This window comes from Hibiscus syriacus, unplaced genomic scaffold (genome assembly GCF_006381635.1).
Source record: "Hibiscus syriacus cultivar Baekdansim isolate YM2019G1 unplaced genomic scaffold, ASM638163v2 tig00111244_pilon, whole genome shotgun sequence".
Taxonomy (NCBI): domain Eukaryota; kingdom Viridiplantae; phylum Streptophyta; class Magnoliopsida; order Malvales; family Malvaceae; genus Hibiscus; species Hibiscus syriacus.
The window spans coordinates 103,799-175,887 of NW_024063033.1; the positions used below are offsets into that span (position 1 = coordinate 103,799).

At 34.3% G+C, this 72,089-nt stretch overlaps 2 protein-coding genes and 4 pseudogenes across 2 annotated transcripts; 3 read left to right on the top strand and 3 right to left on the bottom strand.

The window, feature by feature from the left end:
• Positions 1–6,240: 6,240 nt before the first annotated feature.
• LOC120157333 lies at positions 6,241–6,777 on the bottom strand. Its single transcript, XM_039168496.1, has one exon. It carries the CDS (start codon positions 6,754–6,756, stop codon positions 6,241–6,243), a length of 516 nt encoding a protein of 171 aa, XP_039024427.1. The 5' UTR covers positions 6,757–6,777.
• A 3,116-nt stretch (positions 6,778–9,893) lies between these two features.
• Positions 9,894–14,671, top strand: LOC120157335 (annotated as a pseudogene).
• Positions 14,672–24,079: 9,408 nt separating this feature from the next.
• On the bottom strand, positions 24,080–25,170 carry LOC120157336 (annotated as a pseudogene).
• A 980-nt stretch (positions 25,171–26,150) lies between these two features.
• LOC120157337 (galactose mutarotase-like) lies at positions 26,151–28,343 on the bottom strand. Its single transcript, XM_039168497.1, has 2 exons — positions 28,274–28,343; positions 26,151–26,467 (listed from the first exon to the last, which is right to left on the bottom strand). The coding sequence occupies exons 1-2, from the start codon at positions 28,341–28,343 to the stop codon at positions 26,151–26,153; spliced, it is 387 nt and encodes a 128-aa protein (XP_039024428.1).
• A 29-nt stretch (positions 28,344–28,372) lies between these two features.
• Positions 28,373–29,557, top strand: LOC120157338 (annotated as a pseudogene).
• Positions 29,558–51,926: 22,369 nt separating this feature from the next.
• Positions 51,927–54,209, top strand: LOC120157339 (annotated as a pseudogene).
• The last annotated feature ends 17,880 nt before the right edge of the window (positions 54,210–72,089 follow it).

Here is a 72,089-nt window from a genome sequence, read left to right on the forward strand (position 1 = left end):
TTTGAGAGAATACCTAGGTAACATATCCTTAGTGTTCGAGAGAAACTAGGGATGAACTACATAAATAAGGGGTTCTAGGTATTAACTAGGCCTAATCCACCTTAGAGATAAGGCTAGGATTTCATTCGACTAAAAGGAGTTGTGCATGAATGATAGGTTAGATATTAATGATGCCGCAAAAAGGTATTACCGAGACATATCCTGTTATCTGGACCAATAGGATCACTGCAGGGGTTTACGCCAATCGGTTTTGCCAGGGTATCTTTAATCTGTCTAGTCCCTTACTAGAGATAGCATAGGGCACCTTAGTAGACTCTGTCGGGCAGACTAGGTATAGAAGAAAGACCATTTAGAGAAGTAGACTTAGATTTTCCTTAGTGACTCCTATTACTCACTTCCATAGTTGCTTGTCGTATGAGAAAGCCAAAGTCCTATCAATTAAATCTTATATTTACATTTTTTTGCCTTGATATTTTCATTTGTTTGCATTCAACACTATCCAATTTGCCATGACATATCCATTTGCTACCACATTACCATCATTCCATTTCCACACCAGTCATTTCATTTTGCCATAGCATTATCATTTGTACATACCATCACTAACTTTACTTAGGTGACAGAGTAAAGTGCCTTGTCAAACTTATTTGATTTCCTCCAATCCCTGTGGAGACGATACTCAAATTATCACTGTATTATTTGTTTAATTGTGTATACTTGCACACATATCCGCACCCATATTTAGTACTCACAAAGAGCGGACATGGCCTGTGATATATCTCCTATTATGTAGGAAGGACAAATCCTATCTTAATCATACACACCCCACTACATATATCGAGATATATTCAATAACAGTCTTTCTAGTGAAATCAGTTACGGAGCATGTTTAACTGTATTAAAACATACAACAATATATGTTGGGATAACATTGATCTCAAGTCTAAGGATCATACATATAGTCATTACCATGAGCAATGTTATGACCGTTACATAATAATCCAAGACATATGCTCATGGTGGGTCAATCCAATACATTGTTCTCTAACAATATAATCATTTATCAATTCTGACATCTTTATGTCAATGACAACTCGTTTTCATCAATCAATAACATGTTAGTCTTTATTATTTTGTCCATGCCCATACTAATACTTGACTATGGATATTTTTCATAATAATAATGTTATTATATGGACTTTATTATCTTTCAGTTTATGTTAAACACATACATATAACTGGAAATAATAGTGGCAATGCCTTTATTCAATAAAATTGGTAAATAAATGTATTATTACAATCATCATATGATTGGTCTTTATGCATACTCTAACAATGGCAAGAGGAGGTGAATCCCTAGGGTTTCTAATCATCTCTTAATGTTGGATATGCTAGGCTTCCAATTTGATCTTAGCAGACTTGGGTCTGTTATAAACTGGGTTGGTTGGATTGTTTTCGGAATGATCTTAAGCTTTTTGGGGCTATGGCAGGGAGCGATTCAACTGAAATTTGGAAAACATTGGTTTTTTTAAATAAATACATAAATAAACAAATTTTGAGTTCCCATCGACCTTTGGGTTAAGTAGGTCGAATACCTAAAAATATCCTTTAAAATAATTTTTAGAAAAATAATTTTAAAAGATAAAAATGATATGCGTTTAACCAGAAATTCGTTTTGAAAAAGGGTCAGGAGTCAATTACGCGTGGGGAAGGATTAGCACCCCCACAACTCCCGAAATTGGTACCTAAGCGATTATACGTCATCTAAATACATAAATTAGCAAATTTAAACATATATTTAAATTGTGATCTATTTTTAGAAAAATAAAAAGGTGTATTATCTTGTACAAACAATTCTAAAAAAAATACCTTTATTGTTAGTTAAGGGGGTATTTCCATAGATTCTCCATACAAAATAATATTGCCCTAATTTTTAATAAACCATATATATAATAATTGTTTTAAGAGAACTCAAATATAAAAAAGGTGTTACATTGTGTGAACAATCATTGGAAACATATTGCTCATCAGTTAAGGCATGTTTTCATGGTTTCCTTATACAAAATAATATTTCCATACATCTAATACTTATTCAAATAGGATCATACCATTTTGTACAAATAATTTGACTGAGACACACTCTTTGCTAGTTAAGGCGCATCTTCATAAATTATTCGCACAAAATAATATTTATTAATATTTTATTTTAATTTATTTTTAAAAAAATACTAATATACATATATTGATCGAACCCAATCAAAAACTAGGGTAAAAACACAACACAACACAAGTCGAATAGACCGCACAAAAGTATATAAAAAATAGAAACTTTAAAGACCAAACTGCAAACCAGCAAAGACTAGGGTAACCATTGCAAATATCGTACAAATTAGGCACTATAATAGTAAATAAACCAACATCACAATTCAGAACTAGAACAAAAAAGTTGTTAAAATTTGAGGATTAAATTGTAAAACAAACAAAAATCATGGCCATAAACAAAAACATTATGCAAGCTAGGTATTAGAATCTTAATTTAACCACCATCAAAGTTCATGATTAAAATGAAAATCATTAAAATCTAAGGATTGAATCAAACATTTACCCAAAACAAGTGTAAATAAGGGCAATGACTAAAATAGAAACAAAGTGAAACTTGAAATACAAATTAAAATAAGGGGAAATTCATTGCAGTGACCAAAATGTAAAGTTACAATACATAAGAGCTGCAGGAATGATTTTCTCATATGACCAAAACACACAAGGCCCTCCCCCTAAATGATATCGTATGGGGTAGGGAATATATACCTAATAACCAACCTAAAATGGCCTTAACTCCTTTATTTTTCTCATTTCATTCTCTCTCTCTAAAAGGAGAGAAATAAACTTTTATCTACCTTCTCGCTTCTTCTCATCGCCGAGGGAAGGCTGGTGGCCTTCGGTCACTACTCGTCAGAGTTTAGAAACTAACTCTAAAACGTTCCCCTTTCTCTTATAAAGCCAAAACCAAGCACCCCTAAACCTAAAGACACCCCCACCATCCTAGATCTACAAGAAACTTAAGGGGTTACCTTAAAAAAAGGCCAGGTGACGTTTGGCTTCCCATGTGCAATGGAGTGTGGTAATCTTCTCTGATCTCCTCTCATTTTATTTTTGTTTGATTTTTCTCTTAAAAAATCCTCTTTCTGATTCTTTTTTTTCTTTCGAAAACTCTCTCGTATTTTTTTTCTTTATTTTGTTATCCCTATTTTTTTGGTTATATTGCTATAAATCTCTGTAGATATCTTGTTGATGATTTGTTGGTTGTACATGTATATAGAGGGCCTTCCAGCTGCCATTTTATTCACACAATGGGTGTGAAATTTAAGGGTATTTAGGGAAATTCTAAGGGCACTAAACCCTAGAAATTTCCACTATAAATATCACATTATACCATCCAAAAGAAAGAGAGACAAATACCCTACCACAAAGGCTTGGAGAAAGGTGGCTACAGTTTTTTCCACCATTTCACTCTCCCCCGTCCTAGGTGTACTCCATAGCCATGCTTCACCGGAGCAGCGGCCAGGCCTTCTAGAAACGCTGGTGTGCTAGAACGGTCATGGTGGTGGTCTGATGTCACGACATAGCTCTGTTCTGGGAGTTTTTCTTCCTCTTGTTCTTTATTTATTCTCTTTTAAGGGCTTGTATTTGTTGAATATTTTTGGGATTATATTAACCACACCATGAACTATTTTATTTGGTGTTAGAAATGCTTGGATGATACTTTATTTTACTATTAATGAATGATTAAGTATGCTTTTGTTGAATGTTGGCTTGTTCATTATTTTAATCTTTTGCCTTGACATTGTAAGAGCTTTTGAAAGATTGTCTGGTGCCTTGGCAAAACATTCCTAGTCTTTGTAAGAGCTTTTGAAATATTGTCATTTTTCTAGAAGTTGATACATAATATTCAAAAGAGTTAGGTTAGATCTACATGAACAAGGAAACTGATATGCGGTGGTGAGGTTCTAATATGTGTGAGAGATAATAAGAGGGTTTTATTCACCTAAGAGGGATAAATGCTAAAGTAGATAGGCTAGCGCTACTGTTTACGATGAGGAGTATTGTCGTAGCAACAGTTTGATAAACCAGCTGCAGTTAACGTTGAGTAGTATTTTAGTAGCTATAGTTTATCAGGTTTCGTGGTAAAGATACTCTTGGAACACTGTAGTAAATCTTGTAGGGCAACATAGGCGTAGCATACTAGATCAACCTAGACATAGAATAATTCTTCACCATAGTAAATTCAACGCAAGTTCTCCGTAAGAAGTTTGATTGTGTGAGGTTTTCAATATATATTCGAAACTCAAACATTTTTAGCCTTAGCAACTTTTATATGTTTACTCTTGCATATTTTTTCTTGCCATGACAAAACTTCACTGCTCACTTCACTTCACACTTTTCTTGCCTCGGCATACATTTTCCATATGTTCAAACCATTTGCCACTGCTTATTTTTTCTTTGTGAATACCATGAGACAAGAAGCGTAGGACTAGTTAGTAACACCTAGTTCTAGCTATAGCGATCTTTACAATTTCCCCTCAATCCTGTGGAGACGATAACTCACTTACTACTATATTACTTGCATCGATTGTGTATACTTGCATAGATTTGTGTGCCATAACACACACATTTACATGCGACCATGTTTCTAGGCACCTTTTCTCATTTAAGTCTATCACAGACTAGGTCCCTCCATTACAGGTAATCCTTAACTCTTACGGCTATTAATGAAGTCGAATTTAACCATCCAAAATAGGTAGTATTGATAATCCCTTAAGTATTAGTACCAAAAATAGCTTCTATGTTATCAAAAATTATTCTAGTATCAATACTGTTATTTCTAATACCAATATTACTCTTACCAGTATCGGTACTACTATTATCAGTACCAGTATTACTATATAGTATCAATAATTGTATTGTTCATATAGTATCAGTACTCAAATTTAGAAAAATCAGAAATGGGCTCGGGAATCATTCATAAATCATCCCAAATACTCTAGTTTGATCTCAAGTCGTGTCATAAAGCTTAGGGGGGTTATTTAGGGTCATTTAGCACCATAAAAAACACAATCTTTACATCAAAAACACCATCTAAGCATGGTTCAAGAAAAAACCCCAATATGCTCAAATAGCCAAATCCCCAACAAAGCATCACATTTAGGAAAGCCATAATACAACAGAGGATTATAAATACACTACATTGATTCTAGAATTCCAAATTGAAGCTCATTTCTTATCACACTCACTCCCTTTAGGGTTTTGTTGTTCAACCCCCACTTCCTCTAGTAAAAAGGAAACCCAAGGCTTGAATCTTCAAAACAAGGTTGCTGGAAGGATTATGGACAAATTCGAAGTGTAAAATAAGCATGAAAGGACTCAAAGAACTTACTCTTAGCTATGGCACTTGGAGAGAAAAATTGGAGAGAATAAAATATAGAGAAGATGAAAGTTTTTCATCTTTTGTGGAGTCACCCAACGTCCAAGATCCCCAACAAGATCCTAACTTTAAGCCTCTTTATTAACAATGATATAATTACACTTTTGGTCCCTCATCTTTCTACTATGCAAAAAATCTCCTTTTTATGGTTAATCGGGTCCAATTTACATCCAATTAAGTTCTCACTCGACCCAAAGACGTTAATTACAAACTCCACGTGGCCCGCATACCTTTCGAGTAAACCTAAAAGTACTAATCCAAAATTTTAGATGTTACAGTTAGCTGAGGTTATGGTGCATGGGATGATTAAATTACAAGGTGTGCCTCGATCTATGGTGAGTGATTGATACAGTGTATTCTTGGGTGATCTTTGGAAGGAATTAGCGAGGTTACAAGGTACATGATGAATTCAACCTATCACCCCCAAACCGATTGATAAACTGAAGCGTTGAATAGATGTTTGGAAATGTCTCACAGGAGATGAACCAGCTACATATAGGATCGAAATTGCAATTGATAAGCTGATAGCCATAGGTGGTCTAAATTATTGCAATTGGAATGCAGTTGTATTTTAATAATAAAAGTAATCGTGTCATGAAAGTGGATAGGTGAAGTTCTTTTAATTGTTTAATAGTTGAACGTATATTCAATCTCTCATCTATTTATCATAGTATTCTCATGTACTTGGTTTAATTTTATTTATAAATAGAGTTGTCAATGATCAAATTGAAATAATGAAAAGAAGAAAAAGAAAAATATCATAGAAACCTTGCCTCTCTTCCAAATGCACGCTTGGAATTACGAGTTACATGAGATGAAGAATCGAGTTCCAATATCTCAACCACATCCACACCCCAGAGAACCCAATCTTGTGTAGCAGTTCTATGTGGAATACCATGCGTTACCGAGTTCCTCCACAGTGGTGGTCCGCCGTTGGCTCGCAGCAACTTCCCATTCTTTGCCCTGAACTTCACTTGCATCCGATCATTAATCGGCTCCCATTCGGCAAAACCATCGTTTCCGGATGTTTGCAACACTCTGTTGCCTGCCGTGCCTAGTAGATATGGTTCACCACTTGCGGTTAAGTACTTGTTGTAGATGCTCTTGAGACGGATGAGGCGGCTATTGCCTTCGACGAACTCGACCATCCAACGTGCGTGTTGGGAGGCGCCTTTCCGGCTTTGACGGACTGTTTCCTCGTCTTCGTTGGCGACTAGGTACTTGCCATGATGACTGCGGAGTCTTACAGCTTTAGCTTTGTCAAAGAACTCCATTCTATGTTCTTTAAGGTTTGATTTTGGTATTAATTAAGGAGAGATTGAGAATGGAAAGATGTGTATTGTTATTTATAATTCTTTTTTTTTAATAATTATTTTGCAAGTTGTTAGTTTTAAATTTGTTACTTCCTTTGTTTGAATGCTGTGAAATAAATTCATTTATAAAATCAATTGACTTATAAAAACAAATACAATTGGGAAAGTGGAATTATAATTTCTTTTAATATGAGTAGATTAAGGGTTTTTATTCTTACTTTTAAAAAAGGGCAAAGTACACAAATAGTTATCCGACTATAGGGCGTTGTTTTGTTGAGTCCTCCGACTATTAAAAGTTATAAAATAGTCATTCGATTATAGGGCGCTGCTTTGTTGAGTCCTTGGACTATTAAAAGTTACAAAATTGTCACCCGGCTATTTATATGTTCAAACTCGTCTTTTTCGTTAAAAAAACTGACGACAGTCTAAGTTGAATGTTAATCTGTTGGTCGTGATATGCTAAAATATGATCTCAAAATCTCAAACGACTATCATATTTTAGTCAATAGATTAACATTTAGCTTAGATAACCGTCAATTTTTTTATTGAAAAAGGAAGAGTTTGAAACATATAAATAGTCGGGTGACTATTTTGTAACCTTTATTAGTCGAGGGACTCAACAAAGCAACATCATATAGTCAAAGGATCATTTTGTAACTTCTAATAGTCGGGAGACTCAAAAAAGTAGCGTCCTATAGTTTGGGGATCATTTTTGTACTTTACCCTTAAAATAAATCTTCAAGTTGTTTGTTCAACTCCAGTGATCTCCAAAGTAGAGAAAATCTTCACTTTGGAATGAATTTAAACTTCAGCTCATCTCTAGAGTAGAGTCTGGAATGTGGAGATGTTACAGTGATACTTTACATCTGGCGTAGCACTGTAGCTGCGCTACATAATATATATTTTTTTATTTTCTGATTTTTTATTTTTGTTATTTTTTTTTACTTTCTTTTGTTATTTTCTTTTTCTTTTCCTTTTCTTTGTTACATTATTTTCTTTTATTCTATCTTTTATGTTTTTTATTGTAATTTCTACACAATAAAATAAAAATTATACATAATATAATAAATTCAAATAGATTAAATTGCAAGATAGAAAAAATACATTGAAATTAGATAAATAAATATACTAATAGTTAAATTTTGTGAATAAAGTAGAGTTGGTGGTAATGTAGAGATAGTGTTGAAGATGAATTACTGTTTCATCTTTAGAGTAGAGATAGAGATGCTGTAGAGTAGAGATGAGGGCTGGAGATGGCCTAAACATGTTTTTATTTTTTTATAGGAGGAACAATAGTATATTTCATACATAAAATGAGGGCTAAATGCTTTCATTGGTCTCTGTACTGTATATAAGTTATAGATTTAGTTCACGAAATATAATTTGATCATTTTTAGTTTTTATATCATGTAAAAATTATGAATTTAATCCATATATTCTAATTTGTTTACTTTTAGTACTTGTTCTTTTCAAAATTTGAAATTTGGACCTAACTCAAATAATAATGGTTAAAATAATTCAAATTTTGGTTTTAGTTCCTATAATATGTGCATGTTGTAGATTTAATTCATGTTGTCAATTTAATCATTTTAAGCTCTTATAATTCAATATTTTTCTCATGTATTATTTGGGACATAACTAAAATTTTAAATGTATAAGGATTAAAATTAATTAAATTAGAGTTTATGGACTAAATTAAAATATATGGACTAAATTCACATGAACTAATAGCAGAATTTTACGTCTCTTTTTCACGGGATTGTGGCATCACTTTAAAACGGGGAAAGGACTCGGTACAGTTTGACTTTTGAGAATGAATTTTATTGACTTCGGGAAATTATTAGTTTTCAACTAAATATAATAATATATAAAAAAATTAATCATCTATAATATTATTTTTACATTTATGAATGAATTATTATTTGATAGATTGATGGTCGATTTTTTTAATTTTACAAATAGACCAAGAGAATACCAAATATCTTTATATACTATTTTAAAAAATAAAAAGACTTCAATGTTAAGAGAATGTTATTTTTCTCTTTAACTTTTAAAAAAGAAGAGCTAATTTTATTTAAAATTAGAAAATATTTAAAATTATAATAAATATTTACAATAAAACTCATAAACTAAACACTTAATTGGGATATTCTCCTAAAATCATTAAGAAACTAGCTATACAAAGAAAATGTGAAAACTCATATAGAATAACTCGAACAAAAAATAGATACAAACAAATCTGAATGCTACGGAAAACGAGTCACAATAACAGATTAAACTACTGAAAGACTACCGATAAAATGTAAATCAGAGCCAAACATCATGAGATAACTATCTACGATTACAAGTTGCATATCCAAATCCAATTAGACGGCCCAAAGCTGGAAAGATCAAAGAGATAACAAATAGACTCATCTTGATCAGTTGTGGCATCGTCAAATCCAATCATGAGAAAAATAAATGAAAAACGATCAAAAAAATAAATAAAAAACATGCCACAAGGCAGAAAAAAGCATATTATAAAAGAAGATAAAATCGTGTCATAAAATCATAGTTATTAAAATAGAAGAAATAAAGGTATGAGATAAAAGGAAATATCGTGACGACAATCAGTACTAAGATTGGTGTCGCTGCCTGTTAATATTTTCTTTAACTTTGATTTCTCTTGTTTTAGTTTAGTTCCTCAATTTATCGAATTAGATTAAAATTAATATTTTATTGATAGAATGTATAAATAAAGGGAATTAAATTCATAATTCGGTCTAACAGGTCTTGAACAAAACACGACAACAAACAAGATAACTGATGATGATGATCAGTACAGTAAGCTAAGCTCCATTTTGTGTTCCCATTGCCTTCTTTTCATTCCACTGTTTTAACATTTAAGATTCAAGCAAACAAAGAAAGTTAAACATGGCAGACAGAAAATCAGAAGCAGAATTTCGACAACATAGTAAAAGAAAAGTTAAATTCAAGTGCTAAAAGAGAAATAATAATACCATTTAGTTGGTAGGACTGAAAAAAACAAAAGAAAATTGTAACATTTAATATCATTTCCTTCTTGCTTGTTTAATTGGTTCATAGTTTGTTTCCAATACATGGCTGGTGTTCTAACTATAATCTTCAGCTTTCATTGCCTGCTTCTTCATATCGATCTCTGTTCTTTGCATCCGTTGTGCGCAAACTTCAGTAGGTTTCTTATCTTCTATTTTTCCATTGAAAGAGCTGTTATACTATATTTCCTTGTGACAATCGAATCGAATTCCAATGATCTTTCTTTGTCGAAACAGGAGCACCGTTTACGTCTAAGACCCTTCTTTCCTTTTGTTAGTACAATGGAAGTGTTTGTTGTAATTCTACTGAGGATCTGCAAATTAGGAATCAATTCAAGTCAATGAATGTATCTGCTGCCGGTTGTGCTTCAGTACTTAAATCTATACTCTGCTCGGTAAGGCTTCCATTCAAGTCTTTGTAGTCGATGATAACATGAAATAGCCTAAACGTTCATAGATGTTTGCAGAGATGTGACCAATATTCATCGGAGATCTACCTAATCGAATATGAGCCAAGAGCAGTTCCTTTTCTTTGCAACTCTTCTATTTCAGCAGGTTCAAGCCAATCCCAACATGCCAAGATTGATTACTGTTCGGAAGTTTGGGATAAATGCCACAATGTATCAGTCACAAGTTCTCCTTTTGCACAGATTAGTTCGACTTCTATGTTAACTGAAAATCTTAGTCCTCCAATGATCTATGGTGGTCTAAGGGTTCTTTTTTTGATGAATTTGGTGGTGCTTCTGATGATGGGGCAACATGTTTTAATGGAGGTCTGGTATTGCTAAACAGTTCTGAAAATCTTAGTCCTCCAAGTGGTATTTGTCTTGAGAAAATAGGGAATGGAACCTACCTTAACATGGTGGCTCATCCCGACGGCTCGAACGGTGTCTTTTTGTCTAACCAAGACGGAAAACTTTGGTTGGCAACTGTTCCTGAGCAAGGATCAGGGAAACATTAGGCATTGATGAATCAAATCTTTTTTCTAGATTTAACTGATGAAGTACATTCTAATGGTGCACTTGGATTGATGGGAATGATATTTCATCCCAACTTTCGACAGAACGGACGATTCTTTGCTTCGTTTAACTGCGACAAGGTTCAATGGCAGACTGTCCAGGGAGATGCTCATGCAACACTGATATAGGATGTGATCCTTCAAAATTAAGCTCCGATAATGGTGCTCAACCATGACAATATCATAGTGTTATACCTGACTTCACAACCAATGGTACCACTTCGAATCTTTCCTCGGTAAGTAATCGAACCAGACCGGTAGAAGTCAGAAGAATACTTACAATGGGACTGCCATTCACCACCCACCACGGTGGTCAGATTCTATTCGTACCGAAAGACGGATATTTGTATTTATCATGGGAGATGAGGGAGGCAGTTCCCTTACAACTTCTCACAAAACAAGAGATCTTTGCTTGGAAAGATTACGAGGCTTTCACATAGGGTAGAAACTCATTTCGTCCGGGGCTTATTTATTATATATATTAATATAGTATAGTTTTTGAAAATATTTTTTAAAAAATATAATATATAGATTTTAGAAAACGGTTTTTGAAAATATATAATATATACTTTTAAGAAAATCGGTATAGTTTTGAAAACAATTTTTGAAAAATATATTATATAGTTTTGAAAACGGTTTTTGAAAATATATATATTATATAGTTTTAAAAACAATTTTTGAAAATATATATATTATATAGTTTTGAAAATGATTTTTGAATATATATATATTATATAGTTTTGAAAACAATTTTTGAAAATATATATTATATAGTTTTGAAAACGATTTTTAAAAAATATATTATATAGTTTTGAAAATCAGCTTTTGGAAACAATATATTATATAGTTTGAAAAATAATTTTTGAAAAAATATATATTATATAGTTTTAATTTTTTTTGAAAACATATTATTTTTTAGTTTTTATTATATATCATATTAACATTATTTATTTTTATTATTATTAATATTTTTCCCGATTTTTGTTTTCAGGTCCAGCATCGGTCCAAAAAGGAAGCCCAACCGTGCCTGCAAGCCTGACCCAGCAATCAACCCGGTGGGAGGCCCAAGCGTGCAAGCCCATCAGAAGGGTTTGATTGTTCCAAGCCCTAAGAAGACCAACGGGCGGCGGCGTGCGCGTGTAAATCATGCTCCAGTTAAGTTTCGAAAATCGACCGAGAATTTCGACCGAACAGCCAGGTACTGCACCATCTTGGGATTTTCGGCCACATGAACTACATACAGCCTAGAAAATCGCATAACCGTGGCAACAACCCACGTGAATTCCAGAAATAGCCTCCGACGGTGGGGTATAAATACCCCCATCGAAGCTGTTGATAACATGAAACATACCAGCAAAAAACCCAACAAACAACAATCGATTACCAAACAACAACGATCTGAAAAGCAAAAACAACAAGAACCCAAGCAACAAAATACCAAAGTGCAAGCTACCAGAAAATACCAACACAAAAACAGAGCCAAAGCAAAAGCGAAAATAAAGGAAAACAACCGAAGACAAGAGCCAAAAAAACAAATCTCGAAGCTTTGTTGCATCACGAGCATTCAGAGGTACATAGGAGCATCGTCGGAGAGACAAGGGCACCGGAAAACGAAATGTTTTCCCCCAAAAAGGTAAAAATCAGAGCGTTTCTTTGTAGATCTACGCCAGTGTGGTACCTTTTTGGCCAATCGGGTTTCGAATTGGTGTTAAGAGAGTCGAAAGGAACGTTTTGGTGAATTTTAGTTTTTTTCGGCCGCCGCTCGGATCGGACGACGGGTGGTCGTCGGAAGTTGGTTGACCATGGACCAGTTGGGATTTTGGGGGAGAGAGGTTTAGAGCCTTTTTTTAGAGGAAAGAATTTTTTTTTGTGAATGAATGAAATGTTTTCTTTTGTGATTTGAGGTATTTATAGGGAGGATCTTTGTGTAAATATGAAATTCTTAAATTATTTTCGCAATCCCTATAGTTTTGATTCGGAATTCATTTTGGTCACCTATTGTGAATTTACCTTTGAATTTTGAATTATTTCGATTTAATCCCTGTTCATATTTTTATATTTATGCAATTAAGCTCTCTAACTTTTTTTTCTTACAACCGGTAATTAATGTCAATTTAGTCTTTGATGTTTAGTTCCTTTCAATTTAATCCTTTAATTCTAATTTTCTTTTAAATTTTTTATTCTCTTTTTTATTTTATTTTATTTCATTTTCATTATTATTTCACATTAATTCAATTTATTTTTTTATTTCATCGTATCTTAACTCTAGTATTAATTCCTTTCAATTTCATTTTATTTTATTTTCTCTTTTAAAAAAACTTTTATTTAAATTTTTTATTATTATCTTTAACATCCTCTTTGTTTGTTTTATTTTATTTTATTTTATTTTATCATTTAACATTAATTTAGTTTTTAGGGATAATTTCAATCGGTCAAAGGTAAGCAATTCGAGTTGAATCTTTTAAATTTAAACTTAAATTTTAATTTTTGCAATTAAGACAACCGACAAATGAAAATGGTACCGAAAGGGCAGTTCAAGGTGCTAATCCTTCCTTAACTATAACCGACTCTCGAATCCGACATATTTTTGGTAAAACGCATATCAAGTAAGAAGGTGTCCGATCAACCTAAATATTTTTTTAAAAATGATCAGTGACGGCTCTAACGTGTTTTATTTAAGTTGAAGTCCAATTTTGAGCCCACTCGAAAGACGGTTACGACACAGAGATACCAGACCAAGTTAAGTTTTGCCATCAAATTTCCCTTACAAGACCAGAATTTCAGACAAAGTGTGATCTGATGTTCCAAGTTTATCAACCCTGCAGGTGCAGAAGATATCAGTGAACTTCATCTATGGGGAAATTATTTAATTCCTAAAGATAATCCATTTCATGAAGATAACGAAAAGCTACCAGAAATTTGGGCCATGGGATTTCGAAATCCTTGGCGGTGCAGTTTCGATTCCGAGAGGCCTTTTTACTTCCTATGTGCAGACGTTGGTCAGGTTTAGTTTCCCTCCGGAGCTTAATTACCTATGTTATTCGAATTGTGGATGTCGAATACGAGTATGTATCTGATACGAATATGTTTATATCTTCGATCGTATAAAAGGATCGATACGAAGAGGTGGATATAGTGACAAATGGAGGAAACTATGGCTGGCGAGTTTACGAGGGACCAATTTTATACAACTCATTTGTTGCTAATAAATCTTCAAACCTCATAAATGCAAACTTCCCAGCTATTGTATATAACCATTCTTCTGTTAACATAGTTGAAGGATCTGCAGCAATCACTGGTGGCTATTTCTATAGATCCATGACTGATTCATGCTTGTATGGACGGTGAGTTAACTCAAATCTTCCCTATCCTCTTGACAATATCTTATACATACATATATATATATATATATATGCAGATATGTATGGTGATGAAGTTTGGGCTGGTTTTGAAAACCCAAAGGGTAGCGGAAACTTCACAACAACTCAGCTTCCCCGTTGAATGTGCTAATGACTCACCTATGCAATCCAATGCTGCTCAGCCTGAGTCAACATCTTCAGCATTAGGGTTCATACTCTTTTGGCCAGGATAATAACAAAGACATCTTCTTGTTGACCAGCAATGGCGTTTATAGAATTGTTCGTCCGAGTCGGTGTAACTACACTTGTTCTAGGGAAAATGGTGCTGGCCTGGATCTGGTGTTGATCCTCCTTCATTAGGAAGCAAGTTTAGCAATCCTCTAACATTGCAACTCTTGCTTTTTCATTGTGTTTCGATCTTTGAATTGTTGAGGTTTCTCTTCTAAGTTCAGCAAAATATGGTGTTGATTTCCTCAGTTTCGCATATCAAGGTCTTTGAAGTTACTAATCCTCCATACAGTCCTTTGATTTAATCATTATCGATTCCATCACCGACAAACTTTGTTACATAATAGTCAAGTCAATTTATTTTATCGACTTACAAACATATATCATAATTCTAAACCCGACACTCATATTCATTAAGGATAAACGAGCATAAGGATTTGATTTCTCTCTAATCCTCTCTCACATACTATTTTTCGTATTTAACTCGTTATTTTTTATAAAAACCCTCGATTACATTTTTTTTGGTCTAAATTAGAAAAATAAACTATTTACGATCGTTACATTCTAAATCTTACAGCAATAAATTTTTTTTTGGATAAGTTAAATTTTTATTATCCAAATAAGAGAAAGTACAATACAACTCAATCAAAGAAACCTAATTACAACAAAAGAATGGTTAACCAATTACCCAATTGGTACAAAGTTGCATATTAACAAAATCATGTCTGTTAAGTTCTCTATTCCTAAGTAGAGAACCAAAAATCTCCTTAATAGCAATGAGCAAATCATCCATAGTTCTAGCTCTACCTTGAAATAGGCGTCTATTTCTTTCTTCCCAAACAAAGTAGATGAAAGAGCTCCAAGCAATCTTCAAAATAGAGGAAAGAAGAGATTTACCTTTCCAACAAGAAATAGCCCAAGCAAGCTTTATATCCCAAGACATATGAGGCTTGGTTAAGAGTGAAAGATGCAGAATTCTATTCCAAAGAGAATAAACCATAGCACAATCAACAAATAAGTGATTTCTTGTTTCAATGCCCTCATTGCATAAAACACAAGAACCTTCAGTAGTTATCCCCATTCGAATAAGTCTTTCCCGAGTGGGGAGTCGATCAAGAATAGTTATCCAAGTGATGATACTGAATTTTGGGACATGGAGGGAAAACCAGATTAGTTTGTGCCAAGGAACTTTTTCCTTTTTGATACGAATCTCATTCCAAATATCATTGCTTTTAATAATTCTTGCATTGAGAATAGGGATAGCCTCAGCTTTCATGTTGAGCAAACTGTTAAAACAGTAGCTATAAGTAGCATTGGTAGGCATCTGAAGAAAATCCTTAGATTTAATAACATAGGTGTAAATCCATACAATCCATAAGGATCCTGCACCAGCAAGAAGGTTACGGATAAGTTGAAACATGCAGACTTTATTCCAGGTTTTTAAGTCTTTAAGACCCAACCCGCCTTCAGATTTAGGGCAGAAAATGTTGCCCCAGCGTACTCTTGCACCATTGGCAGCAGAGTCAGTGCCTTTCCATTGGAATCTAGAACAAAACTGGTTAATCTTATTGATAACACCTTGAGGAAGCAGAAATTGTCTGCACCAGAAGTTTGCTATACTTTGGAGGACAGTTTTGACAAGTTCAAGTCTTCTTGCATAACTAAGATGTTTCCCATACCATTGATGAATCCGTAATCTGATTTTGTCAATAAGAGGAGTACAATCTTTAGCAGTTAGTTTTCTGGTGACAAGTGGGACCCCAAGATATCTCACTGGGAGAAGTCCATTTTTGAATCCAGTAGAATTAAAGATATTGTGAAGGTTCCTTGGAGAAATTCCAGAAGCAAAGAAATCAGATTTGGCTGCATTAAGATGAAGTCCTGACATTTCATAGAATTTGTTAAGGACAGTCATAACTCCTATGACTGATTCTAAGTTTCCTTTACAGAAAATGAGGAGGTCATCCACAAATGTTAAATGAGTGAGTCCAAGTTTTTTGCATTTTGGATGATATCCAAATAAGCCTCTGGTAGCCGCAGTATTTAGCAGATTAGAAAGGATGTTCATGGCAAGAAAAAAGAGGATAGGTGATAGGGGATCACCTTGTCTAAGGCCACTTTCACCTTTGAAATAACCTATTAAAGAACCATTAAGAGAGATAGAGTATCTAGCTTGAGTGAAGAAAACTTTGATCCAAGAAGAGAATTTAGAAGGTAGATTTATGGCTTCAAGAATTGAAGAGATGAACCCCCAATGAATAGAATCAAATGCTTTTTGGAGATTAATTTTAATGGCACATCTTAGATAACTATTTTTTCATTCCATAGCCTTTGACAAGTTCTTGGGCAAGAAGAGTGTTGTCAATGATATTTCTTCCTTTGACAAAGGCTGTTTGGTTAAGGGTGATGATTCCAGGCAGAATAGAGGTCAATCTTTTAACCAAAATCTTGGTGATGGATTTATAAATGGTTGTGCAGCAAGATATTGGTCTATAGTCTTTAACCTTGCTAGGATTGGAACTTTGTGGGACCAAGGCAATAATGGTTGAGTTAAAGGCTGGAAGAAGAGAGGAAATGCTAAAGAAATATTTGACTGCTTTGATGACATCCTCACCAACCACTGACTAGCAGAATTTAAAGAAGAAATGAGTGAAACCATATGGACCAGGTGCCTTGTCATTACCTTGACTAAAAATAGCATCTTTAATTTCCTCAGAAGTGATATATTTGTCCAGTTCTGCAGAATTTTTAGGAGACAGATTATATTGAAGAAGGTTTTTAAAAAATTGATGGTCACTGTCTCTGACTAGTGGGTCAGCCTTTCCCAAATGGTTTTTGAAGTATAGAATGATTTCAGAGGAAATATCATCAAAAGTCTCAAGTCTACAACCTTGTTCATTCTCTAAAATTCTTATTGTATCTCTTTTGTTCTTGGAAGCAATGACAGAATGATAGAATTTTATGCATTTATCACCTTTCTTAAGCCATTGAACTTTGGCTTTCTGCTTTAAAATTGATTTTCTGCTGCTTCAAGGGCTGACAATTCAGTCTGTAGTCTTAGTTCAGAGTCAATGGAACCAGTTTTGTGCAGAGTAGAGAGTTGAAATTGTTCAAGTTCAACTTTCTTTTGCTTGACCCTTATGGAAATATTACTAAAACATTCTTTTTTTAAAGTCTTTAGACTGATTTTCAATCTTTTAAGCTTGAGAAACAGAGACATCATAGGGTTACTATGAACAGGTTGCTGCCAAGAATTATGGACTTCATGAAGAAAGTTTGGATGTTTGGTCTAGAAATTAAAAAATTTGAAGGGTTTAGGGTGATTAGCAGGAGAATCCTTGTTAATCCAAACAATGGCCATGCAGTGGTCAGATGGTCCAGGGGATACAAATTCCACAAAAGAGTTTTTAAAAGTTGTGATCCAATTGGAATTAACAAGCACTCTGTCAAGTTTCCTAGCAAGGAATGAGTCTTTGTTTATTGCTCCAGGTGAATGTAGGAACAAAGAAAGAGCGATCTTGAAGGAGAAGGTCAATGATAGTATCTTGGAAATCTTTCATATCAATGGAGACAAAAGGACCTATAATGTCATGATCAGAGCTTTCTGAAAGGTGAAGAATGATGTTAAAATCACCTCCAAGGATCCATGGAAAAGAACCAATTCTAGAATCAAGGTCTATTAAGTGTTTCCATAGAAGCCTTCTTTGAGAACCATCATTATAGCCATAGATTGCAGTAATATAAAAAGGTTGACCTTGAGAAAGACCTTTGACAGTGATACTTTGGGCAGTAGAATGGCATAAAGAGAGATTAAGGCCTTTAGTCCAAAGAAACCAAATTCTTCCATTAGAAGCAGAATCATAGTTAGTGAAGCAGTTCCAGTTGCTAAACTTAGACATGAATAACTCATCAAACTTATCAGATTTAACCCTAGTCTCAAGCAGGCAGAGAATATCAATTTTGTAAAGAATAGTTCTTTGTAAAACTTTATTTTATTTTTGAGGATTGTTAAATCCTCTGGCATTCCAGAAGCTGATGATCATTGAGAAGAGGAGCCCAGATATTTCCCAATTACACTTTCTGAAAGACTTTTAGCTTTAATTAGATGTTATTTCTTTTTGTTTTTGAGGTCTTTGATCAATAAAGCTACACCCAAAGAAGCAGACCTTGGTTTTCTATTAAGATCCTCCAAGGAGGAAGAAGTTTCATCAATTGTGCTAAAAACCTCAAATCTGTTAGAGGATCCTTTGAGAGTATTCTTTGGTTTAGTCTTGACAAGTCTTCCTCTGCCTCTTTTTGGAAGAGAAGCAGATTTCTTTCCTATTCCAGAAGGTGAAGGAGAAAGAGGACCTACTGCAGGGGGGTCATTATCAATGATTGGTAAAGATTCCTCTGATGTTGTAAGTAAGGATGAAGATTGATCATTCGCAACAACAGTGTCTGAAAGGCACAAAGAAGGATTTGGTGGTTCTTTACAAGAATCAGAATTAATTTTGTTTGGATTTTCGGAAGCTCGAATCGACAACCGGAATGGTTTGCAAAGATGGGTCAGAACGGTTTTGTGTTTAGGGAGTAAGGAGATTGAAAGATAGAGAATTGCCATGTGATTTATAGTGGTTCGACTTTCTCAATCAAAGTCTAAGTCCACTACCTTAGCTCCTCACCAAGGATTTTCCAATAAATTCACTAATTTGTTCTTTCTTTTGAGGATAAAGAGTAACCTTACAAACTCCCTAGTTTTTCCGGGCTAACCTAGAACCTTTCCCTAGCTTTTACACGGGCTAAGCTAGAACCTTTCCCCTTTACAAAAGGATAAAAGATGTAAACAAGAAAACCTCTCTAAGGTAGGTGTTAACAAGATTTAGCTCACAAGAACAAATTATTTACAAGAGAAAGATGAAATAAGAATGAAAAACTCTTCTCTTGTATTTGATTGCTTGGATAGTTGTTCTCTTACTTCTTCAAGTGTCCTTAGCTTGTATTTATAGCTTGGAATGTGTTTGAAGTCGTATATAGCCGTTGGGGATGTTTTGGAGCCGTTTGGAGATGAGAATCCATTAATAAAATAGCTTGGAGCGTGGGGGAATCGATACCCCCTCATAGGGAATCGGTTCCCTAAGTGTAAAATTCAAATATTTGACCGTTAAACAGGGGGAATCGATTCCCTCCGAGCATTCTGTTTTTCTTGGAGCCAAACCATTCAGGGGGAATCGGTTCCCTATGAGCAATCTGGAATTTTTGGCTTTGAAATGGTTCGAAATACTTTTTAAAATTGTTTTGAAATTATTTTAAGATTAAAACTTAATTTTACACTTGCGTAAGGATTAAAAATGACATTTGAAAAATTTGGAGTAATATTTTGATATTCGAATAATTACATCGATTATACTTAGAAAATCTTTTGTAAAATATTAAAATTAATTAAACTTAATTTGTTATATCGAAAAATAAAAATGTTTTCAACAGATTTGGGTTGAGAGAATCCCTTCAGGAACCAGGGAGGATGAAGAGGGGTCCTCAATGGCTGAAGAGGAATTAACAGGTTCCTTTGAAGAATCACAATCTTTTGTAAGATCAGATTGAGAATTGTCATGAGTAGAACCAATATGAACATGAATGTTGTTAGGAGCTAAAGGAAGAGAATCTTCTTTCTTTCTCCAGACTTGAGAAGGATTAGAAACAACAAAAGTTTTAGCCAAACATCCTTTATCATTATGACCAAAAGTATTGTATCGTTTGCAGCTTGAAGGGAACCAAGGTACTTCTATGTAGACAGAAGTAGATTGGCCATTAGCAAGGATCACATCAATGGTTTTAGGAATTTTATCCTTTACTCCTACCTCCACACAGATTTTAGCAAATTCTAATCGTGGCTTTGAAGCTGTGATAGAATCCATCGAAAGAGGGATTCCTATTGCACTAGCAATATAACTTAGACCCTCTTTTAAAAAAATTCAAGCGAGACATTATACAAATGAACCCATAAGGGAATGCGAGAAAGATCAAAGTGCAGTCTAGTTGAGTTAGGTTCCCATTTCCTTAATATTAAAGGATTGTTTAATATGTGCCAAAGACCATTTTCCATAACCCAATTTCTTGCAGAATCAGAATTGAAAGAGAATAGATACAAGTTCCTGCCTGCGAAACTCACCTGGACGTGAATCCCCATAGATGGGTTATTCCATAGATTATCAATCATCCTCTGCATAGTAGTGAAATTAAGAGCAGCCCCAAGGAATTGACCCACGAGAGATGTCCTCTATTCGGCAATCCCAGTTTCATAGACTTCTGGAGAAGGCTGAACGATGGGGTTGGAATCGCGAGATTTTGGTGGGAAGAATTGAAGCTCGTACCCCTGTTGACAGCCGAAAAGCTTTCTCCAATCCATGAATCTGAGAAGAAAACAACACCCAGATAGAGAAAAAGGAGTGATAATAGTGGGTGAGGGAAAGAGGACGCCTGAGAAGCACCGACGACCTAGTATCTATTAGTCATGCTAACGTACGCCCAGAGAAAACAAGCTATCGTATGCCCAACTTTATTTTTTTTCATATTTGCTTTTCAATAAAATTTTAGTTTTGACAAGGTTTGATAAAACTATACATGATGTTCAAATTAACTATGAGTGCATGAACCTAAATTTTTTATATCATGTAAATTATCTTTTAAATTTTTTTAAAATTAATAATAATATATAAATATTAAATATATTATTTATTAATTAAAATTTACCTTATTCAAAAAATCTATTAATTAATCTATGATCAATATGATAAATACTTTACATACAACTAAAATAAAACTACTCGAATAATTAGATAACTAATAAAATAATCTACATATAATAAACCCATCTTTTACCATTACACCACACCTTCAACCAAATATGTTAAACTTTTACTTAATGGGGTAAAATACATAAATGGTATCCCACTGTAAGGTGCTATTTTTTGTTGAGTCATTCGATTATAAAAAGTTACAAATTGATCTCTCAACTATAGTGTTGAGCTGGACGATAACATGCTGATTGAAATATAACAAAATCATATTTTAATGATGTCTAGTGCCACCGCTGTTGCTTTCAAGCACTGACTCTATGGCATAATGTTTCAAGCACTTGCTCAATGACATAATGTAAATGGAAAGTCGATTAAAAAAATAACTTATGGGCTCATATTTTATCATATATCAGTAACAAATTAACGTCCAGCTCAATCGACTGTCAATTTTTTAGCAGAAAAGAACGATTTAGAACATATGAATAGTCAAGTGGTCATTTTATAATCTTTAATAGTTGAAAGACTAAACAAAACAATGTCCTATAATTAGAGGACCATTTTATAACATTTAATAGTCGAGACTCAATAAAACAACACCCTATAATTGATATTCTATTTATGTACCTTACCTACTTCATATCATAAACAAAATTTAATCATAAAAATAAGGGTAAATTACACATTTAGTACCTAAAATATCAATTTTGATCCATTTTAGTACCTAAAATATCAATTCTGGTCCATTTTAGTACCTAAACTTTTACTTTTTTTAAAATCATACCAGCATTTAGTTTTGGTTTCATTTTAGTGCCTACTCGTTGAAAACTTAACGGGTGATTTGCACGTGGCACCTTTTTTATAGGTAAATTGCATCATTCATCACTCAACTATCTTCTCACTCCTACTTTGGTCAATAAAGTTTAATTTTTTTTAATTTAATTACTTAACTTTCAAATTACTCCTAATTTAATCACTCTAATTTCCAATTTATTTTTCATTTTTAATTATATATTAATAAATGTCATGTCACAAAAAATATTAATAAAATAAAATAGAGTGATTAAAATATGAGCAATTTGAAAGTTATAGTTAAATTAAAAAAATTAAACTTTAGTACCAAAATAAGAGTAAGAAGGTAGTTGAGATATGAATGATGCAATTTACCTATAAAAAATAGGCCATTAAGTTATTAAGTTTTCAACGGTAAGGTACTAAAATAAAACAAAAACTAAACATTTTGTATGCTTTTGAAAACGAAACAAAACTGCTAGTTTAAAAACTATACACGAATTTTTTTCCTAAAAATAAGGGTAAAGTATATAAATGGTCACTGAACTTTTTAGATGCTTGCATTTAGGTCCCTCAACTTTTAAAGCTTGTAATACAGTCACCAAACATTTAGTTCGTTTGCAATATGGTCCTCGATGTAACGGCTGTTTCACTGCCATTAGGGTAAATTATATAAATGGACACTAAACTTTTTAGGTGCTTGCTTTTAGGTCCCCCCAATTTTTAAAACTTGCAACACAGTCATCAATTATATTCTAAAACCCAAATTCCAAAATGTTTTAATTACATTCTAAACCTCAAATTCCAAAAATAATTCAATTACATGCCCAACCCCAAATTCATAAACCATTCTCAAAATCTTCCATAACAAATTAAACTTGAAGCAATAACCTTAAACCCTCAAAACATAACCCTAAATGCTAAATTTCCCCACAACATAATCAACAACATTTAGTTCATTTTGGGTCCATAACAATAAGTGATTATGTTGGGTTTAGGATTTAAAAGTTAGATTTAACCAACTATAAGTGAACAATACTCAATTCGATTCGAAAAAAAAAATTATTTTTCGACTTGAATTGATTCAAAAAAATTTGATACAAATTGACTTTGAGTTGTAATTTCATAAACTCAACTTAAAAAAAATTCAAGTTAAAATCGAGTTGTATTGAATATCTCAAAATGTTTAGTAATTAGTGGATTAATTTTTACGTTTGAGTCAAGTCCCTTGACTCTGTATGATATATGTATATCATATATGGGAAAAATACGAAGAAATATATGTATTGTATATGGTTAAAAAAACTATTTAAATTATAATCAAATAATATTATAGTATTATAAATATTTATAATTAAATTTAAACAAAAACTCGAAGATTCAATTCTACTTGATTTAAATTTTATAAACTCAAATAGAAAAAATTTCTAGTCAACTATTTTATAAACTGAACTAGAATCAAATAATATTAAAATATGATAAATATTTATAATTAAATTTAAACAAAAACTCAAATTGAAAAAATTTCGAGTTAACTATTTTATAAACTAAATTGAGTATTTAGGTTCAACATAACCCTAAAACCTAAACCCAACATAATAACTTATTGTTCACTTATAATTGGTTAATTTTTTTTGAAATAATTATGTTTTGAGGGTTTAGGATTGTTGCTTTAAGTTTAGTTTGTTATGGCAAATTTTGAGAATGAATTATGAATTTGGGGTTGAGCATGTAATTAAAGTATTTTGGAATTTGAGGTATTTTGGAATTTGAGGTTTAGAATGTAATTGATGAATGTATTGCAAGTTTTAAAAGTTGGAGGACCTAAATGCAAGTGTTTGAAAAGTTTAGTGACTATTTATATAATTTACCCTAACGGCTGTTACGTCGGGAATCATATTACAAACGAACTAAATGTTTGGTGATTGTATTGCAAGTTTTAAAAGCTAAGAGACTTAAATGTAGGTATCTGAAAAGTTCAGTGACGATTTAATACTTTACCCTACAAATAATATATAAAAATGAAATAAAATCATCAAGCTTACACGGAAAAAAAATCTAAAAGTCCAAAAGCAATAGACGAGAAATCAGGGGGGAAAGGCGTTCAGTTTCAGGGACACCAGTCTCGTTTTCGCCATTAAAATTGCTTGTAGCTAACCACAAAAGTGACTGAAACTTAGAATTTGCTTCCAAATCATAATCTTCACCATAGATCTTAGCCAAAGTATCAGCAATTACACCTTCTCTCAATCCATACCCTAAAACCAACATCTCTTTAATCCCAACCAAATCAAATACTTCTTCCAACAATATCCCACCTGCAACAATGGACTCTTCTCTTTGAAATTCCATCTCTCTCCTTTCTGCAACAACACACTCTCAACAACACTCTTTACTTTCTCTTTACTAAGCCTCCAATCCATCAGTTTACAGTCCTTGAAAAAGGGTTCCTTCTTTAAAAGATCCATTCCATGTCCTTAGGAACCTGCTCTTTCAATGGCTCTTACTGTCCCTGATGAACCCACTGCTATTTCGAACCCCAAAGTTTTAACTTTCTCGATTAACCCATATTTCTTCACTACTTTTCGAGCGTATTCTCTCATTTTCTGAACCTTTTCACCTTGTTTATCTTTATCCCCGAATTTCTGTTGTGTCAAAGTTATATGACCGAGTTTTAAAGACATGGAAAAGTCGACCTTTCCGCGGCGAACTCGGTTGATCCACCTCCGATGTCAATGCTCAAGACGGAATGGTCGAAAACAGGAAGGAACTGAAGGGAACCAAGGTAAGAAAACGTGGCTTCTTGTTCACCTTACAAGACTTCGACGTTGAAACCGGTTGTTTCAGCGACTGCGTTAATGAACTCGGCCTTGTTTCGGGCTTCCCGGACGGCCGATGTGGCGACACAACGATTGTGGAGAGATGGGACCTTATGGGATTTAAGGAGTTTTTTTAATTTTTTCGAGGGATTTGAGAGAGAGGCGTTGGGAATACGGGGAGATGGTGGAAGAAGGCGAGTCACGGCATAAAACGACAGGTTCTTTGAGTTTTAATATAGGAAGGAATTTGCCCGGTGGTTGAACTTCGACTATGAGAAGCTTGAAGGCATTGGTGCCCATATCAATGGCGGCAAATAGATTGTCAGCCATGGCGGAAAAGGGTTTTCTTTTCTTTGTTTTCTTCTCCTCTTATAGTCGATTGAGATCTCTTCGTTTCAGGATTCTATGTCTTGACGGAGACTCGAGTACGTAACTAGTGGTTCGTGTTAGTTTAGTTTCTTTGTTTAATTTAATTTGAATTTGATTAAATTATTAGTTAGGGTAGTATACGAATGATCCCGAGTATAGAGTTTAGTTAGGGTAGTATTTTGTTAACTATTTCGATCATTAAAAGTTATAAAATGATCATTTGATTATTCATATATTATAATAATCATTTTTCATTAAAAAATTAACGGTTGTCTGATATGAACGTTAACATGTTGGTTGAAAAACGATAAGATCATATTCTAATAATATCTACTGATACCGTTATTGCTTTCAAGTACTGTTTCGATGTCATAATGTGTGTGTTTTTTCAAACTTAAGACCTCAAAGGAAAACCTATAAATATAGCCACTCGAACTTAGTTAACAATATTCTCTCTAACGAGTGAAGCTACTATTACTTTAGTCCAAAAATCTTAACCGTTACAATAGCAACATTTTAAATATATATTCGGTCTCTGATTTTATACTCATTGTTACAACATCTAATCTTACCTCTATAACAATTCATATCATTAACACTGTTATTTTCAATCTCAAGAGAATTAATCTTCTTAACTATTTATGAGATATTTTCTCCTTTGCAATTAAGAACTTGAAAAGCATTTTATGCTTCCAAGGCTTTCCTGGAGAAATAATTTGTGAAGGAAAATTTTGGTGATTCAGTGCATCAGGAAAGCCTTGAGTTTTCAAGCATAGCCGCGCATGAGTTTTATAAACAAACCCTCTTTTCCCCTTCTCCTGTTTCAGCATGTTTCCTGTATAGAATTGCACACCAATCTGATTCGTATACAGTTTCATAATTCTCCCAGACTTCTTTTCCTTCACTATTGCTGTTTTCTTCAGCTTTAGGGGATCGTTCGGTCAGTCGATGATGTAGTTTGTCGTAACCTTTCCCCCGATCGTCTGCGGTTTGAGGAAATCGTATGGAGTTCCTCGTACGGTCAAAATTACGCCTGTCGGGATAAGGTTTTTGTCGACAGGCGTGACATGGGAGGCGAAAATCTGGACTTGTTCGGACAAGATGTCACCACTGTCATGGTTACCAAGGTTCCAATATGTATGTTGTGCTAGATTCACAGGGGTAGCCTGTTTTAATTCCCTGGCCTTCATCATCTCTCTGAACCGGTTATCCGATCGGAGGAGGTACTCGACGGTGACTCTAATTTCACCCGGAAATCCTGTAGAAAAGAAAATATTTGAATACTTAAGTTTAAGTAACTGCGTCTGCAAAAAATATGTGTATGTTTATGACAGAAAATAATCATGTTTGTCAATCATTTTCACCATCTTTGCTATCATAACCGAAGAGAAGGGAGGGTTCATCAGAATCATTCTTAATCTTCCTCACTTTTCAGATAACATCAGAGAATCCTTTAGGACCACCTAAAATTTTCCATCAAATTACAACACAAAGTATCATAGCAGCAAGCAAAGAATTTCGGATAATATGTTTTATCAGTAAATATTTAAGAGATTAAGTTTACCGTGAAGTGTGTTATTCCCATAATTTTTCGGCAGTTTATATTGAGCTCCATTCAAAGAACTTGCACCTCCGATTCGATTCGCGACCCGTCCGACGATGGATCCGAAGTCCGACTATGGATCCAAAGTATATCGTATCGTTCTTTCGATGTTTATGTCAAGTCATGAGTAAATAGAAAAAAAGTGTCTAACTATCAAATGAAGCGTTTGAAAAGGTGAAAGAACTGCAAATTGTTTCATTTAGGGATTTAAATAGTAGTTTGCTAGCAGTATAGTAATAGTGACGGCATTCGAAATCGCTATTGCTGGAAATAACAGTGTGAAATGAATTCACAACTGTTACAATCATATTGTATTTATCGCAGTTGCGGATATAATAAATGTTAATTGCAACCACGGCGAGTATTAAGTCATGATTTTCTTTAAATTCGCACAAATTATAAAAAGGTAAAGTACACAAATGGTCCCTCAACTTTAGAATATTATATTGAGTCATCAACTATTAAAAGTTACAAAATAATCACCTGACTATTCATTATATTCTAAACTAGTCATTTTTCGTTAAAAATTTGACGACCGTCTGAGATGGGTGTTAACCTGGTAGTTGAGATATAATAGTTGTTTAAGATTAGGAGACCACATTTTATCATATCTCAGTCAGCAGGTTAACATTCAGTTAGATTGTCGTTGATTTTTAACCAAAAAGGATGAGTTTGAAACATATTGAATAGTTGAGTGATCATTTGTAACTTTTAATAGTCGAGAGCCTTAAAAAGTAATTCCCTATAGTCGAGGGATTATTTTGTAATTTTTAATAATCAAGAGACTTACTAAATTAACATCTTATACTCAAGGGACTATTTATGTATTTTACTCTATATAATATAATAATTTTAATTGTTGCAACAAACTTTTTGTAACGAAATAATAACAAAAATAACGATTTGTTATTGTCGCAGGTCAATTACCGGTTAAATTAATATCTATCCATTATTATTGGTATGAATATGCTTCACACTATTTTCGGAAGTTGCCAAAACTGTTATATAACGGCCGTGATACCATTGTCGGTTCATTATTTAAAGGGTAAAGTATAGTAATGTTAACTGAATTTTTCTAAAGCTTTCATTTAGGTCCCCCAACTTTTAAAATTTGCAATACAATCCCCTAACATTTAGTCCATTTGCAATATGGTCCCTCAACATTTAGTCCATTTGTCAATATGGTCCCTGATGTAACTGTTGGGGACCATATTGCAAACAGACTAAATGTTGGGGACTGTATTGCAAGTTTTAAAAGTTAAAGAACCTAAATGAAAGCTTTAGAAAAGTTCAGTGACCATTACTATACTTTACCCTAATAGTTAATATAATGATATAAGAGAAGCCAACGAACCTCCTCTTCCCTCTCTTGGATCTGAATATAACGATGTATTCTAAGCAAAAATATCTCAAACCTCAAACCCTCGCACTACCACAGAACCCCTACAGTGTGACCAAAACTTTTAGGATCTTCCACTTGATCATCAATGGAGTCCTTCACTGCCACGAACAACGACGGAGAAGAAAACATTAATTCCTCGTCTCGCTCTTTCGACGACGATGTCTCAAACAAGGGAGCCCACAGTTCTTCCTCTTTCCCTCCTCCACAAGCTTTCCCTTACGATGATCTCACCGCCGATACTACTACTTACATCGCTCACAACCACATGCAGTAGGAGTCACAGTCAAAACCTTGGGTATATTGTCAATAACAATAACAACACTGATAATAATATCGACAATTTTAACGAGCAACCTTCGCCGGACGTTTATGGGTTCTGGTTTTCGGCGCCCAACGCTGAGTTCATGACCTCTTTTGGAGGGTTTGCGATGGATGGTAGTGGTAGTGGTCGTGGTCATGATGTTGATGGTTTTTTCGGCTTTGAAGGACCAATGTTGCCTCCGCCTGATCAGATGCAAAAGGAAAACTTCACGCGACGCGAATGGCGCCGGTTTGTTTCGTTTTCCCTTCTTTTCGTAATATCTCATTTCATTAATTGTTTTTAAATTCCTTCCGGTGCAGCTTAAACGCCATTCATCTGGAGGAGAAGGGGAAAAGAGAGGAAGATGCGAGATCAGATAATCACCGAAGTAGATGAGTACAAGCGATTGTTTTACGAGAAAAGGAATCAGAACTACGAAACTGATAAGGCTAACAATAGAGAAAGAGAGAAGGTAGAAGAAACAAGCATTTGTGGTTATCCAAATTCTCTTCACTTGTTTACGAGGCTGAAGATCTGAACTGATCTTTCGTGTTGTTGATATGCAGCTATACTTAGCTAATCAAGGCAAGTTCCACAAAGAAGCTCACTTGCATTACTGGAAAGCAATAGCTGAGATCATTCCTCGAGAGCTGGCGAATATCGAGAATAAGAGAGGAAGGAAAGACTCCGATAAAACTCATTCGGCGTCGGTAATTCATGGTCCAAAACCGGGGAAACCAACTAATCTTTCGAGAATGAGGCAGATTTTCGTTAAGCTTAAACAGAATCCTCCACCTCATATGATCCCTCCACCCAAACATGGCAAAAACGGAAAGGAAAATAAAGATGAAAAGGAAAGAAATGACGCCAAGAATGGGAAAGGTTCAAAAGCAGCAGATTCTGCTGGAGAAAATAAACCCGCTTCACTAGGGAAGGATACTGCTGCTACTGCTAATGTGGCATTGGACAACCAAAACCGGAGACTTCATCTTCGGCTGAGGCTGATAACAAAGTGAAACCCAATCCTGATGCTTCCAAGTGATGCCAAACCTTGATTTCCCCATTTTTTTTGGTTTTATTTTTGAGTTTCGGTTAGCTATTCCCAGTGGATAATAAGAGCTAACAGAGAGACCTTGGATGGGATTTTGAGTCTGCTACATCATCTGTACAAATTCTTTCTTGCCTTCTGATTTGATTTTGAAATTGGAGGGAAGCTTGTTGCTAGTGCATGCTTCACCTGTTATGACATTATTAACAAGCGCTTTTTCTTTGTTCAGTATTACATTCATTGAGGTCATTTTTTTTGGATAATTAATTTTTGGGTAAAGTATAGTAATGGTCACTGAACTTTTCTAAAGCTTTCATTTAGGTCCCCCAACTTTTAAAACTTGCAATACAGTCCCCTAACATTTAATTCATTTGCAATATGGTCCCCCAACAGTTACATCGGGGACCATATTGCAAATGAACTAAATGTTGAGGGACCATATTGTAAATGAACTAAATGTTGAGGGATTGTATTACAAGTTTTAAAAGTTTGGGACCTAAATGAAAGTTTTAGAAAAGTTCAGTGACCATTACTATACTTTACCCTTATTTAAATCCCTACCCCAACCGCAAAATAAATCTAAACCTATATGTGAATTGTATCAGTGATTCTCCGAATCTCCATTGACAAAAGATCAAAGCAAAATCATGATGAAATTGAAAACTGCAAATGCAATCACAAAACAAAAGGAGAGAAGAACTCACCTTATACACTTTGACAATATCATATCCAAGAACAATATCACCCCGTTTTCCTGAAAATTTGCAGGAAAAGGAAAATGAAAGAAAAATGAAACCCAGACAAGAAAACCGAAAACCAAACCAGACAAAAGGAACCAACCATGTTTATCTGGGATAGCAAGTGACATAATGGTCGCACCCCAGTTGGTGAAGTTAACAGACATGTTCTCATTCTTCAGCTCGTATATTCTGATTTTCTATTTTGATTTCTCTATGCGTATTCTAGTTTTTCACCATTGGCGAAACAAAAAGCAACCACAAGCAGCAAAGTGAAGAAGAAACAAAGCTTATGCATTTTCTCGGGAAAAACGACGATTGAGATTCACAGGGTATTTGGTGAGGAATTTATAGGAATAATTATTGAAGAGAAAACAAAAACAGATGATGACCGTGAAACCTAACAATAGAAAGCTAAAGAAAGGATGAAGTATATTTAGATGTCATAGCCAAAATATTCCAGCATCTTTAGATTTCCTATTTTTGAAGATAGGTTTTTATTTTCTTATAATAATATTTTAAAAACATTTAAAGAAATTTATTTATTTTGATTAATCTAAAATAATTATAAAGTACGTCTCTTATGTTCGAAACCGAAGCCTTTAAGGATAATAATCATCCCTTAAACTACTGAGATAGTTTGATTCGTGCTTAAAAAAACTTATTTAAAAAACATATAGTTTATATATATATATATATATATATATATATATATATATATATGTTAGCATGAGTATAAGTCAAGCGATAATAACAGTGTTTGTGTATGAGACTCACCTTCAATCTTCAATCATTTAATAAATGTATGTTTAAAAGTCTATATTTGAACATTTGAAAAAATCAATATCTAAATAATGTAAGATTTAAGAATCTTGATCAGAATTATTGATTTTGAACCGTTAAAAGCATAATTTGAACTTGATTAAACACATGTCAGTATGATAGTTAAAGGAAATTTTGGATACTTGAATCCCGAATATTTAAAAAGGCAACAACTGATAGAGAAATTCGAGTATCCAAAATTCTCTTTTACTGTCGTATTATTATGAGTCTGATCAAGTTTATTACTTGTCTTTGGTAACTTAAAACGAGCAAATTTGGTTATAAGATTATGAAATCTAACATTATTTTTTCTCAAATATTTAAATATAAATTTTTAAACATGCACTCATTAAGTGATTGAAGATAAGATTTATATATATATATATATATGTACATTGTCACTTAAGTGTTATTTGTGTTTGTGCTCATACTTACATATATTAAAGATATATGTCATAATGTTTCCCTTAACAACCCAACGACGAGCAGGATCGGTTTGACTTAAAATTTTAACTTGAAGATGGGGTGAAAGGTTTTGAAATAATTTGATTTGGAGTCGTTGTCGACCTTTGGGTTAGATAGGTCGAATACCTAAAAACATGTTTTTATGAATTTTTAGAAAAAACCTTTTAAAAGAAAAAAATGTATGCATTTTACCAAATATTCATTTTTAAGAGTTCGAGAGTCGATTACGCGTGGAGAATGATAAGCTCCCCACAATGCCCAAACTTGATATCTAAGCGATTATACGTTGTCTAAATATTGGAAATTGCGAGCTTGAACATATATTTAAATTACGAATCTTTTATTCATTGGAATCTATTTTGAAAAAGATGTCCTTTTAATTTAAAAGACTAATGGTGATTGCCATTCTCTTAGGTTAGGACAATATCTCGTCAATTTTCCAAATTAAAACAATATTGCCTTAAAATTTATTAAAAATCAAAGTACGATGACAGGTATCGAAGAATGCAATAGTTAAAAATGAATGTATTTAATGAAATAAGTAGAAACAACACATATTTAAAAAACATATTTATTTATTTATTAAAAATGATATTATTTAAAAATGTTATTCTTTTGTACGAACAATCTTCGAAAATACATTTCCCTTCTAGTCGGAAGACTTTTTCATGGATTCCCCACACAAAATGACATTGCCTTGATTTTTACTTAATTTAAAAATAGGATAATATTATATTAAAAATAAAAATCAATCGAATAAAAAGGAAAACTTTTGTGCAAACAATCCTTAAAAACACATTTCCCTTATAGCTGATAGATGTCTTCATAAATTGCTCTCAGGAAATAAAATCGTCGTCTCGTATTACAGTGATATTACCACTCATGATGTTTTTAAGAAAAATCATATAGTAATAAATAATATATTTAAAATAAGACATATAATACTATAATATATGTGTCGAAACGGTCCCCATTGGATTTTTAGGGCTTTTTCGGTAATCAATCCAACTTAATTTTGGGAACATGTCAGGTTTTAAAATAGACAAATATGGAGTCACCAATCGACCTTTGGATTAGGTAAGTCAAGACCACAATTACAAATAATTAATATTATAGATACTATAATTGTAAATAAATCAAAATTATTTAAAATATTAAAATTAGGGAATTAAATTATAAAATAAACAAAAGTAATGGTCATAAATAGAAAAATCACATAATCAAGGTACTAGAATGATAATTTAACCCTAATTACTATTTGGGATAAAAATTTAAATTATGAAAATTAAAGGACTAAATCGTATATTTACCCAAAACATATATAAATACAATTAATGACTAAAATAAAAAAATCTAAAATACAAATTAAAATGATTTCAATAACCAAATCGTAAAGATTACAAACTATAGGGACCGCAGGAATGATTTACCCATACGCTAATTACGTAGAAAACCCCAAAACGTCGTCATTTGGAGACACGACAACAAATTTGTTAATTTATGACAAAATTTCTATATGACGTTACATTTATCGTCACACAACATACTATAATGTGACGTTTTTTTATTTTCGTCATATTTATTGATTAATGATATATCTTTTATGACAATTTTAAAAATGGTCATTGATTTTTGTCACTATATGTTTGGCGCTAAAATCTTCCCACCAAATTTTTTGGTGGTAAACCTTTTAATGACATTTAGATAAAATAATGACGTAAAATCGTCTCCAATGAAAAACATGTAATAGTGACGATTTATTATAATGACGATTCAATTTGAATTAGTGGCGTTGCACATTTATCACTAATAAGTTTTATTCGTGATAATTTAATTTGTCATATTTTATAAGACGCTAAAAGTGACATTTTATTATTGTCACAAAAAATAGTTTTAGCATGACGAAATCAATTATTTGTCACTTGTTTTTATCTCTCTTTTTTATATGACGATTTTAAAAGATGTTATAAAATTATGTAACTTAATGTTATCAAATAAGATAATCTAACAACCTTATTAAATAATGCAATTTATAGAATTTTTTATTTTATTTTATTGACATTATTCTATATTAGATATCTCACATTCAAAGTTTTTTTAGAGTAAAACATAAAATAATAAATCGTAAAAAAGAAATGACCATATGTTTTTTATATATTATTATACTTCTATGATTTCACTACAACAAAGTTATCAATTTATGACGAAATTCTTATATGACATTGTATATAACATCACAAAATATTATTAACGTGACATTTTTTTTTGTTTTTGTCACATTTAGTGATTGATGTCATATCTTTAATGACAATTTAAAAATAGAACAATCATACCATTCCATGTGACTCTTGTTTTACCAGAGAAATGTTGATGACTTTAACAAGAAAAGGTAAAATGCATGTTAAGTCTCTCATGTTTTATTATTGTTCAATTTATATTTAAAAAATTAATAATTGGCACCTATTTGTTTATATTTTTTAATTAAGAAACTAAATTGGAAAGATTCATAAATTTATAGTTATAAGTATAAAAATTTTCAATGTTGGTTCAATTGTTGAAAATCCTAAGATATTTAGTAACTTGCTCTATAATTTAACCAAATTTAACTTTTATTGAGTAATTTCCTCCTAAACCACCGGTTTCAACATTTGAGCTAGAAAAAATTCTTTTCTTTAATGAGAAAAGACTTTAATTTAATAATGATATTTAAAAAAATAATATAATATATATGTATTATCTAATTCCCTAATTTTAAAGCAGAACCCTTTTTCCCTTTCAAAATTCTCCTAACCCTAAAACAATTGGTTTAGAATTGTAATCCCAATCTAATAACCCAAAAGTGTAGCAAGCAATGGCTCGATTTCATGGTGCAAAGAAATCAACTCCATACTTCCGTTGCTGGCTGACTGGTTACATTGTGGCCATTCACGCGTTTTCCTTGGTTTAATCCAGTGGTATGTGCCTTCAACCGGGTAAGTATATTTACTCTTATTTTTTTCCTTCTTTATTAATCGTCAATTTAATTCATTCTCCCTAAAAGAAATAAAACAATAATGGAAGATATGCATATATTACAGTCTATTTTTCAAAGCATTTACAGGAATCTTCCAATCTTATATGGCCCTTCATCAAATCAACCGAGTGGGTAATAATATTCAAAAGACCATATTTGCCCTTTTTTTCTTGATTTTGATTTGTGTTGTTTGTGTTTTTTTTTTGTTCGTCATAATATTTTTGGCTTTTAGTTAACCTTTTTTTTCCTGTATTTATAAGGTTTCATGATGGTGGCCGCCGGAAGTGGTGACCAAGAGGTAGTGGCAGCGGAGAGGCCTAGGAATGTGGTTGAGCTTGGGGGCTAGTTTTTGGTATTTTAGAGGGAAAATATTAAAATATAATGATTGTATAACTTTGGGTTTTTATTGTAAATTGTAAAAAGTATGTTTTTTATTATAATTGTAAAAAAGTATATTTCATTCTTGTAATTTGTAAGAAGTTTTGCTTTTTATTGTATTTTGTAAGAAGTTTTGCTTTTTATTGTATTTTGTAAGAAGTTTTGGTCTTTATTGTAATTTATAAGAAGTTTTGGTCTTAACTATAATTTATAAAAAGTTTGTCCTCGGTTGTAATTTATAAAATAATTTGTTATTTATTATCATTTATAAAAACTTTAGACTTTTATTATAATTTATAAAAACTTTAGACTTTTATTATATTTATAAAAACTTTAGACATTTAATTTAATGTAACTGTTTTTAAATTTTTCAAAAAATAATTTTTAATAATTTTTGTGACGATATTGTTTTTTTCATTTATATAATAAAATTATTATATTATTAGTGACGACTTGAATAATTAGTGATGAAATATTATATTATTTTGTGACATAATTAATTGTCACTGAATATAAATTATAATGTGACATTATTCATTAACGTCACTATATGTTTCACTATGCATGACAAAAATATAGATATCGTCACATTTGACATTTAGTGACACACCTAGGGTGACGTTCGTCGTGACACCAATTTTTATGTCATAAAAAACAAATAATGACATAAATGAAAGATTTAGTGACAATATTTTAGATGCCACAAATAAAAATATCTTTTGTACTGAGAGAGGTATTTATACCATTTAATCAGCCTTAAGGCTTTCAATTCTCTCGTTTTTCATTTCTGCATCGGTCACCGCCGTCCATCGTCTGTCGGTGATTCCAGCCGTCGCCGCTGTCGGTCGACGACCAAGAAAATACCCCAAATCAAACACCAACTTCACCTAAACTCGAATCCGACCTCCTTTCCTCCTAAAAACCCACAAGAAGCCCTAGATCTAGGTGTTTTACCTTCGGATAAATGGTGGTTTCTGGTGACGTTTGGGTTCCTCGGTAAGTTTATATTCTCTCTTTTCCTTTTTATTTCTACTGCTCTATTGTTGTTGGTTGTTGTTCATGGATCTCGCTATTTTTCTTCTCTTTTGTTGTCTCTTTTTCTCTCCATTTCTGTTCGTCTCTATACATTTCTTTCCAGGTGAGTCAAGTCCCTTTTATAGGGCTCGAGTTGCGTTGTTCAGACCGGTTAAAGGAGAGATATCCAGTGAGTCATCGGGGATATGGTGGTGACTCACCATAGGGGTGGCTAGGTGCATTAAATGCACCCAGATTTTCTGGATCTAGTCGGTGAGGCGGTGGCTGCGTGGTAAGGACTGGGTGAAACAACTAGAGGCAGCGACAACGGGCTTATTCTCGGGCTAAGGCGGTTAGCCGACATAGCCCTAGGGTTATAACTAAACCATAGGGTTTCATCTAGACTAATCTGGATTGTTGGATCTAGGTAAAATCCAATAAATGAGGAGGCTGGCAGTGTATTGCTTGGTTAGAAACCCTAAATGAGTTTTAGGCTTCTCAGGTCGATTCTAGGCCTGGACCGAGTTCTAGGCTTGGATATGGTTTGCTTGTATTGGGCATGGACCGGGTTTTGTAATACTTTATACTTATTACTTAATAATAATAATAATAATAATAATAATAATAATAATAATAATAATAATAATAATAATAATATACAATGTAGGATGAAAATGACTGTCTACAGCTGCCCCTCTTTGCCAATTTTTATGTCAACAGGAATAGAGAAAAGATGAAAAAACAAGGACTTTTCGTCCAGTGACTTCATGTTTTGATGAGAAATCTACTCCATTTTTCTTTCAGGGGAAATCAGACCTGATTTCTTCCTCTTTTGGGTAGTCAAATCAATTTTGGAAGACGTGTCTTTTCCACTATTCATTAAGGGGAGATCAGACTTGATTTGTCCATCTTTTTTGGGTAGTCATATTAATTTTGAAAGACGTGTCTGCTCTACTATTCATTCAGGGGAGATAAGACTTGATCAATGCCTCTTTTTTGGGTAGTCAGATCAATTTTGGAAGACGTGTCTGCTCTATTATTCATTCAGGGGAGATAAAACTTTAGAAATTTTTAGAAAACAAATCTACTCCACTCTTCTTTTAGGGAGATAAGATTCGAGAAATCTTTGGAAAATGGGTCTGCCGGGAAGACCAAATCTAAAATTAGAAGAATCTGCTCCATTACTCTTCTCTGATGATCAGACTTGAGATTGATTTGTTTCACTACTCTTTCGGGAAGACCAAATATGAAATATTGAGAATTTGTTCCACTACTCTTCTGTGGTGATAAACTCGAGATTGATTTGTCTCGCTACTCTTTCGGGAAGACCAAATCTGAAATATAGAGAATCTTTTCCACTACACTTTCGTGGTGATTAGACTCGAGATTGATTTGCCTTGAAGACCAAATCTGACATAAGAAGAATCTGCTCTACTACTCTTCCGTGGTGATCAGACTTGAAATTGATTTGCTTCGCTACTCTTTCAGGAATACCAAATCTAAATTAAGAATGACTTCTTGACTTTGTTGGGGAGTCATGAATAACAAAAATTGAAAACATCCTACCCGAAGGTCTTATGGATGGCCCAAAGGACTTATCATCTTGCTCAAAATACTAACATATGACCCGAATGATTTAATCATCATGCTCGAAAGAATTACTGATGGCCCGAAGGACTTACAAATTTTGGAAATAATTTACTGGGTAAGAAACTTTGGTAATTGCTTTCTTACTTTTCAAGAATTTCATTTTTTTAAATATTAAATAAGAAACTTTAGAAATCGCTTTCTCATTTTCATGTGAAAATATCATACCCGAAGGTCTTACGGATAGCCCGAAAGACTTATCATATTGCTCGAAAGACTTACAGATGACCCGAAGGATTTAATCATCATTCTCGAAAGACTTACTGATAGCCCGAAGGACTTACAAATTTTGGAAATAATTTACTGGGTAAGAAACTTTGGTAATCACTTTCTTACTTTTTCAAGAATTTTATTTTCTGAAAACATTAAATGAGAAACTTTGGTAATCACTTTCTCATTTTCATGTGAAAACATCCTACACAAAAGTCTTACAGATGACCCTAAGGATTCAATATCTTGCTCGAAAGACTTACAGATGACCCGAAGGATTTAATTATCATGCTCGAAAGACTTACTGATGGCCCGAATGACTTACAAATTTTGGAAATAATTTACTAGGTAAGAAACTTTAGTAACCGCTTTCTTACTTTTCAATAATTTCATTTTCTAAAAACATTAAATGAGAAACTTTGGTAATGGCTTTCTCAGTTTTTTTAAAATCATGTGGAAACATTCTACCCGAAGGTCTTACAGATGGCCCGAAGGACTTATCATCTTACTCGAAAAGACTTATAGATGAATCAAAGGATTTAAGTATCATGCTCAAAAGACTTACTGATGGCCCGAAGAACTTACAAATTTTGGAAATAATATACTCATTAAGAAACTTTGGTAATCGCTTTCTTACTTTTCAATAATTTCATTTTCTAAAAACATTAAATGAGAAACTTTGGTAATTGCTTTCTCATTTTTTGAAAATCATGTGGAAACATCCTACCCGAAGGTCTTACAGATGGCCCTAAAGACTTATCATCTTGCTCGAAATACTTACAGATGACTTGAAGGATTTAAGCATCATGCTCGAAAGACTTACAGATGGCCCGAAGGACTTACAAATTTTGGAAATAATTTACTAGGTAAGAAACTTTGGTAATCATTTTTTTTACTTTTCAATAATTTCATTTTCTAAAAACATTAAATGAGAAACTTTGGTAATCACTTTCTCATTTTTAAAATAACTTAATGGTTGGGTAACATGCCCCATTTCAACATAATGCTTCTTCTGTGGATTGCGTCCATCTATTCTTCAGGTCTTGCCTCTCCTAACGTAATTTATGTATTTAAGGTTTGAATTCTACCTTATACTTGTAAGGTATCATAAATCTTCTCTTTTCATATGAAGATCTATAAAAACCATGTGTTTATATGAATGCAATTAAATGTATCAATGTATTGTATTTGTTTTATGTAAATGATGTTCTTATGAATGCATAAACATTTATTCAATCATCATTTGACTCCAAAGTGGCAGACTCGATCTTCTTCCACTTGATCATTCCTTTCCAGGGTTTACTTCAAATATTACTGTAGCAACTTATAATTTCAAGCTTGCATTTCTGAATAACCATCTAATCAACTTATATCTTTGTGTCTTCTTTACCCCTCGTTCACATTAAAGTTTCAGAAAAGATGTTTCAATTCTAGAATTCTTGTTGCAGTCATAATTATGACCTTGTTGCCCTATTTTTCCCCTGATAAGATTGGCTTTCTTCGCCTGACTTGTGTAGAAATCCAATATGGTTATTATCTTTGAAAGGAGGATCTATCATCTTGGGAGAGCATCATCTGTTCTATTTTGACTTTTGAAACACATCACATGGAGGATTTATCCTAATTTCTTTCATGTCTCCACATCTAAGTGGATCTCGAACAAGGCTATTTGTACCATATCATACTGAGAAATTTATCAATAGCCCTTCGTTTAACCTTAGTTGGCTCCACTAGTTTCTTGCTGTTAAAATTCCATCGTCTATTATAAGGAAAGAAATCTTCATCATTTCTTACTTTTAATCACGGGGTTTCATAAGGCAACCTTCATCTTAGGTCAAAAAATGGAAACACCATATGATCGTAGCATTGGTTTAGCATCATAACCACTGGTTTGTAAAACATTTGACAACACATTCATCATTTCCTGTATCTTTTGCCTAGATTTATCAACCAGGAAACCTCTTTTTATAGTGTTCAGGGATTTTGTATAGCATTACAAGAACACCAAAATTCATTGGGAATACAAGTGGAACATTTTGGCTCACCAACATTAATGTATGTGAAATCACCATAATAATGCAACTGTATGATGTACAAAATGATCATATATGGTAAGATCCACTGTCACCGTTTTCACCATTTTTATTCTTCATACCTTTCTATCTCATTAGAAATATTCACTCTATTTAATGATCTTATATTCCTAGATGATATGGGCCTTCAAAAAATGCCCCAATATTTATTATTTCTTGATGATATGGGCCTTAAAAAAAGCCCAACACTCCAAGTTGTAAGGCTCACTCTCAATGTCTGTTTAATTTGAATCTTATGATCCCCGCAAGGTCTGGTTTTGGTAATTCCCCAATGTGGGTACTCGTGGCTCTCTTCATGCCCAAATATCTTAATCTTGAATGTTCTCATTATGGTGTCACTAAACAATAGTGTTGTCAAATAGCTTGAGGGCTTCTCTTCATGTTGCCATGGACACTTAAGAAGTTATCAATCCTTATTCTTGACAGGTTGCTGATACAAGGGAGTATTACAAGTTTTAGCCTCCAACCCTTCTGATCTCTCAGACCGCTTGCTTTCAAGAATGTTAAGTTCTTCATGTTCTAACATCGCTTATTCTTTTTCTCCCATAGAGGCAGAATAGACATCACATGCTTCAAGGACCTTTCTTATTTGAGATTGTCCTGTTTGAAAATGTTTTTCTCCTTTCTTTTATTTAAAAAAATCAAAGAATGAAAGAATTTTGTAAAGTATTACTCTTTAATTTAGGCTCACAATTGAATCAAATCATAAACATTAGTTCAAAGAATATCAAAAGAATCAACAACTCTTTTAATATTTTCAAAATTATAACTCTTTGAAAAGTGTCAAAATTGATGGGTTGGCTTCAGGTTGGCCTTCCTATTTTTACGATTTTAGTAATGAAATATGTATTTTCTTTTTTGGTCATTGTGAACATTACGAGATGCCTTTTTTTCTTGGCTTGGTATTTTAACCGGATGTGGACAAAATGACGCAACTAGCATATTCAATTACTAGACTTTCTATAACACTTCTATTTCAGTTTTCTGAAATCATCCATTTGTACAAGCTTTGTAGACTCCTCTAACAAAGGCAGTGCAAAAATATCGGTCTAAAATGAAATTCTTGAGTGCTTGTTTGAGGTTGACTATAACAGGTGTTCCTTAACTCCCTTAGTCCATCTTTACCAAAACTCCTTATTTAGTTTGCCATTGTTTGGCTAGCTAAATTCAATTTTATTATATATATATATATATATATATATATATATATATTATCTTTATCAGACTAGCTGAATCTTATCCATAAAGCTGGGGCGTTTAACCAATTGCTCTAGAGGGACAACTCAAGCTTAATTGTATATATTATAATCACCTTTATCACGCTAGTTGAATCTTATCTATAAAGCCGGAGCATTTAACCAATTACTCTAGAGGGACAGTTCAAGCTTTATTGTATACATATAATATTATCTGGGTATACGAATTCAATTTCTTAATTTTGTTAATAAGAACCTGTTATAGTCTAGGTGTTGTTGAAAGTAAAAAAATCTCATAATTAGAGTTCAATTTCCAGGCAACTAACCAAAACTAGATTCACCTACTGGACTATTTCATATGTGAAGATTATGATCATCCTTGAATGTCCTTAACAGAAGAGTAGTCTAGTCAGTTTTGCAATGTCATACACAAGAGATACCCATGTTGCCCGCTCCTATTCATATCTGAATACCAAGCCTCTTGTTCATTTAATTATAAAAGGAAAAGGCTATATTTGTAAGAGAAGGGTATAGTGCTCGAGTGTAAGGTTAAGGGTCCTTGTTTTCTCATTTTTCAATCTTGTCACTTTGTCAAAGATTTATAACTCTAATCACTTAAAGAGTTTTTAATTCAGTTGATATTCAAAGAACTGCAAGATTGCAAATTTGATTCAATGCTTACCATCTTTGAAGCAACAAAAATTTATTTAAATAATCTTACAAAAAGTTGAGAAATGAAAAAAAAAATTCAAACAAGATGCTCTAAAATGAGATAAAGCTCCATAATGGATGAAATGATATATTCCTAATTATGATGCCCCATTACATATCTAATGCAATGGCACTTGACTCAATTGGATGCTATCCATCATGCTTTGATGCCCCACTTGAGTTCGTTATCCACTGTTCCACCAATTCTTGTGTCAATGTCCCATTGTGAACACTATCTTGATCATAGCTTTGAGCATAAGGGTTTGGTGACACTTTCATTGGCCTTAGTGTGATGTATTGACCTTTAATCAAATGATGGTACATATCTGAGATAGAAGTTTGGAATACTTCCAAAGTATTTCTCGATCGTGAGACTTTCTTTGATTGGTCCAAACAACTAATTACTCATTTTCTTTTGCGGTTACAGGGGCTCTGGATGTGACATTCATTCACATCATCATCTTTCACTTTTTGATCGGTTGGGCTTTTGGAATTGACTTTTAAGTTTCCTTCACTGATTGTATTTTCAATTAATTCTCCACTTGTAATATACTCGAAGTCATTCGTCGAATTTGTCAGCATTAACTCAAAAAAAATGAGTTGGAAGGGAATCGTGAAACATATATGATATTTCTTCTTCTAACACGAGAGGTTGAACTTGTTGCCACTCCTCTTCATCTTAAGGCATACTCATTAAATCTTTTATTGGCTTTCATTCTTATTCCTTGAAGATCCTTACATTTTAGAGCTAAGCCTTTAACATGCCGATATTACCCCAAAAAAGCATCATCTAGATCGACCTATCTCTTGATCTGCTTACTGTTCAAATGGTTATACCATACTATCGTTGGCCCAGCGAGACTATCATGGAAGGAGTGAACTAGTAAATTATCGACATTTAGGTACCATTCCATTTTTCTATAAAATATTCTCAGGTGGATTATGGGACAACTGGTGCCATCATATTTCTCAAAATTAGGTATCATAAATTCATGTGGGATGACCAAATATTGGACCAAGCTGAGCTCTCTTACTTATAATTCTTTGTGGGAGGTATTAATATTTTTCACAACTCTAATTGCTTCCTCCACCCGCTTGAATCCCTCCTCATTTTGCACATAATTAATGCAACTATTCTTTAGGTTGAAATAGGATTCCCTAGGGTAGGCTATCCTTTTTGACGCATTAGTCTGATAACTCTGATGTTCTTTAGCAATTATCCTCTCTTTATCAACAGTATTAGTTGCCATTACCTGGATCATTTGATTCGATTCATCTTGTATATATCCCGATGGTTCATTCTTCGTATTTTGTTGTAACACGTCCAACTGCTCTTGTAACTGATCTTGTGATTTCTCATGAAATTGCTCGGTTGTTTCTATTTGTTTGTTCATGATGATGAGATAATAGTATGAATGAATAATCTTGGTATTATTGTTACAAAACCCTCATATATTATTTTCATGCTCTTATAATTAATGCATGTAACAATACTTAAATTAATAAATGTAATGCAAATGCATGTATGCAAAAGGTATCATTCCAGAGTGATCATCTTAAAACAACTTTCATTTAACACAAATAGCTTCAGTACATCAAACAAACTTTACATATAAGGGATAACTTTCACTCCTAACTTCTCTACTTCTCTCAAAAAGTCAAATTAACTTCCAATCATGCTCAGGTGTTAAGTTGTCAATTTGTTTTAATTCTCTCGTAAAGCCAGATAAATCAACTAGTTTATGAGCCACATTTCTTTCTTAGGCAGTAGCTTCCTTTATGACATTGTCTTTTTCCTGCATCTTTTGAGTCAATTCTCGGAGTTGTAGACAATGTTGTTCAGTTTCCCTATAAGAAAATCCTTATAGCTTCTAAGTTCATGCACAAGATCTCCATAATCATCTACAAACTTCATTAATGTCTTATTTTTGGCCCTAGTGTCATCTAGTTCAACATCATTCTCACGCTTGTGGCGTGATATCAGGTTTCCACAGTGGCTATAACCTTATTCAACATCTGATTTTTGGTTTTACATCTTCCAAAATCGATTATGGATGTATTGCTCCTTTCTTCTGCAATCTGTAAATCATGAAAAAAACTTCTTGGCTTTACCTTCGTGTGTCTTGCAATCATTTTTTAGTTTAATAACCCCTGTTGTCCACTCTTCTGGGGTATTTCCTATACTAACATTTTGAAAGATTAAACTGATCCATTGTAAACTATTACATATGGCTTCCATCTCTGTACTCAGTTTATCTTGTTCATTTCTCAGATGACGTATTTGAGCCTCATACTTCAGCAAACATTCTTTTTCCTGAATGCCTCTATTGATACTCTTACCTTTGAACACTTTTGGTATCAATCTAACAAGACTATCAGTTACCAAACTAGGTCAATCTTTTATCTCGAACTTTAAGATTTCATGATCCAAAAGATGTTGGACTCGATGCTTGAAGGCGGTGCCATTCTCAATGGAATCCCCTTGATCTCCGGCATGATATTTACAATGAACATTGATGTCATACCAATTTGGATACAGAGGTTGCCAAGGTTTCACATAATGTGGAGCCACCTCTCGGGCTTCTAGTAGCTTCTCGTACAATTCCTTATATGATATAGGATAAAATCAAAATGAGAGCTACTTCTTGGGTTAGATTGAACTTGAGTCTCTGACGTTGGGAGAAGACTTTTAAATACCAACTAGCTTTGATTACATGACTTCTTTTCATTTATGGAAACTTCTACAGTTTTCACCATTTATTTGGTATCTCCATACAACTTGTTGATACGAATGGTGATCGCTTCTGATCCCCCATATTGACTAGGATTAATAGTCCCTTGTATATCTGAATCGCATGATTGTTTTCATTGACCTCGTTCTCTTTTTGTGCAGAAGTCTCTTTTTCTAAAGCATATATTCTATTCATTATTTTGGACATTTTCCCTTATATTTCTCGTATCTCCTTTTGTTCTTCATTGGACATACGATATTTGGGTACAGAGCTCTCCATTATCCTCGGAGTTTCCCTAGGATGCCATTCCCTAGTTGCATTATAGTTTATTTGATCGTGAAACCCTTTGTCCATTATGATAACCTTGTACTTAGATGACCACTCTCAAATCAACACCTTTTGATTATGTCATTATCATGCAATGCAAGCAAAAAGAAAATAACAAAAAAACACAAGTCAGTACAAATAACAAAATTAATAATCTACTGTAAAAGAAAAATGTAAATACATAATAAGAGACAAAGAAAAATAAGTCAAAAGGAATGGTTAATACTAATTAATTGAAAGAAAATATCCTATCCATCGTGGTAATGCTTCGTTCAAAATATAAATCATAACCTTATGTTTTCTAGTTTGCATACTTCGCACAGAGACCTAACCATATAATTTTCTAGTTCTCATGCTTCTTGCAAAAATAAATAAATAGATTTGAGGGAAATGTTAGAATAAGTTTCCCTACGTACATAAATTATGTATAAAACAGGTAGAAATTCGGTACTACCAACAAGGTACTCGAATTGTCCTTTGTCGGTGCCCCCTAGAGCCTACCAGACCCTCAATCCTCACCCATTATAGGTTAAAATGAATTGAGTTGAATTCGAGAGGTTTCATTTCCCCTTGTCCATGCTAGGAAACTCGATGTTTTACTCGTAAACATGAGGCATGTACATCATAGAGGTTACTTGCTAAAGCCCATGCGGAGAAAAATAATTTTTCTCACGTAAGCGTAACATTCACCCCTACCTAATGGGACAGAGCACAGTTAGAAGGCTCAAACTATTTTAAATGATCATAGTGTGTGAAGGGAAATTCAAAATCCTTTACCTCAATCGCAGAACAATCAACAAAAAAAGGTTATAAATCTGAAATACAAAAACTAATCACATTAGTATGACTAAAAAAATGCGATGTGATGCAAACAAAATCAAAATTTAAATATCATTCGTATTTACCATTTTCAACTAAAAAGATTACGTATAATCGATTATAGCTTGACTCTCTAAAGAAGAAGTCCCCAGCGGAGTCGCCAAGCTGTCGAAACGGTCCCCGATATCTTTTTAGGGCTTTTTCGGGAATCGATCCAACTTATTTTGGGAACATGTCGGGTTTTAAGATAGACAAATATGGAGTCTCCAATCGACCTTTGGGTTAGGCAAGTCGAATACCTAAAAATATATTTTAAAATAATTTTAAGAAAAATAATTTTAAAAGATAAAAAATTGATCTGTTTTTGACTAAAAATTCATTTTGAAAATGGGTTCGGGAGTCAGTTACGTGTGTGGAAGGATTAGCACCCCCACAACGCCCAAAAATTGGTACTTACACGATTATACATCATCTAATTATTAAAATTGGCAAATTCGAATAATATTTAAATTATGACATTTTTTAGAAAAATAAAAAATATTATTTATACGATTAATCTTTGAAAATATCTCCCTAGTCAATTAAGGGGATATTTTTATAGATTTCTCGTACAAAGTAGTATTACCCTAAATGTTAGATGCAATGAATATATAAAATAAATAAAAATAAATTTATTTAAAATATAAAAATTTTATTTTATTAGTGTAATCTTTAGGAATACACTCCTTGTTAGTTAAGGTGCATTTCTATAAATTACTCAAGTAAAATAACATTTTAAAATATTATAATTAACAAATATTAATAAATATATAAATACTGGATTAAAATAATAACTATGATAAATTTAGGGATTAAATAATAAAATTACAAAAGATCAAGACCACAATTATAAATAATTAATATTATAGATACTAAAATTGTAAATAAATCAATATTATTTAAAATATTAAATTTAGGGAATTAAATTATTAAACAAACAAAAGTAATGGTCATAAATAGAAAAATCACATAATCAAGGTATTGGAATGATAATTTAACCCTAATTACTATTTGGGATTAAAATTTAAATTATGAAAATTAAAGGACTAAATCATATATTTACCCAAAACATATATAAATACAATTAATGACTAAAATAAAAACAAAAACAAAATCTAAAATACAAATTAAAATGATTTCAGTGACCAAATCGTAAAGATTACAAAGTATAGGGACCATAAGAATAATTTACCCATACGCTAATTACGCAAAACCCTGCCAAATGGTGTCGTTTGGGGGGGGGGTATTTATACCCTTTAACTAGACTTCAGGTCTTCAATTCACTCATTTTTTTATTTCTGTAAGCTCTGCCTCTCTCTACAATTCCCTTACCGGAGAGAAACCGCCCACCGCTGGCCACCGTCCGTTGGTGATTCTGGTCGCTGGTCGCCAGTCGACGACAAATATAATACCCCAAATCAAACTCCAACTGCCCCTAAACCCGAATCCGACCTCATTTCCTCCTAAGAACCCACCTAAAGCCCTAGATCTAGGTGTTTTACCTTAAGAATAAATGGTGGTTTTCGGTGACGTTTAGGTTCTTAGGTAAGTTTCTATTATCTCTTTTCCTTTTTATTTCTACTACTCTATTGTTGTTGGTTGATGTTCGTGGATATCGCTGTTTTTCTCCTCTGTTGTCGTATCTTTTTCTCTATGTTTTTGTTTGTTTCTATCCGTTTCTTTACAGGTGAGTCGAGTCCCTTTTATAGGGCTCGAGGTGTGTTGTTCAGATTGATTAAAGGAGAGATATCCGGTGAGTCACCGGGGCCATGGTGGTGACTCACCATAGGGGCGGGTAGGTGCATTAAATGCACCCAGATCTTCTGGATCTGGCCGGTGAGGCGATGGCTACGTGGCAAGGTTGGGTGGAACACCTAGAGGCGGCGACAACGGGCTTATTCTCGGGCTAAGGCAGCATCCGACATAACCCTAGGGTTATGATGAAACCCTAGGGTTTCATCTAGACCAATCTGGACCGTTGGATCAAGGTAAGATCCAATGGCTGAGGAGGATGGTGACACATTGCTTGGCTAGAAACCCTAAATATAAACCTTAAATAGGTTTTAGTTTTCTCAGGCCGATTTTGGGCCTGGACCTGGTTTGCTTGTATTGGGCCTGGACCGAGTTTTGTAATACTTTGTTCTTATTATTTATTTATTAATAATAATAATAATAATAATAATAATAATAATAATAATAATAATATACAATGTAGGACTAAAATGATCGTCTACAATATTTAAATGGAATATATAGTATATATAACCCAAATAATAAGTTTGTAACAAAGTAATGAACAATAATAATATAGGGGCTAATGTGAAACAAATATAAATATACATGCTAACTGAAAAAAGGAAACTATGGTAACCAGGGACCAAATCGGAAAGAAAAAGAATTACATGCTTGACTCAAAAAGCAGTAAAATAAGTGAGAACAACTAACATAAGGGACTAAATCAAATTGAATACAAAACTACACAGCTGAAATAAAATCAAGGGAAAATAGTATAGCTAAATCAGCACACAAATAAATACAAAAGCTAAATAGGCATACCATAGGGATTAAAATGGAAGAATAAAATATTAGCAGCTAAAATCAAAATATTCAACATATGCATATCAAGAGGCAATAAGGACTATAATGTAAAGAGAAGTAAATAGGAGGCTGAAAATAAAAAATATTAGCTCATCGTTAAGTGGCTTAAATAAAATATCACAAGAAAAACATGGTTCTAGTAAAATATTATGCCACGCGGGTTAACAACCCTCTAAATGATGCCATATGGGGCGCATATAAGAGCCTAAGTCTATGGCAAAAAATGGTCTAAAAATCTCATTTCTTCTCAGCCAAAAAATCCAAAATCCAAAACCCAAAAGCTCTCAACTCTCTCCTCTCCTCTAGAAAGTGACGGGGGTGTCGCCGCTCAAGTCACTGAGAATTGACACCGGCGACTGGGTAAACGACCAACAAAATGCCCCCTTTTTAGAAACCCCAAACCTAAAAGGCCTATAAAACTCTTTAAAAGCTAACCTTTCACCCTAGATTTAAGGATTTTCGGAGGATACCGTCGTTTCTTCAAGGGTTATAGTTCTCCGACGACAGTGGCTCCAACAGAAAAGGGAAGTTTTCTTCTTTTTCCTTTTTTTACATGTTGGTTTTCGGTTTTAGTTGCTAAACACCCTCTTTTCTCTATGCTTTTTTGATGGATGAGTGGTTAATTTTTTTTGCTTTCGTTTTCTAAAAAACACTCATATTTGTTGCTGATTTATTTTATTTCTCTCGCTTTTTCTTTTATGAAATGGATGCCTCCTCTCAAAAAAATCATCTCCCCCATTTGATTTTGGTTGCTTGTAGGTTATACAAACCGAGAGAAATTGTCATTTTTCTCTCTCGTGCATCGTAGGACATTTTTGGCGAACTTCTTTGCCACTCTGACCTCTACATGGAGGCGCTCATTCCCTCTACAGCACTATTCATCACGGAGGGGGACCACGGGGTAGACACGAGAGACCGAGGAGGGGGACCAATTGTCCCTGGGCTGATGTGGCAAGCGGTGAAGGCGTTCGAGATGCATGGGGACGATCTTTTGGCGCGTGGTGACTAGACGTGGGGCTGTGCTATCGTGGAGGCTCTAGAGAGCTCTAGACCACCGGCTCATGAGCGAAACGCCATCTGTTGGGGTGGATGAGCTCAAAAGCCTCCACGTGAGGGCCATCCGCGACAACTGGACCCAACTTCCTTAGAACGTTATGGAGGGTGGTGCACCAAAGGATTAGGGTTCAACCCTAATTTTAATCTAATTGAATCTAGATTATTAGATCAAAGATTGGATCTAACGAGTGAGATGGACTCCTGAAGTGTTATCCTTGGCGGTAGTTAAAGTAGATTAGGGTTTCCAAAACCCTAAATTCTTTTTTAGATCAATCGAGCTTCATGTAGCTTGGTTTGAGTCTGGACTGTTGTGTTGTAATTGATATCTGGGCTGCAATAAAATAAAAAGGGTTTTAGTATATATATGTTTATATTACTATATATATATATATATTTAGCCGTTTTAGTGTATACTAACACAAATAATTTTAATATTAATAATAATAGTAATTAATAATAATAATGAGCCTATTGCCTATACATATAAAACTAACCAAAGTAATAAACCTAAGTTATTTACTAAATATATATTAATATTAAATATATTTAAAAGTAATGCAAATTGATTAAAAAACTCGAATACAAGTTTAGATTAAAATCCAGACAAAAATAAACATCTATATAAATCGTATACAGTTATTGATTTTGGACAAAAGTCATACATATTTTTTATTATTTTTTTAATTTTATTTTCCCCCATAAAATAATAAGTATACCACCAGGCACCATGTAGTCAAAAACATGGTCCATAAAATGTGCTTTTAAAGAGCGCAATTAACGTTACGTGTCTTTATTTTGTATATGTAATAAAAAATATTATATTTTAAATAATTCTATTTAAGTGTTATTTTGCTAAATAATTAACAAAATTTATTTTTAATAAAAGTGTCCTGAAGATAAGATAGCCATTAATTTGATTTGAATATGGACTAATGCCGTGCAAATTAGTTCACACAAAACTGATGAGATGTTGCCAGAAATATCATTTCAACTTTTCGAGGGATACAACACGTCTATATAGCACTTTAGTTGTTTATAGGTGGCATCGAGTACCTCCGCATCTAGACATTACAATAGAGAATGACGAAGATGTCTCCCACTAGACATTGTGTTAAGGTCAGTAATTTCCGCCAACATTTATACCAGAGCATCAAAACACTCCTAATTACCTCCAATGTCAAACATCGCATATTTACTAAGAATTGAGAAAGCAACAAATCTTGAAAATTTTACGAGCGTATATCTAGGGACGTAAAGATAACTCCATCAGAATTTAGAATACTAATATGGATACATAAAGACGCAGAGATCCTTTGCAACACAAGTGTCAATACACCTTCGACATCCTAACAAATTGAGTGCCCCAAATACTCCTAAAAGCCCGACAAACATGGAGACACCTCTCATACCCACTAATACAACTTAGGGTTACCTATAAGTAATGCTGAGTTACCTTCGTTATAGTATGCCTTCACACACTAATTGCAGCAACACTGAGCCACTTTCGTACCCACAAAACTGTAAGCTACCCCTAAAGGCTCGACTTAAGAATAAAGATCTACACAAGGGGTCGAGATGCCTCCACCATGATAATTAAGACGCCCTTTTCTTTTTCACTTTCCGTGTAGGTACACGTTGAGATGCCTATACACCCAACAAAGTGTGTTTCCTACATGACTCAGAAGTATGGAGATGTCCCACACCACAAGAGTATGTCTTAAATCTGGCAGAAGGAAATGAGAGCTTCCACTGTAACAGAGTGTCGAGATGACTCCTCTTATCCTTCAAGAATGCTTAGGCCTCCCGAAATATCCTTTGGAGACAACTATCCTTCATCTTCACAAAGGATACTTTCATCCCTATATTGGCGTCAAGATGCCACCACCCATATTTCGAATTTTCCCGAAATATGTTTGACTACCTCCTCGTTCCTCTAGGGAGAAGTCTTTGAGTCAGCTACACGTACACAAAACCTTTAGATAAGACTTCTAATACACCCACAAAACCTACTAGAATAAAATCCAAGATTTGACTATCATATCTATCTAATATGCTGACCTACATATAATCATAATAATCTTATATATGGTGCTATCAGCTTAAGACCATTATACAACTGAGGAGGGGGCTGGAACATCATCAACACCCAATCTCATTCTTTTTTACCGACTCTGACTAAAAACATTGTTGAACGACCACAACTCTTCATCCTAACCAAAGAGGATGAACCGTTAACGGCCAATCAAATCAATTTGTTCTATTCAACCTATAGTAATTAAGTTATTAAACATCTATATTATTTTATTAGTCATTTTTTAATCTTTACAAAGTATGGTAATAAAGTGCGGGCATTTCTCTAGTTTGGACCATAAAGATTGCTGTAAAAACTATCACATCGTAACATCTGTCATCCTCTCTTTAGTTTCCTAATTTTGGCCTCAAGGAAATCATCTATAAATTCCTCAGCAAATCCTCTGTGAATTCCCATCGTATTTTATCTCATAACATGGATAAGCTCTGCTTCTTGTTCCCTTTGCTTCTTGTGGTTCCTTCTGGGTTCGTCAACGGCAAAAAATCGAAAATAAAAAGAATTTAAAAGTCGAAGTATTTGAGCTGAAGGCAACATATCTGCTAAATTCACCAACTATGGTGCAAGCCTCATGTCACTTGTTATTCCTGACAAAAATGGTTGGTTCTTTTCTTTCCTTTCCTTTCCGGGTTTCGGGTTGAGATTTTATTGTCTGGGTTGAGATTTTTTTTCTCGTTTTCTCCTTCTCTGCAAATTTTCAGGTAAACCAGGTGATATTGTTCTTGGATATGATTCTCCTGATGCATATAAGGTGAGCTTTATAAATACATATTGAATGTTGAAATAAGGGATACCATCGAAACTAATTGATCAAACACCCTGCAGAATGATGAAACATACTTCAGAAATGTGGTCGGACGAGTCGCGAATCGAATCCGAGATGGAAATTTTCATTGAATGCAAGGAATATCAACTGAAGCCTAGTGAAAATGGGAAAAAACAAGCTTCATGGTAAACTTAATCTCTTAATATTCACTGATAGAACAAGTTTCTGAAATTCTTTGCTTGATCTTGTGATATATCGTGTTGCAAAAAATTAGGTGGCCCCGGAACAATGGCTCATGTTATCTGGGAAGTGAAGAAAATTAAGATGTTGACGATCCAACCATTTTATTTTCTTATGATAGCCCAGACGGTGAAAATGGTAAGAAAAAATATGATCATTTATAATTTTTTTGAAATAAAGCGTTAGTATTATATCTAAAGAAGGCAGCCAAAACTGCTACAAGAGAACATTAGTATCAAACAAAAACTCGATACTCAATCACGAATACCGCAAGTTATACATAATTGAGAATTTACAAGATCCTCCTATCAATTTCCTTCCCAGAAAGCTTAATTAATATTCACAATATCTCTAATACAATCCAAAATCTCCTCTTCCTTTCTAACCAATACTCCAATCAATCTTTTATTTCTTTCCTTCCCTACAAAATAAATGAAAGCACCCCAAACGATACTAAAAGGAAGGGCAATGAGAGACTTACCCTTCAAATAGGAACACGTTCAATCCAACTCCATCATCCATGACATCGCTGCTCTCCTCAGCCTGCAAAAACTAAGGACTCTTTTCCAAATTCCAACAGGAAAGGAACATTAAAAAAGCATGGTCTCTAATCTCAGCAGCTAGACCACATAACATACAAGTACTATCAACAATAATCCCCATACGATTTAACTTGTTCTTGGTAGCAAGACGATTCAAATAGCAAACCAAGCAATAATTGTATGCTTAAGCATATGTATCGGAAACTAAATCAATCGGTGCCAAGGAACTTTGATCCCTCTAACCCGCATTTCATCCAAAATCCCACGATTACTTGCTACCCTCAAACCACCACCAGCAAGGATAGAGCATGCTTCATTCCTCATTAAAATGATTTTTCTTAACCCCAAACTCGATGACCCTTTAATCTTACAATGACGTGGGTCAGCACCTTTAATTACATATGAATGCACCCACGTAACCTACGAGGATTTTTATAATTGCAAATGACTGATCACAAGGCAATAAATTTGATCTCCGATTCATTTTACTGCAGGATTCCCCGGTGAGGTAAAAGTCACCGTCCGCTACCTAATCCGTTCCGATCACCGATTCAAAGTGACAATGAAAGCCAAAGCTTTAAAACAAGCCACCCCTTTGAATCTAGTGCAGCATACATATTGGAACCTTGGCAACCATGACAGTGGTGACATCTTGTCCGAAGAAATCCAGATTTTCGCCTCCGAAATCACGCCTGTCGATAACGGTCACATCCCCACAGGTAAACTTGAACCTGTGAAAGGAACTCCATCTGACTTCCTCGAATCGAGTGTGATCGGAAGTCGAATCAAGGAACTTCCGGAAGGTTACGACATAAAGTCATAAACTATGTCATCGAAGGTCCCGACGACCCCGTCAAGATGAAGAAAACAGCAACGGTGAAGGATCCGAGGTTGGGGAGAGTTATGAAACTGACTTCGAACCAACCCGGTGTGAAATTCTACACCGGAAACCTGATCAACGATGTGAAGGGAAAACGAGGTGTGGTTTATAAAGCTCATGCGGGACTGTGTTTGCTGACTCAAGGCTTTCCTGATGCAGTAAATCACCCAAATTTCCCTTCCATAATTGTTTCACCTGGAAAGCCTTACAAGCATAAAATGCTGTATAAGTTCTCCATTGCGCCGGACAAAAATAAGAAATCTGATGGGAAGAAATTAGAAAATAGAAAACTCATTTTAGAAGATTAAAATTTAATCTAAAAATGTAAACTCACAAAGATTTGATAATACAAATGAAAGAAATTATTTCAGTTTTAGTGAAGAACGGAGATGAAGAATTAAGAAGAGAAAGACGAGACAACAGTAAGCCCTTATATATCGAAATTATATTAGCTTACTTTGGATAATTAATTTAATATTATATTATTAAATTATAAAAAAATGTTTAAATTTTACCGTTAGATTGAGATTAGAGAAAATTAAAATTTAAAAATATTTGATAAATTGAAGAATAAAATTTGAATAAAATAAAATAAAAATATGATTAGATTTAACTCAAAATTAAATGAATGAAAGAAAGGAATAGAAAAATAGATGGGAAATTGAGAATTTATAGGATTAAAAAAATGTTAGTTTTACAAGGTGAAGAGTAAGTTTCACAAGGCTCGGTATTGACTTTATTAACTCACGTGAATATATCAAGAAGTTTTATTGAAGATCACTTACATGGGATAATCATTTAGTTTGGACTTGTGGTGATTGAAAAGATAAATCCTTAAAATTATTATGAAGTTAGTTTAGACACTATTTGGGAGGAAATGAACAAAAGATTATTCTAAGGCTACTCGAGAAATTTTGATAAGATGATATATTTTATTAAGGAAATTGTTGCTATTCAATTAAGGGGTAGAAATCTTAATAGGAATGATATTGTTAATATTACTCCTTATAATCAATGAGGTATAGATTAATTGATGTTTTTGCTCTTGTAAGTAGGTGTTATTTTGTAATCACGAAACTTGTTGATTTTTATAGCGGTCCTCTGTTATTTAGGTAATAAAATTGAATTATCAAAAAAAAAATTACAAAGCTAAACTGTTTTTTATAACACCTTCTAGTACAGAATTAAGCTAAACTAAAAAGCTAACAACTTTTCAACCACTAGCTAACCATCTGACTATAAGCAAGAACATGACGCGTGTGAGTCCTATATAATTCCTAATATTTCCCCCTGCTCCTTCTAGTCTTTTTCTTCAACTTAACAGGGCAACACATGAACCTTTTCTCTAAAAGCTTCAAAGGCAACCTTAGTTAAGGGTTTTGTCAAGCCATCTGCGATTTGAAAGTTGGCTGAAACATAGCTAACAGGGACCTAATTAGCTGCAACTTTTTCTTTGACAACGTGTGTGTCCAAATCGAATGCTTCGAACGAGCATGATACATCAAATTTGCGCTCAACGCCACAACATTAGTGTTATCACATCAAATAATAGGTTCATCACATCTCTCAATTCCCAAATCAACAAGGAGAGCATCAACCCATGTCACTTCAGCTGCAACGTCAGCAATGTTATGATACTCAGCTTCCATTGTTGACCGAGACACTGTTCGTTGCTTCTTCGAACTCCAAGCTACAAGAAAACCACCTACAAACACACCATAACCAGACATTGACCTGCGGTCACCAACGTCACCACCCAGTCAGCATCAACAAAGGCAATAATGTTCAACCGAGTGACATCAGGAGAAAAAACTAGGCCGTAGTTCAACGTTCTAGCTAGGTAACATCGAATTCTCTTCACATCTACAAGGTGAGCCTCACATGGGGCATGTATAAACTGCGCTACCTTGTTCAAACTAAAGGCCACATCCAGTCTAGTATGACATACATATAGCAAGGCTCAAACAATACTACAGTATTCAGGAGCGTTAGAAAGTAGATCACTGGGCTGCTTAACCAGTTTCGACGCATCAATCATTGGCGTGGGCGTTGCCTTGTCCATATTCGTTTTTTCAATAAACTCCAATATGTACTTCCTTTGACTGAGAGCAAGAAAGACACCAATCCTCTTTACCTCAATACTAAGAAAATAAGAGAGTGAGCTCAGGTCCTTAAGCGAGAATCGACCATTGAAAGTCTTCACCACATCATTAATCTCAACATTTGAATGCCCTGTAAGTATTATATCGTCGATATATACCAATATGTACGTACAATATATAAGGGAAGCATGTGAGGATTCTAATCAAACCAAAACAGAGCATGTATAGCCGAAAATCATGTACAATATTCTGTCAATTTTTCTATATTTGGAGAATGGTTTTAAGGCTAATTTCCAGGATTGTACAACTTTTGTATATAATTTCAATCATCTATCAATGAGAAATGTAGAAAATTATTCATTGAAAATTACTGCAAAACTTATTCCTTTACATGGTATCAGGAGAGCCAATCTCTACTGAGTCCCCGATCCAAGCCACTCCCATGACTCCCTCATCCGATCAAAATCCAACCTTTACTCTCATTACCCAACCTTCTTCTGCAACTGATAAACCACTTATTACTCTTAACATTACTGCTCAACTCAATGAAAAATTAACTCCCTCCACCTTTTCTCAATGGCGTGCTCAATTCGAAGCCCTTCTTATTGGTTACAATTTACTCGACTATGTTGAAGGCACCCTTCAGTTCCCCTCTTCCGTTGGTACTGCCGCTGATGCGCTGCACAAGACCCATTGGGTCCGACAGGATAAACTAATCCTGAGTGCTATTTTAGTTTCCACATCTTCTTCAATCACCCCCCTTATTGCTACGGCAAAGACCTCCCATGAAGCTTGGAAAAAGCTTAAAAATTTATATGCTAGTCGATCTCGAACTCGTGCTATGCAGTTAAAAGAAGAACTCACACTAATTCAGCGTGGAAATCGGTCAATCACTGAATATCTCCACTCAGTGAAGGCATTGGCTGATGAAATAGCCATCATTGATCATTCCATTTCGGATGATGACCTAACTCTTTATGTGTTGAATGGTTTAGGTCCGGATTTTCAAGAAATAGCAGTGCCTATTAGAGCCCAAGAATCTTCACTGGCCTTTGAGGAGTTACACGGCCTTCTGGTTGGACATGAAGCCTATCTACGACGCTTGGAAGCTTCAATGCAACAACTAGTTTCTTCTGCAAACTTCACGAAGACGAAGCAGTCTACGCAAGGGGGAAATCAATCTTGGTCCTTCAAGAAAAATGATGCTGCACGTGGAACTCAAGGCTTCATCCCAGGCCGCAATAATCATGGAGCCCAACGTGATGGGCGTCGCTCCAACAATAATTCTGGAAAGCCCAGCAATTCCAATCGACGTTATCAACCCAAATGCCAACTTTGTGATCAGTTGGGACACATTGCAAAGTACTGTCCGAAATTTAACTCCCATAATGTTTCTATCAATTGTGCCACCTCTTCCAATGGAAAGGACAAAAATTGGCTACTTGATTCGGTCGCATCTCATAATATCACGGGTGATCTTTCCAATTTATCTATTAATTCTGAATATGATGGAACTGACGAAGTAACTCTCGGTAATGGTTCAGGTTTGACAGTCTCACACATTGGCTCTTTGTCTTTGCACTACCCTCACCGCACTTTTATATTACGTGATACCCTTTGTGTTCCAAACCTTTGCAAAAATATAATTTCCGTTCATCATCTCACCAAACAAAACAATGTCATTGTTGAATTTCACCCTTTCTATTTTCTTGTGAATGACAAGATAACGGGGGCGATTCTACTAAAAGAAGCATGTGACAATGGCATCTACACATTTCTGGACTCAATGGTAACATCCAAAAAGGTTGCTAATGTGCATGAACGGACTTCTATTGATGGTTGGCATAAGCTTCTTAGGCACCATTCTCTTAAAATTGTTCATCATCTTGTCAAGAATTTTTCTCTTCCTATTTCATCCAATAAAAATTTGTATTCACTATGTCATTCATGTTCCATTAATAAAGCTCACCAACAACCCTTTTGTGTCAATAGTCTTCAAAGTCATGAGCCCCTTGAACTGATTTACACGGATGTGTGGGGTCCTGCTAGTTATACTGGAATTGATGGATCACGATATTACCTTATTTTTATCGATCATTATACAAAATATATATGGTTTTATCCAATGATCACTAAATCCAGTGTTTCTCATATTTTTCCACATTTCAAAAAGTTTATTGAAACTCGCTTTCAAAAATTAATCAAAACACTATATTCAGACAATGGTGGTGAGTATATTGCTTTGAAATCATATCTCTCACTTCATGGAATAACTCACTACACCACTGCACCAAAAACCCCGCAACAAAATGGTGTCTCTGAACGTCGTCACCGTCATCTCGTTGAAACATGCCTTACGCTTCTTCATGATGCAAATCTTGATTTTTCTTATTGGCCTCATGCCTTTCAAACAACCTCTTACCTCATAAATAGACAGCCCACACCCCTTCTTCACAACAAATCACCATTTGAAGCTCTTTTTGATAAAAAACCAAATTATTTAAAATTAAAAAAATTTGGTTGCCTTTGTTATCCCCTCACCCGGCCCTATAACTCAAATAAAATGCAACCCAGATCGAAAGCCTGTATCTTTCTTGGTTATTCACCAACTCAAAATGCATACAAGTGCTTTAAACCACAAACCAAAAAAATATTCTTTTCACGACACGTGTTGTTTGATGAGACCAAACACCACTCCAACACCCTTCAACCTGTCTCTTCCGCCTCACTCGAAAACACCCATGACCCTCAGACCCTCAGACCCTCAGACCCTCAGACCTTACGAAAGGTCCTCCTGCCATTGTCACGTACTCCCCAAGTAATTTCAAACCCCCTATCTCTTTACTTCATGATTCTTTTCATGCCCTAGATCACACCATCTCTAATCCGAGTCCTCCTTTAGATGAAAATAGGAATGTTTCTTCATTAAATCTCCCACCACCTCCTCCTATTATCTCTATGGTTACCCATATAGGTACTGATTATAATCCCTTAAATCCGAATCTCGCAAACCCTTCCCCAATAAATAATCCCCCTTAACGCACTCGCAACATGACCACACAGTCAATGAATCAAATTTTTAAACCCAAACATATCCATACTGTGTCCAAATATCCTCTACCCCCGACCATTGAACCAACGAGTATGAGCCAGGCCATCTCTAAACCTCATTGGCGTGAAGCCATGTCCACTGAACTCACGGCTCTAATGAAACATGGGACTTGGGACCTAGTTTTACCACCTTCCAACTGTCAACCCGTAGGCTGTAAGTGGGTCTTTCGAGTAAAAAGAAAAGCAATGGACAGATTCAAAGCACTTCTAGTTGCTAAGGGGTATCACCAACTCCCTGGTGTTGATTACAAAGAAACATTTAGTCATGTGGTTAAACCAACAACTATTAGAGATGTCTTATCTATTGCTGTAATGAATGGTTGGGATTTAAGGAAATTGGATGTCAACAATGCCTTTCTAAATGGTAAATTGACCGAAACTGTTTTTATGGCACAAACCCCGGGATTCAAAGATTTGTCCAAACCTCACCATGTTTGCAGGTTGAACAAGGTGATTTATGGGCTTAAACAAGATCCATGGGCATGGTACACTGCCCTAAAAAATGCCATCATTCAAATGGGTTTTCAGAATTCCAATGATGACTCTTCTCTCTTTATTTATAGCCAAGACTCCACTCTTTGTTATTTCATAGTCTACGTTGATGATTTACTCATTACTGGAAATAATTCAACTATTGTGGCCAATATTATTAAGCAGCTGGGTGATATGTTTTCTCTCAAGGATATGGGATCTCTTCATTTTTTCTTGGGGATTGAGGTCATTCCTACTCGGGCTGGGCTATTCCTCTCCTAGCATAAATATGTTCGTGAACTTTTAGCCAACACCAGTATGAGTGGTGCAAAAGATGTCTCCACACCTCTCTCTACGACAAATTCTCTTCAACTAATTGATGGTACTGCTGCTGTGGACAGCTCCGAGTTCCGTAAAATAATTGGAAGCCTTCAATACCTTTCCTTGACACGTCCAAATATCTTTTTTGCAGTCAACAAACTTTCTCAATTCATGCACAAGCCGACTACAAATCACTGGACATCAATAAAAAGGCTTCTCTGCTACCTCAAACAAACCATTTTCTATGGTATTCAGATTCACAAAGCTGGATCTTCCATCTTAAGGACATATTCTGATGCCGATTGGGCTGGAAATGTGGATGATTGAACATCAACCTCTGCCTATATTAGTTTTTTGGGCCCTAATCCTATTTCTTGGAGCTCAAAGAAACAAAGGGCTATTGTGCACTCCTCAACTGAGGCTGAATATCGGGCATTAGCTAATGCGGCTTATGAGACAATGTGGTTGTCTACTCTTTTCAAGGAACTATATTTTCCAATTAAAGAATCTCCCCAGCTGCTATGTGATAATCTTGGAGCCACCCATCTCAGCTTTAACCCAGTAAATCACTCGCGCATGAAACATGAAACATATTCAGATCGACCTTCATTTTGTGCGTGACTTAGTGCAAAAAGGAAGCCTCCAAGTTAAACATGTCCATACTCAAGATCAATTGGCTGACCTGTTAACAAAACCATTGTAAAAACCGCGCACGGAATTGCTTCATAACAAGATTGGTCTTGCCGATGGAAGCTCAATCTTGTGGGGGCGTATAAGGGAAGCATGTGAGGATTCTAATGAAACCAAAACAGAGCATGTATAGCCGAAAATCATGTACAATATTCTGTCAATTTTTCTATATTTGGAGAATGGTTTTAAGGCTGATTTCCAGGATTGTATTTTGTAACAATAGCTTAGTTTTTGCCTTATGTTTTACTTGTTTCCTTTTCTTAGCTGTACAACTTTTGTATTTAATTTCAATCATCTATAAATGAGAAATGTGGAAAATTATTCATTGAAAATTTCTGCAAAACTTATTCCTTTACACAATAACCATTCATTCTTCGCACAAACAAGGATGCATCAACTCTCGACTCCTCAAACCCTAATTCCAACAGACACCCTTTGAGCTTGTCATGCCAGTTTTGCGGTGCCTGTCGAAGACCATACAATGCCTTTTGAAGTTTGCAAACCAGAGGAGAACCATCTGAAGGATGCATCAACTCTTGACTCCTCAAACCCTAATTCCAACAGACACCCTTTGAGCTTGTCATGCCAGTTTTGCGGTGCCTGTCGAAGACCATACAATGCCTTTTGAAGTTTGCAAACCAGAGGAGAACCATCTGAGGCATATTCTTCAAATCCCGGTGATTGTTGCATGAACACATCTTCATTAAATCTCCATTCAAGAAAACATTGTTGACATTGATTTGCCTCAAGGACCACCCTTTGGGAACAACCATGGAAAGAACAACATTCACCATCGAGAACTTAATGACCGGACTGAACGTATGCGTTAAATCTTGACCACACACTTGAGAGAAGCCATTAGTCACAAGCCTAGCCATTAGTCACAAGTCTAGCCTTGTAACAATGAATGGAGCTCTCATGATTCTTTTTGAGCTTGACCAACTACTTGCAACCCACAACACTACGACATCGGGCAATTTGAATTCAACATTAATCGCCTCAGTCCACTTCGAGATCGAAACGTTTCACTAACAATGGATGGCATTGTAATGTCCAGAAATGACGTGTATACTTTGGGTTTTTGCTACGAGTCATCATGAAATGACGATTTTTGTCCAACATGTCAATCGGTTGACTGATTAATGCATTGGGACTCGAACAAGTTCTTGTAGCAGCTATTACATCACTCTGAGAACAAGCTGGGCTACTAGTAGGCCCATCTTTAGCTCCACCAATATCTACCACAACAGGGTTATTGCGATGAGCAGTGGAACCAGCATTGAAATCCTTACTAATGTGGTCACTACCCGACATGCTGAGAGACTCATGAGCAACAACACCACGTCCATCAAACTTGCTCACATCCGTTACCACTTCAAGCAACTTATACGCCACTGTAGGAGTAGAGCCATGCTTATCATAACTCACATCTGCAAAGGGAAAACATCATTCATCAAACATAACATGCCTTGAAATAAACACACGCCCATCAGTTTCAAGACATTGAAACCCCTTTTGTTGAGGACTGATCCTTAAGCACGGATGTGACCGAAACTCTAGTTTATGACGATTATATGGTAGTAAATGGGAAAAACAACGACATCCAAACACCCTGAGCATGTTGTTGTCCGACTTTTTCCCAAATAGTTTTTCAAAGAGAGATACAACTTGGAGAAACTTTGTTGGCAGTCGATTAATGAGATGAATTGCCATGATGACTCCAGACAAAATAGTGATTATCCTGCAAGCGCTCCAACAGATGATTCACAAGAGAAAATTCACCCAAAAAAAATACAGAGAAAAAAAGTCTCTAGGGTTTAATAAAATATTATCAAATCAAACAATGCCAAAATCAGTCCACAAGCCGGACTGTTATAGCCAAAAATCGTCTTTATTCGAATTTTGCCAAAAATAGCAAAATCCCAAAAATCACTCTAAATTGAAATTCGAAATAAAATAAGCAATCTCCAAAAAAATCCGGCCTAAATCGGATTTAAATTGACTTCCTAATTGACAATCGAAATATTATCATAAATAGTAAAAAATATCTAATTCTAGTGATTCGGAGGGGAAAACGGCAGAATTTGAGGTTGAAAAAAAGGCCAAATAGAGCGTAGATGTAGAGAGCGTGCGCGTCGAAAAGAGCTTTCCAGATTGGGGTCTTATGCGCGATTCTGACAACTGTAGCCAAAGTTATGGCCAAAAGACTGAAACATACTCAAAACGACCCCTATGAGGAACATGTCGCAATCAATTCCCGCCTTTGCGCTGATCTGCCAATTCATGGTATCTCAGCGCCATCAAGGTGCAATCTGGCAGCTCAGCATCATCTGTCTCGGATCCCCCTGTATCACATGACAATCGCATATGCCCAAAACTGAACAAATAATAACATCTGAGCAAGCAACATAAGCGCAAGTTCCACAACATGCCTATTTTTCATTTCAATGACACCATTATACTTCGAGGTGTGAGGGAAGGTGAGTCGATGAGAAATTCCAGCCTTAGCCAGTTTTTGAGACAAGCTCCCCCAGTCACTCTGAACTGCCAAGATCTCCGAGCCAAACTGAGTTCTAACATGATGTTGAAATAATCGAAAGGCTTGAATTACATGAGACTTGTCTGCCAGCTCGTAAAACCACGTATGGCGAGTGCAGGCATCCATAAAACTTACATAATAACAAGAATGATTGTAAACAATATGGGATGAACCCCATAAATTAGTAAACACTAGATTTGAATTATAGACTGTATAAAAGGAGAATTATAGACTGTATTTGAATTAGAAAATGGCAACTTATGACTCTTTCCCATATGGCTAGCAACACAAAACTATATTAATATCTTTTGTAACATTTACATCAATTTCTTTGCAAACTTTTTCTAAGGTTCCATGTATTGGATGTCCCAACCTCCTATGCCAAAGCTCGTGCAAATTATCTGAACCGGAAAAAATATTTACTTCAGCTGGAACACATCTATCCACCATAGAATCAAAAACAAAAGAATAAAGACCATTGTTCTCTTTCCTCACAACAAGACTTCACCATAACCTTCATCCTGGACACAACAATGAGTAGTATGAAACTCAAAGTAAACCGTATTATCTCTAGCAAGCTTTGAAATGGAGAGGAGATTCTTGGTTATCTTTGGTACATAAAACAAATCATTTAATACCAAATGATGAGTGTTCTAAATCGATAATATATGATCGTTAATTCTTCAATCGTGTGGATTTATTACTGTTGATTTAGTTGTATTATGTTTATTTTCGTACAGTATCTTACTTTCCATAATTAGCAGTAAAAAGGGCTCATTCTGCATTTTTTTATTATTTGGTCATGATTGGAGACATGGGCATGACACTGGGCATGACACGGTGTGACGTGACAGTTTCTAGAAGGTGCAATCAGTAGCAGTTTTCTAAAAGATATAGTCAACACCTTCTGGAAAGTGGACGGACATAGATATCTTAGGAGATTTAAAGTTTGAATTTGAATAAAACATTTATAATTATATTTAGGATTATTTTTATTCCATTTTTTATCTCTAGGATTTTAGTTTAAATATTTTAAGAGTTGTCTTTTATATTGTCCATGTTTTTAGGATTTTATAGTTTAAGAATTACCTTTAGAATTTATTTTAGGAATTATCATTTTCTTGTTTTTAGGATTTTGAAGGCTATAAATACTCTCTCAAGGTAAGCCTAAAAACACATTCAAAATTCATTCTTATTCTTTCATATGGTTTAATAAAGGTTTCTTTTCTTTTTCAAAGTTTTTCTTTGTTTTTATTTTTATTTTTATTTTTAAAGATGCTAAGTGTGATTGCCATACTTAGCTAATTTCTCCATAGCCAAGGGCTGAAGCGATGACACAATCCCTATTATGAGAATTTAAAAGCACTAAAATAACTTCGATTTATTTTCTCAATTTTTTGAAGAAGTAAAATTTGTAATCGACCTATTTTTTTAAAATTAAAACGTTTTTTAATCAAAAAGAGCTTGTTAGTTCGGAAGTTGTTTTGATTTATATTTGGGAGGAAGAATCTCCTGGTAGCGAGTTCAACTTCCAGTGAACACACTTAGCGATGGTATGCTAAGGGAAATTGAGATTAGGCTCGATTCTCATTGAGACAACATAGTCCGAGTTGGGTTTTTCATGATCTATAAAATAGGTTGGTGCTAGCGATGATAGTCATAGTTAGTCTCCGTAAAGGACTGATATCCAAAAATATATTTTGGGTTATCGATTCACGAGAGAAAAAAATAAGTTACAGGGGTTGGGCCCTGTAGACTGGAACCGACAAATAACCGAAGCGAAAAATTATTCCGATGATCAATTGGAATTGAGGCAAAAGCTGAAGCCTGAGGTTAATTTCAACATAAGTTTTCTTTATCTGAATCACTTTAAATTATTTTTTTATCCTTATCTTTTATTTTAAAACAATTTTTAGACACCCCATTTAATCTCATCTAAAACTTTACCTTATCTCGTCCTTATCAAAATCAGAAAGTTCACTTCATCAGAAACTCCAGAGTTCATATGGATTGACCCTGCTTATCTATTCTACTATTTATTTATTTATTATTAAGAAGTCGAAATTATTTTGACAGCAAAATGAGAACTGCCAAAATTGGCGCCATTGATGGGGACTTAGGCTAAAATAATTGATAAAGTTATTTATTTTTTATTTATGATCAGGAGTAATCCTAGTGATTTGGTAGAATTTGATCCAGAAATCGAAGCTCGATCCAGATGAATTCACGTAAAGAGACTTCGAGAAAAAAAAAGGAAACGACAACAGGAATAACTGGAGCATTCAGATTCAAAATTAAATCCGGAAGGATCATCTTCCTTTAATAAAAATGAAGAATTGATAACTGAAGATACAGTAGGCACAGAGAACACGCCAGATCCAATGACATATCAGACGATTCGACAGTTAGCTGCGGCACCTGCCGTACAATATCTCTGCATCACTTTTCCTCAAGGCTCAACTTCGCTTACTATGAAAACGAGCCTTATTTATCTTATTCCCATATTCCATGGGCTTCCCAATGAAAGCCCACATAAACATCTAACAGAGTTTCATATGGTCTGTTTAAGCATAAAACCTCAAGGAGTATCTGAATAGCAAATAAAACTATGAGTTTTCATTTTTTTTCCTTTATCTAGTTTAGCCAAAGAATGTATATTTTATTTACCTCCCAATTCTATAAATACTTGGGCTGATTTAACTCGAATATTTCTTGATAGGTTTTCCCAGAAGCAAAAACAAGTGAATTACGGAGAAACATTCTGGGAATAAGACAAAAAGATGGAGAATCACTTTACGATTACTAGGAGTGATTTAAAAAGCTTTGTGCAAGCTGTCCATAGCACAAATTATCCGAGCAAACACTCTTCCAGTATTTAAATGAAGGGTTGCTTCTAATGGAGATGAAAACTATAGATGATGCTAGTAGAGGAGCTCTTGTGTAAAAAACACCAGCAGCAACAAGAGAATTAATTTCGACAATGGCTGACAACTCTCAGCAATTTGGAACTTCAAGTGAACCCAACCGACGGGTTCATGAGATAAGTATTATTTCCTTATAAAACAAAATCAATAAATTAACTGATGTAGTTAATTCTTTGGTTGAAGGAAAAATTAGACCAACAAAAGTATGCAGAATATGCACAATGTCAGACCATCTGACAGACTATTGTCCAATTCTATAGGAGGAAGTTGGTGCATAAGCAAATATTGTAGGAAACTTTCAAGGACCTCTCCAAAGACCCTATAACCCATACTCCAATACTTATAATCCAGGACGGAGAGACCATCAAAATATGAGTTATGGGCAAAACACAAGGTAGAATCAAGCCTATCAGCAAAGCCCCCCACCAACGTTTCACCCACAAAAATCCTCTCTGCAATCCATTGTTGAAAGTTTAGAATTTTCCCAAGAAAAAATCCAAAATCAAACTGAGGCCCATCTACAAGAATTGGATAAACAAATTAGCCAACTAGATCAAACCGTGGGAAAATTAGAAACACAAGAAAAGTTACATTCACAAACTGTGGTAGACCCACGGGAAAATGTTAGCGTCATCACCCTCCAAAGCAGTACAGTTGTCAAGCAACCAGTCCCAGAGTATGTAGGCAAAAATCCACCAAGGAATGAAGAAGATCTGAAATCTCAAATAGAAGAAGAAACAGTTAGTTCAGATCCCCCTAAGGAAAATAGAATTGATGCAAATCCTCAAAGAAAGAAGAAATAAGTTTCAAATCCCGATCCAACACCATCTCCCTTTGAAACTTCACCACCTTTTCCTTCCAGGTTAGTAAAAAGAGACAAACAAGCTGAAGATAAGGAAATTCTAAAGGTATTCCGAAAGGTTGAAATCAACATACCCCTTATTAACATAATCAGAAAAATACCAATGTATGCTATATTTCTTAAAGATCTTTGTACCACTAAAAGAAGACTTACGGGAACAGAGAAGGTAAATCTGGGAGAACATGTCTCAATAGTTTTCCAACGAAAGTTACCACCAAAACTGAAAGACCAATGTATGTTCACAATACCTTGTAAAATTGGCAAAGTTGGGATAAAACGTGTCATGTGTGATCTTGGCACCTCTATTAATGTGATGTATTTCTCTGTTTATAATATGATTACTAATGAGCCTTTGAAGGATACAAAAATATCAATTCAGCTTGCCGACAGACCTGTCATCTACCCGGAAGGACTCTTGGAAAATGTGCTGGTAAAGGTAAACGACTTAATATTTCCCACTGATTTTTATGTAACTGACATGGAGAATGATCACACTAGTACTTCTTCCGATATTCTATTGGGGTGTCCCTTTCTAAGTACTGCACACACAAAATATTGGCGTAAGAATTGGGACTTTAACCATGGATTTTGATGGTGAGATCGTTAAATTTATCGTGTATAAGAAAATGAAACACCCAGACAAAATGGCGAGTATAAATTATGTTGATATTATTGATCCTTTGGCAAATGAGTTTGCAGAAACTAATGTATATTTTGATTTATGCAGGGAGTTAGAAGACTACAATAAGGAAATCAGAGAGTTGGAAAATTTATTTTCTGTTCATTCTGATTTATATTTGATTCTTTCTAAGTCTAAAGTTTTTCATTCCGTTTTGCAGGCACTTGAGATAGAGCTGAAACAAATGCCGAAACACTTAAAGAATGCTTTTTAAGGACTTCACTGGTAATTATTTCAGATAAACTTTCAAAGCTAAAAAAGATCCAAAGAAAAACCTATGAGAATGCTAAATTCTACAAGAAGAAAATGAAAGAATTATACGATCATAGAATTTCTCATAAGAAAGTTCTTAGTTGGAAAAAACGTATGAAGTGGATGAAGTATTTCTCTTAGAACCTGTAGTCTGAACCAGGTCATCGAGCTAACGACGTTAAACAAAAGCGTTTTATGGGAGGCAATCCATTTTCAATTATGCTTCTTTAATTTATTTTTATCATTTTTGTTTAGTAATATATTTCCTCTAATTTTTTTCTTTTAATTTTTAGGTACCCGATGTTTTTAAATCAAGCTTAAAGGAGGATTTGGAAATCTTCATTCTAACAATGTAAAAATCAGACCCCTCGATCAGTGAAAATCATTCAACATTAAATCCGGGGAGTATTCTATTCCTTGTCTCGTACTTTAATTTTATGTTTTGGGACAAAATGCCTTGAGTGGGGGGGAGTAGAGTCTAGGTTGAATTTTCCTTTGTTTATCTCTATGTTTTGATGCTAGTATGTGTTGGATGGATTTGCGAAAAATTCCACTGAATCTCTTTGTCTTGTTGAATTTTTTTGGTATGACATGCTTGTTTGGGAACACAAAATTGTTTAGCGTAAGATATTCTTGGTAGCGGATAGCATGATTTATGATCGAGTGAGTATTCTTGTGATAGTCCATTATTTTGATGGTTGAAATATGTTTAGCTCAATACATGAAAACATTTTGGTGAGATTTGAGTCTTTACGAGCATATCATTTTGCTCTCATTTTGTTGGATTGAGTGTGTCGAATTTGACATTGGTATTCTAGAACCTGCATTTTAAATACTATCAAGATTACACATGAACATGATGCTTAAAAATAATTTGGGCACCTTAGGACTAACCACTCCGTTTTCCCCACTAAATTGCCTACCCATTCATTTTCCCCTAGTTAACCACTCTTAAGCCTATACCTATTCCCATTCTTTGTTTTCAACACGTTTAAAAACTCCCGTCATTTTATTTTATCCCTATTTTCTACCCTTTTCAGGATAAGTGAACAATTTATCCGGTGTATGATAATGCTCTATAAACAAAAGAATTTTTGTGGTGTTAGAAAGGAAGTCATGTGTAAAAGAAAAAAATTCCTCTTTAGTTTAAAAAAATAGCAGTTTGAAAAAGGAAGAAAAGGAAATAAGAAAAGGAAACAAGCAAAGACATGAGAAAAGTGGAAAAACAAAACAAAACAAAAATACAGAAAAATCCAGTTCAATTCGAAAGGAAATGTGTTGTTTGATGGTACTTAGTCGATTGATGGAGTTGAACTTGTTATTTGTTAGTTCATTGTCTTGAATTTTAGGCATATTATAAACCTTTTCTCCCACTTTTACCTAAGCTCTGTTACAACCAATAAAAGAAGCTTTGATTTACGCATTTTTTTATTAGTAGTTGAGATTTGATTTACATGTAGGCTTATGGTAATATCGTGTCGGTTCTGACATTGAGCGTTTCTATACCCCAAACACATTGAGTGATTTGAGTGAATCCTGGTAAGGTGTTGAGTTATGTGGCATTGAGATTGATGAATGAATAGATGTTACAATTGTATTTAACTTGTTCTAATTGATGATGTTTAATTGATGAATGAATGAATGAATGTTCAATTGATTGTGGTATCTACCTTGCCTCATCGAATGTGAGACTTGTCAAAGAGAGGTAAATAAAAATTTTGGCTGATTTGATTATATCATACTTGAGGACATTCATTAGATAAGTGAAGGGGAATTTGATGAGTGTTCTAAATTGATAATATTTGCTCGTTAATTCTTCGATCTTGTGGATTTATTGATACTAATTTGGTTGTATTATGCTTATTTTCGTGCATGATCTTACTTTCCAGAATTAGTAATAAAAAGGGTGCAATCTGTATTTTTTTATTATTTGGTCACGACTGGAGACATGGGCATGGCTCTAGGCATGACACGGTCTGACGTGGCAGTTTCTAGAAGGTCCAGTAAATAACAATTTTCTAGAAGATCTAGTCAGCACCTTCTAAAAGGTGGACGTGCAGAGATATCTTAAGAGATTTAAAGTTTGAATTTGAATAAAACATTTGAAATTATATTTAGGATTGTTTTTATTCCATGTTTATCTCTAGTATTTTAGTTTAAATATTTTAAGAGTTGTTTTTCATATTGTCCATGTTTTTAGGATTTTATAGTTTAAGAATTACCTTTAGGATTTATTTGTTATTTATTTTAGGAATTATATTTTTCTTGTTTTTAGGATTTTGAAGGCTATAAATACCCTCTCAGGGTAAGCCTAAAAACATATTCATAATTCATTCTTCTTCTTTCCTATGGTTTAATAAAAGTTTTCTTTTCTTATTTTAAAGTTTTTCTTTTTCTTTGTTTTTATTTTTATTTTTAAAGATGCTAAGTATGATTGTCATACTTAGCTAATTTCTCCATAGCCAAGGACTGAAGTGATGACTAAATCCCTATTGTGAGGATTCAAAAGCACTAAAATAACTTCGAATTATTTTCTCAATTTTCTGGAGGAATAAGATTGGTAATCGACCTATCTTTTTAAAATCAAAATACTTTTTAATAAAAAAAAAGCTCGTTGGATCGGAAGTTGTTTTGATTTATAGTTGGGAGGAAGAATTGACTGGTAGCAAGTTCGACTTCCTGTGAACACACTTAGCGGCGGTCCGCTAAGGAAAATTGAGATTAGGCTCGATTCTCATTGAGATAACATAGTTCGATTTGGGGTTTTCTAGATCTATAAAACAGGTTGGTACTAATGACGATAGTCGTGGTTAGTCTCCATAAAGGACTAATATCCAAAAATTGATTTTGGGTTATCATTTCACAAGAGAGAAAAACAAGTTACAGGGGTTGGGCCCTGTAGACTATAACCGAATCGAAAATTTATTCCGAGGATCAACTGGAATTGAGGTAAAAGCTGAAGCCTAAGGTTAATTTCAACATAAGTTTTTCTTTATCTCGATCACTTTAAATTATTTATTTATTTATTTATTTATTTTATCATTATCTTTTATTTTAAAACAATTTTTAAACCCCCCATTTAATATAATCCAAAACTCCACCTTATCCCATCCTTATCAAAATAAGAAAGTTCACTTCATCAGAAACTCTAGAGTCCCCGTGGACTGACCCTACTTATCTATTCTACTCTTTCTTTATTTATTATTAAGAAGTCATAATTATTTTGACAGCGAAACGACACCTGTCATCAAAGCACGAGAATATGAGCATAATTTAGATATACCAACAACATTAACATTTAGAGAAACACCATTCCCTACAACTAGTTTACCTTGGCCATTGAAACTAGTTTTATGCACAACATTTACGGCATCAAGAGTCATATGATAAGTGGATCCTGAATCAACAACCCAATATTCTCAAGCAACTATAGCAATATGCTTCTAGGGTTGAAAGTTGGTTTAACCCTCAGACCAGTGGCGGATCCAGAAATTTAAGAATGGGGGTCCAAAATTTTAATTTTTTTTTTAAATAATGGGTATGCAAAAATTCTAATTTTTTTTTTCATTTTTCCTTAACACATTAAGTTAAATTTAACTATTTTTCCAAAATAATGGGATGCACCTGGCCCCTATGAAGGCTTAGTGCATTCGCCACTGCCTCAGACCTAGTATGAGAGCAACAAGAAAAGCCCTTTGTGTTAGCAGACACATTCTCAAAGCTTGAACATTGAGCACTACCCGAATCCTCCTTATAACGAGGGTGATAATCATTAGAAAGTCCATAAAAGCTTTGATCAAACTGGTACCGAAAGCTGACAGCCATATATATCCATTCTTGCCACAAAGTTAACATTGAATCCGAGGATGACCACGACCTCTTTCCCCAGAACGACCACCAGAATCCTGCCGTGAAGGTTTACAATCGTGATAGTCATGAAGACCATCATCAGACTTGTTCACATGCCTATCATACACAAAATGCGAACTCATAGGTAACAACTCTTCTTGAGCATCAAATCCCGCAAGTTGCGTCTCTGCATTGACCAGCATAGAACAAATATTGTCAAATGGAAAAGACTATCGCATGGTGCGTATAACCGCCATGAAGGGTTTATATTCTCTGGCTAAACCCTTCAAGATACTAGCAACATGCTCAACTTGAGAGATCAGACTGCCACAAGAATCTAACGCGTCATATA

Excerpts from the sequence above, each read along its gene's own strand:
- LOC120157333 (XM_039168496.1), bottom strand. The coding sequence starts at position 6,756 with ATGGAGTTCTTTGACAAAGCTAAAGCTGTAAGACTCCGCAGTCATCAT.
- LOC120157337 (XM_039168497.1), bottom strand. The coding sequence starts at position 28,343 with ATGTTTTCTTCTCCGTCGTTGTTCGTGGCAGTGAAGGACTCCATTGAT. Across the intron at positions 26,468-28,273 it reads TCAAGTGGAAGATCCTAAAA|GATTTCCGGGTGAAATTAGA; the intron begins GTTTTGGTCACA and ends TCTTTTCTACAG.